At 38.1% G+C, this 72,089-nt stretch overlaps 1 long non-coding RNA gene across 1 annotated transcript; it reads right to left on the bottom strand.

Moving 5' to 3' along the window:
- Nucleotides 1-22,024: 22,024 nt before the first annotated feature.
- LOC105479852 (uncharacterized) lies at nt 22,025-70,904 on the bottom strand. The gene is made up of 5 exons (XR_003017627.2): nt 70,824-70,904; nt 52,392-52,472; nt 29,729-32,105; nt 27,231-27,421; nt 22,025-22,620 (listed from the first exon to the last, which is right to left on the bottom strand). It is a non-coding gene; the product is annotated as an uncharacterized lncRNA (long non-coding RNA).
- Nucleotides 70,905-72,089: the final 1,185 nt, after the last annotated feature.

Raw genomic sequence — 72,089 nt, 5'->3', positions numbered from 1 at the left:
CCAAGCTGAAGGGTGACCCGGCAGGATCACCACCAGGACACAATGTGAGTGTTGGCAATAATGATCCCCAGTTACTGAGAAAAATTAAACCGTGTTGTCTTTTCTTAAGAAGGCAGGTAGATGGGTGATTCATCTTTTAGTTAAAATTTTGAACCAAAAAAATTGTCCTTTATTTAAGTATTGTAGAACAACCATTAATAGTACAAATGCTATTAATTATCATGAGAGTTCATTCCTTGATAATAATACTTGAATAAGCAACTTCTGTACAAGGAAACGCCACCTTTCCAGGATTTTCTCCCACACTTGGGGGCCTGGAGCGAGGAGCCATTTTGGCAATTCTCCCACTTCCTGTTGTGGTTAGGAAGCTCTGTGTGGTCATGGCTACACACATGCCTGAACAAGGGCAAATTTCTTCCGTAGTCTACCATAAACACCTTGAAACGTCATACTTATCTTACACTTTTCTCCTCATCACAAACACTACTTGGAGTTTTATAATTACCCAAGAGGAATTTAACTGGGAAATTTCACATATCAAATCTTTAATTAATTAATTAATTAATATTTTGAGACAGAGTCTTGCTCTGTAGCCCAGACTGGAGTGCAGCGGTGCGATCTCAGCTCACTGCAATCTCCGCCTCCCAGGTTCACACCATTCTCCCACCTCAGCCTCCTGAGTAGCTAGGACTACAGGTGTGCACCACTAAGCCCAGCTAATCTTGTTTTTGTACTTTCTTAGTAGAGATGGGGTTTCACCGTGTTAGCCAGGAGGGTCTTGATCTGACCTCGTGATCCACCTGCCTCAGCCTCCCAAAGTGCTGGGATTACAGGCTTGAGCCACTGTGCCTGGCCAATATCTTTAATTTTTAAAGATTAGAGGACAGAGGCCCTGAGAAGGATAGCAGCTCTTCAAAGTCTCCAGTCAGCTTGGGAATTGAAAATAAAAGTAGTTGCATGCTCTCAGAATTGGGCTCCATGGAACCACTGGGAATGCAGTTCCCTGGGACTTGGCAAACCTGTTGTAAGGGCTTTCAGGAAGAAAGCAGCCTGGAAACATCATTACTGACTTCTGTTAGAGAGAAGTCTCCTAGTAGATCTAACAAAAGTTCATCTCTAATGGATGTGTTCTTTAGTGCCTCTCGGTATGGCAAGATACCTTTAACAGCATCTTTGAAATTATAGTACTTTGTTCTAGTTTCATAGTAAATGCTCTGACGGCAGTGTGGGATCTCTTGGGTTTCTTCCTTCTTTGCTGTGAAAACATACACTGTCTATACATTGTTATTATCATAGCTGTTAAGAAGTGTGAGAGCATGAGTTTCTACCCCATCATCTACGCAGGGCAGAGGCAGTGGCAGTGAATCCTGCTGGAGTGTAATAAGAATCTAAGTAAACCAGTTGTGGTGAAATCTATCAAAAAATGTGGCAATTTATGAAAATATGTCCCTCAAGCACACCAAGGTTGTCATCAAAGTGAGCTAACTGACAATTAACTTCTACATCTTGCACAAAGGGTGAGGAATTCTAGTGTAAAAATAAAACCAGCTAATGCATATCTACTGTCTATGAACAATAAATCAGAAACAAAAAAATGAACACGCCACTTGGTGCTTTTCAATGTACATTACCATCTTATGGAACACTGCTGTTCAGGCTTCTGATTTAGAAAGGTTACTCTCAAAGAAGACCATAATGGTGATGTTTTTGCCTACACATTTTAACTTAAAATTTCAGCCAATGAGCAGTTGTTGAGTGGCCACTCTGTTCTAGGAACTGGGTCACGAAAAGCAGGAGAATTTGCTAACAACTATTAGCACCACTATACATTCCTGCTACCCATTACGTTTGGTAGGTGTGTATTTATATTTGAAACAAATTATTTACTTTTCACATTAGCATTCAGTTAGTTAACTTTTGGCAAATTCACCTATACCCCAAGTAAAAGCATGTAGAGGATTCTACATGTGCCTCAGAGGCAGAGCGTGAAATGGCCAGAAAAGGAGGTGACATTTGTACTGGCCTTTCAAGGATATTAATTATTTCCAGCCAACATATTGGTATGTTCTTGTTCTACTTCACCAGCTCAACTGAGGTGTCTCTCAAAAAGAAAGAGAGAGAGAGAGAGAGAAAGTAAAGAAAAAAGAAAGAAAGGCAAGAAAGAAAGAAAATGAAAGAAAGAGAAATGAAAGAAAGAAGGAACAAAGAAAGAAAAATGAAAGAAAAGAAAGAAAATGAAAGAAGGAAGGAGAGAAGAAACAATGTAGAGAAACACCTTTGTTCCCTGCCCCCTCGTCCTGCACTTACTTCCCCTCTGAGGAGCTCCTGCAGCTTTTGCCCTCTGCAGTGCAGAAGGTTGCACATCATTCCAGTATCCCACTATCCTGGGATCCTGAAGAGTCTCCTGAACTTTTCTGACTGACTGAGTCAATAACATAATGTCACACTGTGTAAGCAAATTATACAGTCACAGACAGTGCAGAATATTTTTCCTCTGTCCTGATTTGTCCACTCAGCTCTCAGCCAACCACTTGTTCACTAATCTTGACGCCAACACCATGCTTTGGTGTGCCCTTATGCTCTTCCTGGAAAATCTCCATGCACATCAGCATGTCTAACACTCAGTTTCCCCGTCGAACTTGTCCTCACCCTCCATGCCTTTGAAAGTAATGCTGTCTCCTAAAATCACAGGTCATCACTTCCACATCATTTATGTTTTGAAAATTTCCTGTACTTATATAATTCATTAAGTATTTACCAAGCATATTCCAGATATTATAAAAATTGTGAAACAGCAGTGAATTTAAAAGTAAAAATGTTTCTGCCTTTAAGCACATAATGTATTGTGTGGAATAAGACAATAGACAAAAAAAGCGTATATAGTAATGAATGCTTTGGAGAAAAACAAATTGGAACAAAGAGAGAAATATTTGAGTATTGTGCAATAGTAAAGAGGGTGATCAGGGGTTCTTTTATGGATGATAAAATAAGCAAAAATCTGAAGGATATATAATTAAACGTTTATCAAGAAGCTATTGTACTTCCAATCCCTAGATTCTAAAACAAACAAACAAATAGATTCCTTATATCTATGTGATTAATATACTATGTCAGGCATTAAATACCTTAGGAGAAACATCCTACTTATTATTTTTATCTTTAGGAACCAATACAGAGACAAGTTCATTGTGCTTATAAAAGATTAGATGAAAAGATGTAAGAGCAGTTGAATATTTTTCACATTTTCTAAAAATTTTAAGTCTCAATCTCCCCCAAAAAGGCTGTGAAAGAGACAGCACTGATAATCAGGCATTTCAAGTGTCCCTCAGAGTTTTCAGACTCCTCTGCTGTTGTCAGGGACAGACAAAGAGTTTCATTCAATAAAACATGAGTAGAGGTGATATGTGTCACTTATGAGCCAAGGCATTTAGATAGACCATACATGAACCTTCAATTTTCCCTCCTCTGCCTGTGGCAACCTCAGAAGTAATGTGTTGAGATGCAAAAGTCAAAAATGGGGTACCTTGGACCACTGGATGAAGAAAAGTCCTACTAGGTTGTAGCAGATTTTTTTCAAGAAAGAGAAATAAACCTTGTTTTGTTAAGTAATTACAATGTTAGAAATTATCTGTTACCATAACATTGTCCAATCTTTTTTTTTTTTTTTTTTTTTTTTTTTTGAGATGGAGTAGTTGCACTCTGTCGCCCATGCTGGAGTACAATGGCACGATCTCGGCTCACTGCAACCTCTGCCTCCTGGGTTCAAGTGATTCTCCTGCCTCAGCTTCCCAAGTACTGGGATTACAGGCGCCTGCCACCACGCCCAGCTAATTTTTGTATTTTTAGTAGAGACAGGGTTCTGCCATGTTGGCCAGACTGGTTTCGAACTCCTGACCTCAGGTAATCCACCCGCCGCGGCCTCCCAAAGTGCTGGGATTACAGGCATGAACCACCATGCCAGACCCAATCTATTTTTATCAAATGAGAATGTGAGTGTATCATTGTTGGTAGCATGTAATCAGTAGTTTTAAGCATTACCCATTAAGGTGTGGTAGAAATAGAACTGAGTTCACTGGAAGTCACCAAGAATTATATTGACACACTTTAGTTCATTGAAAATTTAGTTCTAGGAATTTAAGGAGATTTTCCAAAGCTACTCACATGGCTTCTAGAGACTCTGTAATAACAAATACGACTGCCCCAGCTAGTTTCTTTAAGTCTTTAGTTGCTATTCCATCCCTGGGTTGCATGGTGTAGAGGGTTAAGGAGCAGCTGCTTTGATTTGTGTTAGGAAACTGAGGGGGCATAGAACACAGACACTTCCTGCCTCAGGAGGGCTTATGTCAAGAATACACACTGGAGTGGATAGTTTATTCTCATGAATTGAACAGTGTACCTAGCCGTACTGTGAACTCCAGGACAATGGAAACTTTCATCTGTTATTCCCCTACACTCCTCACAGCACTGACCAAGAGGAGTGTCAGTAGATAATTGATAGCTGCATTTGTTCACTGGTTCATTAGTTGGATAATTGAAAATGCAGTGAAAAAAACAAAAGAAAGCAACCCAGACTGGTGACAGCACATTTTTTTTTGTTGTTGTTGTTGAATTACTTAGTTCTCAGAGTTTGAATCTGGCATTTATTAATCCTAAATTAAGAAGCTATTAAACTTTCACTGGTCTAGACTCTGAAACCAACTAGTAGGTAAAGTGTCTATTTGCAGATACAATAAATTAACTCTAGATGATGTGAGCAGAAAAGACAGGTGGGTGGAGAGACAGAGTTAGAGACATGCTTAAGTCATCTGCTGACTTGCTATAGTGAGGACATCACCACCAGCGAGGACCCTAGGCACTAAGCACTAAGCCCTACAGCTGACACCGTCTGTACTCCCAACCCTGGGGAGTACAGGCTGTCACCTGTACTGGCTGTCACCAACAGCAGCTACTACTACTGCCCAGGAGGCTGTTTTCCCTCTCCCCTCTTCCTCTTAAAGCTTGTTATTAAGATTTCTTGTGTGCCCTTTATACAGAATCTTCTAAAAATAGTATATTCCATTTGCTGGATTAATTTGTTCACCTCATCTTCACTTTGCAACCCAAAGCAATTGGCTTCCTTCTCCACCACTCCACTGCTGCTGCCTTTTGGATAAGATCTCAGTGACTTTCTAATTGGTAATCTTGATCACTCCCCTTTCCATTGGCACCTATTTTCCTGTTCATGCCTTAAGTGTTAGTATCCCAAGGGCATAATCCTTGATGCATAAATCCATTCACTCTACACTTCTCAGGGATCTAATCCACTCTTGTGATTTTAACTGCCACCTACATGGTTAATGACACTTACATATTTATAGCCATAACTTGTCTTTTGAGCTTCGTATGTGTATGTGCAAATTGCTGGTAAACATCTGTAATTAAATATCTCACAGGAACTTTGAAATTACATATGTTAAACTCAACTTATCCTGCACCCACATGTAGTTGTCTTTTTGTGTTCCCCGGATCACTGAATTTCATCATTTTTCATCCAGTTTCCCAGCCAGGAACTTGGTAGTCATCCTTCAATTTTTCATCTTGCTTAGCCCCAAAATGAAATCAAACAAGTCTCATATATTGGAACTTTGTACATTCTTTTGGATCTATTCAGTTATAACTAATAATCTCTTAATTCAGGATTTCACAGTAATTTTCAACTACTTTGTGACAAAATCCCAAGTCAAAACAAGTCAAAACAGTCATCTCTGGCTCTGTTCTCTGTTCTTCAGGGTCTTTTCTCCCACCGTTTTTTTTTTTTTTTTTTTTTTGAAGATGGAGTTTGACTCTTGTTGCCCAGGTTGGAGTGAATGGAGTGAAGTGGCATGATCTCAGCTCATGGCAACCTCCGCCTGCTGGATTCAAGCGATTCTCCTGCCTCAGCCTTCCGAGTAGCTGGGATTACAGGCATGCACCACCACCCCCGGCGAATTTTGTATTTTTAGTAGAGACAGGGTTTCTCCATGTTTGTCAGGTTGGTCTCGAGCTTGCAACCTCAAGTGATCCACCCACTATGGCCTCCCAAAGTGCTGGGATTACAGGCGTGAGCCAACGCACCCAGCCTCCCACCTCCTTTTATCAAGTTCCTAACACCCTTCCTCTACACACATCCCAAGATGAAACATGATGTCATTAAAAATGAAGTCACATAAACTTCATTACATTTTTAGCCATTCGGGGTGTCCTGTATCTTCAGGCACATAGGTGTGCCCCTTCTTTTTCCCACTGCACCCTGACAATATCAAGCCAGCATAGTTGCTTACACATTCCATTTGGTTTCAACTGTCTGGCCATGTTGTTCTGATGCCTGCAATGAACTCTTATTTGATATAAGCTCTTTTTAACCTAATTAACTGTTCATTTTCCAAGACATAGCTCAAGTATTACTTCCTCTAAGAAGTCTTCTTGGAACTCTCCAAAGTGGGGAGAATTTTGTCCTTGTTTGTCTGTATCAAACTATGTATATGCTCTGATAACACATTTACTCACAAGTGTTCACCACCTATCTACTCACGGAAGAAAAAGTAGTTATTCAAAGACAGTGCACCCACATACCCTAATGTGAATCACATTCCGGTCTATTTTGTTGTTGTTGTTGTTCTGGGTACTTGTTCCATTTTTGTGGCCTCTGAATATAGAAACCAGCAGCTAGGATAAGGTTAGAGAGCCCCTCCTGGTAACCCCTAACTTTGGTTTGTTTGTACATTTTCCTGAATAGAAAATCTAATACAAATAATAGTTATTTGTTAGAATTCCCATGGATTCCATAAGTAGATTATGATAAATAGGCAAACAAATAAAAAGTTTGACAGCAGGATACCATTGGGGCCAGTGAACCAGGGCCCCAATTAAGGTGGGTGGCCGAGGATGTTCTATTTCCATCTGTAAGGAGACTGTTCATAACTCCTTACTCTCCTTTCATCACTTTCTCCTTTCATCATTTTTCTCTCTTGTCATCAGATCATTTTCCCTGCTCCTCAGTTCACATGGAGAAACTGAATGTCATAAGGGTGCAAATTTGAATGACCTTTGTTTCATCTAGAGAAGAATATACTTTCCTTTAATTTTTTTTCCAAAATCTTAGAGAAGAACATTGTCTTATTATGAGTCAAGTACCTCCGCTGGGAAAAAATAGCTCAGGAGGAATGGCAAGTTATACTATCATGGCAGGTCAGAGGCAGCATTGGGTGTTGAATTGAGAGATTTATTTACTAGATTAAAGAGGAAGGAAGTTGTGCGGTGCTAAAGAATAATAGCTATCCCCTGTACTGGTAATCCTTCATATATGTGCAGTATCCTTTATAGCTTATGTAGTTATTTTTATAAAATCACAGCTATTTTCATAATTATTTCCTGCTCATCTCCTGTGATTTAAGGGATACTATCCTCATTTTATAGATGAGAAAACTAAGACTCAAAGAGAATAAGAAATCTAATTTGACTTAAATAGCCAGTAATGCTAGAGCTAAGGCATGCGCCTTCATTCTTGAATACAAGTGCCTTGAAATATTGACTAACTTCTTGTGGACATTGAAGACCTCCAAAACTCAGTGGTGACTCTCAGAGTCAAGGCCGTACACCCTACTAGGTGAGACATATTTTGCCTAATGGAGTACCACTTTCTCTGTTTCTTAAAGAGGAGATATTGTTGAAATCTTTGCCTCTGTAAAACTGACATCTCTGTCTTTGACTGTAGGTTTGTTTCTAAGATAGGCAACCCATGTTTATTAATTTTTATAGAAAAGTCATACCTCTGGAATGATTCATTGATTTGGCAGGTGTTTTTTGAGCACTTACAATGAAAATGGCTGTTCCTACTCTACAACTGGGAGAAAAATAAGACACTATTCTGGCCATCAAATAATTTACAAAAAGTTGGGCCAGAGGTGGATGTATGTAACTATAAAAATATTTACATGTGATAAATGTCATAAAAGAAGTGCAAACAAAATATTATGGGGATTCTAAAAAATGGACATCACTGTAATAGGAGGTTAAGAAGTGTATCACTGTGAAAGTGTCCCTTAGGGCGTAGGAAAGTGGAATTGAGTTAGTTACATGATTCAGTGAGAAATAGGCATAATTGTACAGAGCAGACTTATCAAAGCTGGGCTTTAACTTGAGCCTTACCTAGTTCCACCAGCTGAAGGCTGTAAGTTTATCCTCACCAAGTCTGTGTATTCACAACTGCATTGATTATTCCCATTCCCACTCTCTGATCCATTTATCCTCGTGGAAATGACCATAAATCCTCTGCTATCAATATACATCTACAGTCCTGTTTTTATCACCAAGTATAATCACATGCAAACACCAAGGTTTGGCATTTGTTATTAAAAGTGCTAGAATATCATAACTTCTTTGCACTAGTAAAAATACTCTTTTTAAATAAGAAAATGATTTATTTTTTAGTTCAATATGATATTGTTATGGAGTTGTATATAAAAAAACTAAAAAGAGGGATGCATAAGTCTACAAAATGGTCTGATTTTTCACATTGTTTTTCCAGTCACCCCTGCTTCTCAAGGACAAAGTGGAGGTGCAGCGGGCTGCCTGAATCTGGCTCAGGCCAAGCTGAAGCTGGGGTGAAAGGCTGTAGTTGTAGAAGTGCCTTGTGAATATCTATGTCTATATCTACATATGAATAAGTATACGAAGTTTTAAATATGTAAAATTATTTAATTTAGACAACAAACATATTTAGAGCAGTGACTATGTACTTAATCCTGGAGAGCAGAAGAAAACCAGAAAAAAAGTCTGTGGTAATCCTTGCGTTGTAATGGGAAATAGACATTAAATAAATAAATGAAAAATATAATTTCAAAAAGTAATACTTGCTGTCAGAAATGTAATGTGTGAAGAAAGGTGATTTTACGTAAAGGAGGTTAGGAGAGACCCAGGGGTAACATTTGAGAGGAGCTGTGAATGAAAGAGTGCAGTGAACGATGTGACATCTGAGGGAAAACACAGTAGGTCAAAGGGAGAGCAAGAGAAAATGACCTAAAACTGGAATAACCTCAGTGCTTTGGAGAAACAGCAAGAAAGAAGGTGATATGGTTAGACTTTGTGTACCCCCAACCAAATCTCACCTTAAGTTATAGTTTCCATAATCCCCACATGTCATGGACCCAGTGGAAGGTAATTTAATCATAGGGGTGGTTACCCCCATGCTGTTCTCATGGTAGTGAGTTCTCAAAAAAATCTGATGGTTTTATAAGGGGCTATTCCTCTTTGCTCAGCTCCTTCTCTCTCCTACTGCCATGTGATGATGTACCTTCCACCATGATTGTAGGTTTCCTGGGGCTTCCCCAGCCATGCAGAACTCTGAGCAAATTAAACCTCTTTCCTTTATAAATTACGCAGTCTCAGGTATTTCTTCACAGCAGCGTGAGAACAGGCCAATATAGCAAATTGGTACCAGGAGTGGGGTGCTGCTATAAGGTACCTGAATATGTGGAAGCAACTTTGGAACTGGGTAACAGACAGAGATTAGAACAGTTTCGGGAGGCTCAAAAGAAGACAGGAAAATGTGGGAAAGTTTAGAACTTCCTAGAGACTTGGGGGGGCTCCAGAGATAGGAAGACATAGGACAGTTTGGAACTTCCTAGAGATTTATTGAATGACTTTGACCAAAATGCTGATAGTGATATGGACAATGAAGTCCAGGCTGAGGTGGTCTCAGATGGACATGAATACATTTTCAGATGGACATGAGGAATTTGTTGGCAACAAAAGCAAAGGCCACTCTTGTTATGCTTTAGCAAACAGACTAGTGGCATTTTGTTCTTGCCCTAGAAATCTATGGAACTTTGAAATTGAGAGAGAGGATTTAGGGTATCTGATGGCAGAAATTTCTAAGCAGCAAAGCATTCAAGAGGTGTCAGAGCATGAAAATTAAAAAATTTGCAGCCTGATGTAGCAGAAAAGAAAAACCCATTTTCTGGGGAGAAATTCAAATTGGCTGCAAAAATTTGCATAACTAATGAGGATCCAAATGCTAATCGCCAAGACAATGGGTAAAATGTCTCCAGGACATGTCAGAGACCTTCAGGGCAGCCCCTTCCATCACAAGACTGGAGGCCTAGGAGGGAAAATTGGTTTCCTGGGCCTGGTCCAGGTCCCCACTGCTGTGTGCAGTCCCTGATGCCTTGCATCCCAGCCACTCTAGCTGTGGCTAAAAGGAGTCAATGTACAGCTCAGACCATTGCTTCAAAGGGTACAAGCCCCAAGCCTTGGCAGCTGCCACATGGTGTTGATCCTGTGGGTGCACAGAAGACTCAAATTAAGATTTGGCAACCTCTACCTAGATTTCAGAGGACGTATGGGAACACTCAGATGTCCAGGCAGACATCTCCTGCAGGGGTGAAACCCTCATGGAGAATCTCTGTGAGGGCAGTGTGGAGGGAAATATGGAGTCCTAGCCACCACACACAGTCCCCAGTGGGACACTGCCTGGTGGAGTTGTGATTAGACAGCCACTATTCTCCAGACCCTAGAATGGTAGATCCACCAATAGCTGACACTATGCACTTGGAAATGCTGCAGACATTCCATGCCAGCTGTGAAAGCAGCTGGGAGTGGGGCTGTACCCTGCAAAGCTACAGAGGCAGAACTTCCCAAGGCCATAGGAGACTACCTTTTATGTCAGCATGACCTGGATGTGAGACCTGGAGTCAAAGGAGATCATTTTGGAACTTTAAGGTTTGATGACTGCCCTTTGAATTTTAGACTTGTATGAGGCCTGTAGCCCTTTTGTTTTGGTCATTTTTTTCCGATTTGGAATAGCTGTATTTTCCCAATGCCTGTGCCCCCATTGTATCTCAGAAGTAACTAACTTGATTTTATTTTACGGGCTCATAGGCAGAAGGGACTTGCCTTGTCTCCCATAAGACTTTGACCTTAGACATTTGGGTTAATGCTGGAATGAGATAAGATTTGGGGGGACTGTTGGAAAGGCATGATTGTGTCTTGAAATATGAGGACATGAGATTTGGACGGGGCCATGCGTGGAATGATATGATTAGGCTTGTGTCCCCACCAATATCTCATCTTGAAGTTTAGTTCCCATAATCCCCTTGTGTTGTGGTAAGGACCCAATGGGAGGTAATTGAATCATTGGGGCAGTTATCTCCATGCTGTTCTCATAATAATGAGTTCTCACAAGATCTGATGGTTTTATAAGGGGCTTTTTTCCTCTTTGCTCAGCTCATTCTCTCTCCTGCCGCCCTGTGAAGAGGTGCCTTCCACCATGACTGTAAGTTTCCTGAGGCCTCCCCAGCTATGCAGAACCATGAGTCAATTAAACCCCTTTCCTTTGTATGTTACCTAGTCTCAGGTATTTCTTCATAGCAGCATGAGAACGAACTAATACAGAAGGCTCCTGGAGCTGGAGAAGAATAAGTACAGTGAAAAGTAAAGAAGATGAGGTGTATGAATAGGAAAAGGCAAGCTCATGGGAGCCCTTGTAGGCACAGAATTAGGAGTTTATAATGGATTCTGGAATGTGATAGGAAGCCATGGGGTCTTACAAAGGACAACTGTAGTTACCGATACATGAAGTGATAACTGTGTTGGGTGTGAAAGGGAGCAAAAGTGGAGTAGAAGAGAAGTTTGTTGGCATTTTTGAGGATTAGGCTTGAACTAAGGTAGTAGTTATACAGGAGGGCAGACAAAAATTTAACGTGTATTTTGAATGTAAACTTGAAAATAAATGGAAAGAGGAAAGTGAGAGAAATAAAGAATCTAAAGATAATTCAGTGATTTTTGACTGAGCAACTGCAAAGATTACATTATCACTTAATGATATGGGGAACGTGGGAGAAAAAGTTGGGTATTGTGAGTACATGGGAGGAGCATCGATTAAGATCACTAGGAGGTGGTGGTAGCATTGGAGACATCCTCATGGAAATGTGAATTTCACAATTCACAATTGGAGCTCAGGGGAAGGTTAGGAAAAACTTGGAAGTCATCAGAATATAGATGGTCTTTCAAGCCATGGGATTTGATGAAATAATCTAGGGAGTGTAGAAAAAGAAGTTCGAGGACTGAGATTTGAGACAATCACAGAAGAATTATTTCATTTATAAAGTCAGCCGGGTTTAATCAAGCCTTCCAAGCACCTTTGGGATTTGTGTGCTGTGTACCCTCAGCGTGCCCTTCTTTACTCTCTTCTTTCCCAATCTTAACACCAGGAGGCTGATATTGAAGGAATGGTTGAACCAGAGCCTCCTTGCTCTCTTCCTTCTGTTTTGAATTGTTTTGAATCTACCATTAGGAGGAACCAGCATGAGGTTGGAGAGCAAGAGAAGAGAAGTATTGGAATTTATTTCCCCTTTTATTTTTACCTAAAATCTTGGTGTTTATTTCCCCTACTCCCTTAATAAAGGGCTGTTGTCTATGGTGAATGTCTGTTCAGAACTAGAAGAACTAGAAGTAACTTTATACTTCCCATATGCTTGTTAGGATATTAATCCCACGCAATGCAACAGGCATGTGTAAAAACACTTTCAAAAATCAGATCTACCATTTTTCCCTGCCTAAAAGTTGAAGGGGAGGAATAAATGTGGCTTCTCACTAGCCTAATAGCTTTATATCAGCAGTCCCTAACCTTCTTGGCACCAGGGACTGGTTTCCTGTAAGAATATTTTCACAGACCAGGGCAGCAGTGTATGGTGGTTTTGAGATAATTTAAGCACATTGCATTTGTTGTGTACTTTATTTTTTCTATTATTACATTGTAATATATGATGAAGTACTTATACAACTCACCATAATGTAGAATCAGCGTGAGTCCTGAGCTTGTTTTCCTGCAACTAGACAGTCCCATCTGGCGGTGATGGGAGACAGTGATAGATCATCAGGCATTAGATTCTCATAAGGATTGTGCAACCTGGATCCCTCGCATGTACAGTTCACAATAGTATTTGGACTTCTATGAGAATCTAATGCCACCACTGATTTGACAGGAGGTGGAGCTGAGGCAGTAATGTGAGCAATGGGAAATGGCTGTAAATGTAGATGAAGCTTTGCTCCCTCGCCACTCACCTCGTGCTGTGCAGACCCGGTTCCTAAAAGGATACAGACTGGTATGGGCTTGGGGACCCCGGCTCTATATTCTCTGATGCTTAGTATATGTGATGCAAGAATGGGTGTTTTTAGTATTTTCCAGAAGCCCAGATGTAATACTGTGTGGATGAAAAAGCAAATGAGACCACGGACCTGGGTGGAGCAATTCCCAGGAAAGAGAGAAGAAAAGATGGGGAAAATAATATCTCCTTGAAAACATCTCACTGAAAGCATTAGCCTGGAGGGGGAAATGACTCAGGATGACAACATAGTCTATATTTATTAACTTGCTTCTACCTACTACCAGCTTCTTCAGTGTCTTACAGGAAAAGAGCACTAGAATTTGTTTTATTTTGAATCTGGTTACGTAAGATAAAAACACTCTAAGGTCATGGACTTGGATTTCTTCTACTGTCTATAATGTTTACACAATCTTCCATGTTCACGTGGGTAGGTAAGAAGTGTTATCTGAACTGATAAAACCAGTTAAAGCAAGAGAACCTCCAGAGGGAAGAAATAGTCTCCCTCCTGTCTAGTCGCGTACACTGTCCTCCTGACAGGGTGATGCAAACTTGACCAAGCAGGAAAGGGTCATAGATATTTCCTTCTGTGTTATACATTAAATCTTGTACTGGAATAGCTTTGCACCTCTTGAATATCTAGTGATAGTGATTGACACCATTTCTGGCAATGCTGAAGTACCTCTGATCCAACCACTAATGCATTCATCTGATATGGGCCCTGGACTTTATTTAAGACAGAAGCTCTCCAAAGCTACACTGACTTCATTCTACTTCCTGGCTGCTCCAAGGGGTGGTACTAACTGGACCCATAATTAATTTCACATGACAATTACCCAGACACATTTATTTTGGTCGGAAGCTGATGTTCTTATTTACCATGGCTATGTTAAATCTTCAATATCATAGAAAATGCTTTCTGGCTGAAGGGAGGATAGATGTCGAATTTTTGAAATTAAGTCAGTTAGCAAAATAGATGCTTAGAAAGACCTTAAAAACTGGATGTATTGTCAGCTACATGTTTGCCCCAGGGCATCTCTCAGAGATGTTACTGTCTAGTAAAGTGAGTGAGGTGACATTGATCTGTGTATAAAATCCCCTCTTTCTCCCTTTTATAGAAGTTTTGGCATATATAGTATCTGCATTAACCTGGCAGGTCTTTGTTTACATGTAATATATATCCGTGTTGAATATCCAATCTGTGCTAAACCATGAGGACTATTGTTTTAACGTAAATTTCTATTTGATTAGAGCATTAGCCAAAACAGCTGCTGGCCCATTAGAGAAGCAGAATGAAGGGGCCAGGGTTGGATTTGAGTTCTGCCTCTTCCATTGACTGGCAATGAAGCTTGGTCAAATGACCCCCGTCTTCATATATCAACATGATTATAACAAAAATATGTGTTACTTATAAAAATTCCTGCTATTGTGAATATTAAACGATGTATTTCATGAGAGAATACTTTTAAGTACTTTTTTAGAAATCATAAAACTTTATATATGTTTTAAAAACATGAAGACAGTAACATTTTAGATAAGACATTAGACCACAAAATACTAGAAGGCCTCTTTTTTACAATATTCAGAACAGAGTAATATGTAAATAGAGAGGAGTTAAAGGAATTTGATTTTATGAACTAGGGAAAATAAACACACCTTTTTGTGGTGGAAGCTGGATAGAAGGAATTTAATTTTTCCTAACATTCCAAGGTTCAGTAAGAATTCAGCAAGGGAGAGGCTACTTATACCAGTCTCATATTTTGAGGTCAGCAAAGAGGTAATTCAAGACTTTTTTTTAAGTTTGATATTTAATCTAACAGAAATGTTACAATATGGGCACCTTTTATGTTGCCTTTGTGTCTCTACTGGATGATAGTGGCCTTATGGGCAGGGATCAATTCATCTCTCCTGAAGCAAAGAGCACAGAAGTGCACACAGGTAGGTGTTTGGTAACACCTGGTTAATGAACTTGCTTGCTTCATTTCCATTTCAACCCTAAATAAAATGTAAAATGCCATTTTATGCCTGAAACATAGCAGCACAAATAGTTTTATAGATTTAGTTCAATGTATCTCATGAAATGAAGGCCAAGTAAATTGCTTTAAGGACACCCTCCCATAGCGTGACAGTGGCTCTGACCTGCTTTGTTCAGCTCACATTAGCACAGACCTCATTCTCCAGCACCTACATTTATGAAAGATGGATGAAATAACTCCCAGTGCTTTCACCCAATCCTAAAATTGCTGCCGCACTACACAATAACTGTCTAGAGTTGCTTATTCCTTTTCTTCTATTAATAATACATTAAACCTCAGTTAAAAAGAAACTCAGAGAAAAAAAGGGAAAAGAAGATGATAATGACTTCTTGACAGATCTTGAATGAAAGGCTTTAACACAGCTTTAACTGAGCTTGACACACCATTTTTAATGTGCAAGTTCGTTCTGTTTCCCAATCTCTTCATACTTAATTGAGAAGTCCCACTTAGGGATGGGCAAAGAGTCTAATGAACCTCTTCTCCAGAATCATTAATTCAAAATATCTGATGTTGATTGTGCATTTTTTTGGTGATAACTACTCTCCCTGTTGATGTCTGCATAGAAATGGGCTGAATAACCATGTTTTGCGAATAGAACCCACGCTGTTCAAATTGGAATGTTTTATTAATCACAGTTCTTAAAGATATTGAACATTGGAGGGGGTAGATCAGGAAATAAATAATACATACTTTTGAAATGTCCCTGAGATGAGTAGCTAGCTGTTCTCTTTATAAATATTACAAACCTCACATAATCCCTTAGGTAAAGACACAATATTCAACACACATAATGATGAACAACAAAACAGCATTTTAATTTGAACCACAGTAGCCCTGACTATGGTTTGCTCAGCTTGTTAATTCATATCCCCTTGAGTTGTGTGAACTAGGTGATTAGTAGCCCCAAATAATAGGTCATTATCCTGAGATAAAACAATCGACCCACATTTGGTCACTATCAGTGATTAATGATGTAAAATAGAGATAAGCCTTCTGCATGGAGGATTTGGGTATCATTTTAGTATCATATATAATACTTGCTGCACATCTAACATTTAAACTTATTTTGGGCATATGTGTTTATTATTTAGGCCTGTTAATCATTTACCTATAAAAATAAAAACTAGGTTAATTTCTGAAATTTGGAAAATATTTTGTATTACATTTATTCTTTAGTAAGACTTATGGCATACCTTAGCACTATAAAATTAATTGCTCTAATTAGCAAATGTTATTATCAGTGACAAACTAGCATAGAACATTTTATTTGCTGCAGCTGTCATTAATGTAAAAAAAATAACCAAAAAGAAAGGGAAGGAAAAATATTTTTAAATAGTCATGTATGAGCCAATCGGGTCATATTGAGGTAGCCAACATCCCTTTTCTCTGACTTTTGAATGCAGTTATAGAGATCAGGGATTAGCACTGGGGTACCTCTACTCCTTGGAAGCCCCTCACATCTCAGCTGCTCTTATATCTCTGGCTGCTACTTTCCCATTGATTACTCACTACTTCTGTAGCTAATTATATGTTGGCATATTTCAAGCTTGTCTTTTCAAGTAGAATTGTGGCTGGAAGCTGTCTTATTTATCTCTGACCCAAATCTGAGCCTGGGCTAGTGTCTTTATACAATCGTAGGTTCAGCAAAAAGACATGTTGATTGATTGATTGGTATTTGAGTGGTAAATCAGTTTCAGAACATGGCTTCTTTTTTAACTTACTTTCTGCAAAGTAAAAAAAAAAAAAGCCACATCTGCTTAAGTAGAAAGGATGCATCATATATTTTCAATTCCTAACCTTGTTCAGATTGCAATAAAAGCAAATAGCCTTATATCTTTCTCTTCTAGAGACTCATACTTATGAGAAGACATATTTTGCTTCATTTTACTAAACATTTTCAGCACCTATGATTGAGTCACTAAGGATGAAAAAAAATGAGGGCACTGTAATCAAGGTACAATTTTGGAGAAAACAGATGTTGATATATGATAGAATTAAAAACAGACATAAGATAGAATTAAAGGAATTTTAAATAAATTCACGATACACTATTGTCTGAAATTTAGGGTTGTTACACACTTTGTTGAACCCACGAAGCTCCTTGAGGACAAGATCTATGTTTTTATTTTCTGTTATATCCCAATTACTAGCAAGTCCTACAAAGAAACTCATATTACTGAATATTTATCAATAAAGGAATGCTCAAGAAATAATTTTATTCTCATATTTTTCCTCTAGTTTTACAAGTCAGTGACTAGCACATATAGCCAAACTATATGGCAGGATTAACAGAGTTATATTCATATTTTTCTTCTCATTGTGTGACTGGTGCTGGAGTGAGAATAATACATGGAGGTCAGGAGGCAAATGTTCTCCTACAAATTGCTTAGTCCGTTCAAAATGAACATGGTATTTAGAAAAGGAAGAAGTCAATTCAGCAATTTAATGGTACTCTGAATATTTTATATCTTCAAATACTTTATTTTCGCATAAATTGAGAGCTCCACAAAAGTAAAAATATCAACGTGTGGTGAATGAGTGGTTAAAAAATGGACATCCATTTTGTGTATTACAGCCAATGACAGCAGTAGGCTTGTAATGATTGCAATTAGTGGACTTTAACTTCCTGTTAAATTTGCATATTCGTCTTGCTCTTTTATGGGGACAGGACAAAGAGAGGTGTGTGTGGGTTTTTATGAAACCAGTCATGTTTCCCTGTTTACTAAGGTTGTTCCTACACCACCATTTCCAAGCACTTCATGTTGAGTATTGTGTGTGATATTGTTAAAGTTATTCTCCCATCCCGTGTGTGTGTCTGTACATGCATGTGTTTATGTGAATGTGATTTAAAGTACATAAATCCTTCCCAGGAACAAGATCAGAAGAACTGTACAGAGAGCCACGTCAGGCCTCTGGAAGGTATGCTGTTTCATAGTGAGTAGAACTCTCTATAGGTAACGACACTAAGTGGATCCCCAGTGATTTGCCCTTTTAGAAAGTGAGTGCTTTCTGAGAATCAGCAAAATCTTCCCTGAGTCTTTTGTTAAACTCTTCTTGAGTTGTGCTTAAAGTGCCTGATTTGGTGTATGTGGGTGTGATTTTGCGTGGTATGTGCATTGTGCCAAAAAAAAAAAAAAGAAAAAACCGGTGATCTGGGCAGTTCCTCCTCTCCCTTGTACTGAGACTTGTTGTGTTCTGCCACCTCAGACAACATGCACGTTCTCTCCCACCTCACAAAACCCTTTTTCATGTTCAGGACAAATTTTCACTGGTAGCCCCTCAGGAAAGAGGTCAAAGAATGGAACTCTGACTTTGTGTGGATTCATGAGTCTACAGTATCCAGGCATCTTCAAAAAAAAAAAAAAAAAAAATTTCTGCTGACCATGGCATTGCAGTTAGCATAGTGACGTTGGGCAAGTTATAAAACCTCCTTGTATCTCAGTTTACTCAGGGATAAAATGATGCCAATGATATACCTCCCTTCCAGGATTGTTGTAAAGATTAAATGAATAATAAAAAGCCTAAGATAAGTTCTGAGAACACTCCCTTATCAATATGTACCGTCTAGAATATCGAAGCTATGCTGTTGATACTGCCATCTGAGACTCTGGTGTGGAGTTTGTAGGAGACTGATATGGTTTGGCTCTGTGTCCCCACCCAAACCTCATCTTGAATTGTGCTCCCATAATTCCCACCTGTTGTGGGAGGGACCCAGTGGAAATACTTTGATTCATGGGGATGGTTTCCCCCATACTGTTCTTGTGGTAGTGAACACGTCTCATGAGATCTGATGGTTTATCAGGGGTTTCCGCTTTTGCATCTTCCTTTTCTCTTTGCCACTGCCATGTAAGAAGTGCCTTTCACCTCCTGCCATGATTCTGAGGCCTCCCAGCCATGTAGAACTGTAAGTCAAATTAAACCTCTTTTTCTTCCGAGTCTTAGGCATGTCCTTATTGGCCGCATGAAAACAGACTAATACAGTAAATTGGTACCAGTAGAGTGAGGTGTTGCTGAAAAAATACCCCAAACTGTGGAAGTGACTTTGGAATTGGGTAGTAGGCAAAGGTTGGAAAGGTTTGGAGGGCTCAGAAGATGACAGGAAAATGTGGGAAAGTTTGGAACCTCCTAGAAATTTGTTGAATAGCTTTGACAAAAATGCTGATAGTGATATGAACAGTAAGGTACAAGCTGAGGTGGTCTCAGATGGAGATGAGGAACTTGTTGAGAACTGGAGCAAAGGTGACTCTTGTTATGTTTTATCAAAGTGACTGGCGGTGTTTTGCCCCTTCTACAAAGATTTGTGAAACTTTGAACATGAGAGAGATGATTCAGAGTATCTGGTGCAAGAAATTTTTAAGCAAAAAAGAATTCAGGAGGTGACTTGGGTGTTGTTAAAAGCATTCCATTTTAAAAGGGAAACAGAGCATAAAAGTTTGGAAAACTTGCAGCCTGGTGATGCAGTAGAAAAGAAAAACCCATATTTTGAGGAGAAATTCAAGCTGGCTGCAGAAATTTGCATACATAACAAGGATCCAAATGTTAATCCCCAAGACAATGGGGAAAATGTCTCTGCGGCATGTCATAGGTCTTCATGGCAGCCCTTCCCATCACAGACTCCAAAGCCTAGGAGGAATAAATGGTTTTGTGGGCCAGGTCCTGTGTCCCAGTGCTGTGTGAAGCCTAGGAACTTGGTACTGTGTCCCAGCCACTCCAACCATTGCTAAAAGGTGCCAAGGCACAGCACTGCCCATGGTTTCAGAGGGTGCAAGCCCCAAATCTTGGCAGTTTCCACATGTGTTGAGCCTGCAGGTTCACAGAAGTCAAAAATTGGGCTTTAGGAACCTCCACCTAGGTTTCAGAAGATGTACAGAAATGCCTGGATGCCCAGGCAAAAGTTTGTTGCAGGGGCAGGGCCCTCATGGAGACCCTCTGCTAGGGCAGTAAGGAAGGGAAATGTGAGATCTGAGCTCCCACACCAGTTCCCTACTGGGACACCATCTAGTGGAGCTGTGAGAAGAGGGCCACCGTCTGGGGCCACAGACTCCAGAATGGTAGATGCACCCACAGCTTGCCCCATGTACCTGGAAAAGCCACTGTCACTCAACCCCAGCCTGTGAAAGCAGCCAGGAGGGGGGCTATACCCTGCAAAGTCACATGGGTGGGGTGGAGCTGCCCAAAACTATGGCAGCTTACCTCTTGCATCAGTGTGACCTGGATGTGAAACATGGAATCAAAGGAGATCATTTTGGAACTTTAAAATTTGACTGCCCCACTGGATTTCAGACTTGCATAGGCCCTCTAACCCCCCTTTTTTTGGTCAATTCCTCCCATTTGAAATGGCTGTATTTACCCAATACCTCTACCCTCATTGTATTTAGGCAGTAACTAGCTTGCTTTTAGTTTTACAGGCTCACAGGCAGAAGGGACTTGACTTGTCTCAGATGAGACTTTACACTGTGGACTTTTGGGTTAATGCTGAAATGAGTTAAGACTTTGGAGGACTGTTGGGAAGGAATAATTGGTTTTGAAATGTGGGGACATGAGATTTGAAGGGGCCAGGGGTGGAATGATATGGTTTGGCTCTGTTTCCCCACCCAAATTTTATCTTAAATTGTACTCCCAGAATTTCCACATGTGGTGGGAGGGACGTGGAGGGAGATAATTGAGTCATGGGGGTGGTTTCCCCCATACTGTTCTTGTGCTAGTGAGTAAGTCTCATGAGATCTGATAGTTTTATCAGGGGTTTTTGCTTTTGCACCTTCCTCCATTTTCTCTTGCCACTGCCATGTAAGAAGTGCCTTTCACCTGTTGCCATGATTCTGAGGCCTCCCAGCTATGTGAAACTGTGAGTCCAATTAACCCTCTTTTTCTTTGCGGGCATGTCTTTATCAGCAGTGTGAAAACGGGCTAATACAGAGACCCACCATATCATTATAGTAATGGTGACTGAGAAATCCCTGAATTCATCAAGACCCCCAGGAGCTTGTCAAGTGCTTTCCTGGTTCCTGCTTTACTAAGCAGTATTACTGTCTTCTCTAGGGTCATCTATCGCATGAATGCGTTTCTCCTTGAAGCCTTTTCTGACCACTTGAGTCAACACTGATCTTCTTTTTCCCACTTCATAATGCAGACAATGTGCACAACACAGCTTACCATATGATGTCTTAGTTGTTGCTGTGCTTCTGTCCTACTGGCACGCCTAGGTGATGAGGTTCGGCCAGTTGTTTTGTTATATTTGCCTGAACTCTTTAACCTTGTGACTCACCCACACAGTGGGGAGTAAGACTTGTTAAAGTAGTATTTGAAGATATGTGTGTGTTTGGGGTGGGGGTTATTGGAGTGAGGATATCAACTCTCTTCACCAATCCAAGCATAACAATTTGACTGTGATTGCACCATGTTATTCTCCTTACCCTAAAATCTATATTCAGTAATCATTTCAGGGGTTCTCAGAACTGTATATAAAAACAATAAATATTCAATAACAATGGCTAAACCCAGTTTGTAGAAATAACTCTACATAGTTTAATTTTTAATTTTTTTTTTTCCTGGGACAGAGTCTTGCTCTGTCACCCAGGCTGTAGTGCAGTGGCACAATCTCGGCTCACTGCAACCCCCGCCTCCCGGGTTCAAGCAATTCTCCTGCCTCAGCCTCGCAAGGAGCTGGGATTCCAGGCGCCCACCACCACACCCGGCTCATTTTTGTATTTTTAGTAGAGATGGGGTTTCACCATGTTGGCCAGGCTGGCCTCAAATTCCTGACCTCATGATCTGCCTGCCTTGGCTCTACATAGTTTTCTAACTTAATTATGTATTTAGCAAACTACAAAGTGTGCATAGATATTTCTTTCATTGTGAAAGCACTGCGGAGACTTTCAAATGATTTTATTTTTGATATATTATTTCTTATTTTACCAACATGCCTCTTTCTTCTAACAAAATCTTACACTGAGAACCAAGTACACGAATAGAAATGAGCAAGAGAAGGAGTATGTGTGAAAGAGACCTTGGTGATAGCATCTCTATTTAAGCATCTCTATTTATGATAGCATCTGTATTTAAAGACAGAGCATTGGGTGGTAGTCCTAAGGCTCCTCAGACATCCCCTCTCCACCTCCGAGCCCCTTTTGCAGATCATTTAGAGATCAGTGGCATCTATTGACTTCAAGGAATATTAGTTGTGGAATGAGACAGGTCTGAGTTCAAATCTTGGTTCTGCTATGTACTTGCAATAAAATTATGAGCTAGTCTTTTGACATCTATGAGCTACAAAATAAAGATAATCATAACTAGAATATTATCTTAAAGGGCTGTAAGAATTACCAAATATGTGGTCCAGAATATACTATGTCTTTCTTTAAGGTAGATGCTATTATTCTCTTCCGTGTTTCATGTCATGGGCACCTTATGGGAGTCTCTGTCAGAATAACTGCACTCTTAGATAACACAATTTTTCTCAGGTCCTAATGGAGAAAACAGAAATAGATCCATCACCGTTTACACCTGATATTCATTGTTCCCAAGTCCCCAACTGCTTTACTACAAAATCCAGGCTTTTATAAGGTTACCTCCCCACAAGACTTTCAAGTATTCTCCAAAGCAAAGATGTGCCCTCTGGTTATTATTCACTGCTGTAACTTAACCTTCATGTCTTAAGCGGACTTCCAAAGTACTGCTGTGGGTTTGTACCTCACGTTATTTTTGTACTTTCACATTTCCCAAAAAATATCCTAAGTTGATAATGAAGACACACTACAAATGAACATTGGTATAAATAAAACTTTGACTACCCAGGCAAAGGGGAAAACATAGTTTTTCATTATTACTTGTAGCTAGGGTTCCATAGAAGAGTTGTCTAAACTGAAGAGAACTGTAGTGATGACATGGTGTTCATGTCTGATGATACCAGCAAGCTAGTGACACCAAGTCATGCTGGGAACACTCAGGTAGGTCAGAATTCTGCATTCCTCATCATTGCTGCCTCTAGACACCCACATGCCCTGCCACACTTCATGCTAGCACTGATTTCAGGAAGTGAGTGGAATAGTGTGTTTTGGCTAAGCTCAGATGGGAATCACAGCAAAGTTCCTTGCACTCCAAAGTATGACAGCATTAAGAAACACAACTTTTCAACCGGGCGCGGTGGCTCACACCTGTAATCCCAGCACTTTGGGAGGCCGAGGCAGGAGGATCACGAGGTCAGGAGATCGAGACCATCCTGGCTAACACGGTGAAACCCCATCTCTACTAAAAATACAAAAAATTATACGAGAGTGGTGGTGGATGCCCGGTAGTGCAGTGGCGGAGATGACGCCACTGCACTACAGCCTGGGCAACAAAGTCAGACTCCATCTCCAAAAAAAAAAAAAGAAAAAAGAAACACAGCTTTTCTTATGGCCACACCTAGCTCCCTCCTCCTCGGTACACATAGCCCACTGAAGAGATCAGAATATGTTCTAGTATGAGGTAGTACATTTACAATGCATGGCTTTGTTACTCAGTTTGGCCCAAGAGATTTGGTCTTCCTTATTTCCCTGGTAATGAGTTTCCTTTTGGGACCTGCATTGATTCTCCCTGAAATCTGGTCCCTGGTGCCCCTAGGTAACCTCAATCGATGGTATAAATGATTTAAGTGGCATAGAGTCCTACTTCACTTGTCAGAAGCATCAGAGCTTAGATTGTGCCCAACCAAGATACCATTTTATATAATAGATCTTAGTGGATATATATACTAATTGTGGATAATTCTCCATCTCTATATGCATGTGGTCAAAATTTAAACATAAGGTGCTTCACCTATAGCATGTATATGTCCATTCTTTACTGTTAAACAGATTCATGCAAGCACTATGTGATAATATTCGTAGGTATATGTACATTAAACACAAACTATATTCAAGGCAAAATATCCTGTTCTTTATGTGCATTTACATTTCCATCCTCAAAACAATCCTATAATGGAAACACTTTGATTATGAGTACTGTATAGATAAGGAAACCCGAGAGTGGAAAAAGGTAAGAAACATGTCCACAGTCACAGTGTAATGACAAGCCTGGGATTTAATCCCTGGTCTTTTTCTAAAAGACTTTCAATTTGCAATAAATTAATTACTACATAAAGGTGACTTCTTTTTTGTAGTTGCTTAGTGTTTGTAAATTTTTTTATGATGGTTGCTTCTAAGACGTTCCTTGATTTCACATTCATAGAAAATACAATGACATGTAAATGCATTGGAAATACAAAGAATGTAAGTGCAGATTCATAAATGCTCCTCACTTTAGGGTGGTTCTTAAATTTTAGTGTGCATTAGAATCCCCTGGAGGGCTTGCTAACATACAGAAAACTGGGCTCCATCCTGAGTTTCTGATTCAGGTTATCTGGGGTGGGGCCTGAGAATTGTTGTATTTCTAACAAGTTCCGAAGTGATGTTGATATTGCTGGTCCCAGGACCACACCTTGTGAATTTCTCAATACTAAATGAAAAGCAGTCACTGTTACGATGTGAGCCCTGTCATTGTTCAATAATTTTCATAAATATAGCATACTTTAAAAGCAGTGGCTTTTATGCTCACTGTTATAAAATAACTGAGCAAGATGCACAGCAAATGTTCATTTAGGACTCATTAATGGATGATCACTTCATATCTGACTCTCAAACATGCATTTTCTGGAATTATCAATGTGTCAGGTGAGGCTCCCCATCCCACTCTCTTAGGTGGCTAGCTGGAAGGGAATTTGGGACGGCCCACAAATTGATTACCTCCTCTCTTCTGTTTCCTTTCATAGTCCTAAATGGAAGTTTTTGTACCTTTGGACCTGTTTGTATGTCTGGAGCTCTTCCAGGACAGAAAAGAGAAGGAGATTAGCCAACAAAGAGCTGTAGCTCCAGGGTCCTCCCCTAGAAACCCACAGGATCTTGCCCTTTCTCTGGTTTGCAGAGGAGAAAGGGTAGGCAGAAAGCCCTCCTGTGCCCAGTAGTCCATCCTATTTCCATTGGGCCCTTCTCTTCTGACCGCAATTTGCACCTCACCCAGGTGTGAAAACCTTTCCTGGGGCAAGGAAGATGCAAGCCTCTCTGTTAGCAGCAGGTTGAAGCCACTGTCCTCCTTGTTACTGAGAAAGTGAGTCTCTAGCTCGGCCTCTGATTTCCCTCAGACACTTGAACTATTCATACTCTATTAAACACATATGAAGGAAGGAAATTGGACTTTCTCAGGTTTCAGATGTATCAGCAGGGATGTATGACTGAAAATTAATTCCCTGACACAGACTGATGAAGCCAGCAGTTTCCTGAAATACTGGGATATATTTTATATTTTTCGTAACACATGATCTCAATGTTACATGTCTTCCCTAATTCAAAATGCTGATGTTTTGACAACGGGACACAGACTCTTCCATTTTTATAAACAGCTTTCGTGTTAATTAGTCAAAATGCCACGAATTTGGTCAGTTTGTATAGTAATGAAAAACTCTAATAAAAATCTGCATATCTTCTAATGAGTGCATTATGTCATTTAGCTACAAAGGACCAGATGAACTAATGCACCATTAGATCTGGAGTTTGGCAATAACTGAAAACAAAACATCTCTTATATCTTAGTGGTTTTTTTTTTTTTTTTTTTTGGAATTTTTTAAATCCCCAAGGCCGGCTTTTTTCATGCGATATTTCTTCGTCTCTCCTTCTAGCAGTACTAGTTTAAGTACTGCTAGTCATACAAGCTTCACTCATGAGGTATTGGTGAATATATTCTTAAACCAACTTTGTTTATTTTTACATACGATATATCATTTTCATTTACTATACTCAAGTCTCATATGTAAGCTCTGGAGGTTACATTTTAAATGTCACTTATTATCCATGGGTTCTAGAGCAAGTTCCTTTATTTTTCTGATCTTTTGGCTACTTACTTGAAGAAAAGTATCAACTGCTCTACCTCAAATGGTTGTGTTGATGGAACAAATGCCTGATGTATGTTAAAGAACTTAAAAACCTAGGAAATGTCATGCAAATTTGTAAGACTTATTATTACTGTGTGATTGTACTAACCCATATAGAACTTTGTAACAGAAGAATCATCTAATCAAGATGATTAAAATCTATAACAAGGATACCATCCAGGGGAGGCTCAATATATTGACTAAAATATAAGACTGAAGGATTTAATGAGAGTTGACAGGACTCTCTTGATGGTACATTGAAGCCAAATAATTGGGATCTCTCTGCTATGAACACCTGACATCAGAGAACACTCTAGAAACCAAGAAATATATTAAACAGAAAAAAAGGAGAAACAAATATTCAACAAGACAGAGATTACCAACATCCTGGAAATGAATCCAAAAATGGATTCTCTTCAACTCAGTCACAGCTGACCCAGAGATTAAAAGCAGCAGTCATTTGTGTAATTTAAAATACTGAATAATATTGGACCTGTAAGTCTTGTGGTCCTCAACCAACTCCCTGAATCTCCCTGAGTTTTAAACAAATTGCTTTATAGAGTAAGTATTGAAAGAACTTTGAGTACACCAGTCAATCTTACTAAAAACACATGAAGGAACTCATTGCACCCCCAGTGAAATGAGTGAAATGAGAAAAGCTGCACCCCAGCTTTTCAGAACTCAGTTTGGGGTGTGTATTTGCATATGTAAGTGTCTCCTTCTGGTAAACCAGACAGTATAACTAGTGGCTAGTATTTCTGGAAGCAATTATCTCTGCACTTTAATTCCTTTTGTTAAAAATAAAATCTAGAATAGCAGTTAAATCAGCCTGTGGTTTCGAGAGAGATGAAAGTTGAGACTTATTTGGGCTTATTGGTGGATGGGTTCAGGAAAGAAACGGCACATTAGATAGTGCCAAAGATATAGAAGGAAGGAAGTTACTGATACCATTCACCTGACTCCACGGTGCATTACTGCTGGGTTGGAAGAATTATTAGGAGAGCCAATAAAGAAGGAGGGTAGGTGGTTGTAGTGGAATCATGAGAAAAAGGTCGTCTTTTGAAATATTTTTCAGAAAATAGGGTAATTACTCATTCGGTAGAATATGAAGACTTGCAGTGCAGTACTCACCAAAGACTTTCAGAGTCCAAGACCCTGTCAATCTTGAAAATGCATTTGCCTTGAGCTTTGAGTGTGCTGGTGGTGGGAGGTTAAGTATTCCCAGGTCTTTTGTAGGAAGGAGCCATTTGAAAGTTCTCAAAGGAATCTCTTACATATAGGCAGCTTCTTGAGTGTTATCCTTCTCTGTTTAGCTTGTTAATCTGAAGATAGATTTAAAAAACAGTAATTTGTTTTTAAAAACAGTAATTTGATTGAAACATCAAATAAGCTTTCTTGAGCCTATCCATCTCTGTTCTGTGCTAGGCATTGTGGCACTATATGTGGAGACATATACTACAATAATGGAAGAATGAACTTCACACCTTGAACTTGAGGAATTAATGTTAAGATGTTTGCATGTATTATATAAATAAAAGGGAATGCCACATTATTTACTATAGATGTGCACTGTAAATTGTTAGCAATACTTAGTGTGAGATATTTAAAGGGTAGCCTTACAGGGGAGACTTTAACTCAGTAAAATATTTATCACATATCTTTACTTATCTCTTCTCGATGACTTTAGAACATAGAGATAAGTCAGTCACAGTCTTTGTTCTCTGGTTTCTTAAAAATCTTTATGGAGGTATTGCCAAATAGGACAATGAACACAAAAGTATAGGTTAGTAGTCAGTCTGTTATTTTTATATGGGAAGGTTGGAAATGAGTTAAAGCTAACTCAGTTCTGGAAATTGCTTGCCTGCTACATTTTAACCCCAGCGTCATTGCTTTCCTAAATGAAAGCCCCAAATTGCCCATCATTTCTATATAATTTCATATTGAAAGTTGAGAAATAGCTAGGCGGAGTTAGCTTGATCTGATAACTCACTTGGTTTTCTCTCCAAGGCGCTAAAGCCGTTTTTGAGATCTCATTCCCATTGCTAGACATTCTGAAGTGATGCTTTTTCTGTCCTCTATTATGCAACAGACCGTTTGTTCACAAAGAGTGAGAATTGGAAAGAAAGAGTTTAGAAATCTCGCCATTGTGGAAACTAAGACCTACTGTTAATCTTCATTTTCCTCCACTTGACATGCCCACAAAGTGCTATTAGTGCTGTTTCTTGGAGAAGTAAGAAATCTTGCTTGGTTGGTCTATCAGCAAAGGCTTCAGGAAATGATTGGAATTTGAAAAGAAGTCTCAAAGCAGATTAATATTTTGATGGTGGTGATAGTGAAGACAGAGGATATTCCACTTGAAGTGGAGAATATGAGTGGAGGTACAAATATAAAACAATGTGGGACATGACAATGGCAGTGCATAGTTATAATTTGTGAGGACTAAACATACATTGATGTAAAAGTATTAGGTAAATTCTGCAATGTAGGTGTCAATGACATTTTGGAAAGTGTTAAATGCTAAGATGTATGTTTCCAGTAGACAGAGAGTCATGGAATGCTTGATTGGATGTGGTTGAAGTTAATCTTACCAAAATGTATATGACTGTCCGTCTGTGAAATTATTTGGAAGAAGGCAAGCAAATAATGGGCTATGAAAATAGTCAAGGCAAAATATTTGAGTCTGGATTAATTAGATAGCAATTGCTGTGGGGATGCATGAGCACATAAGACCAATATTGTGAAGGGAGAATTCTGATTGACTTCACATATATGACTTGGAATATAGTGATTGGCTCTGATGAATGTGAGGAGAAATGGGAAGGTGAATGAAGATGACTCCAAGAGTAGGTGTCTGGTTGATCAGGAACATGAGGGTACCATTGCTGGCAACTGGATAATCAGAAGGAAAAGTTCATTGTTCCAGATGAGGGATGCATAGCCACTGGAGGTTTAGATGTTTCAGATGCAGGTGTGGATACATTTGCAAAGCTATATTTTAGAATGATGAAACTGCTGGGAGTAAGACGGTGGGTCGAAGGGGACAAATCCTTTGAACATCAGGTTGGTCATTGTTAAAAGCTTCACAAGGGCCGGACATGGTGGCTCGTGCCTGTAATCCCAGCACTTTGGGAGGGTGAGGCAGGCAAATGACCTGAGGTCAAGAGTTAGAGACCAGCCTGGTCAACATGGTGAAATCCTGTCTCTACTAAAAATACAAAAATTAGCCAGGTGGGGTGGCACATGCCTGTAATCCCAGCTATGTGGGAGGCTGAGGCAGGAGAACCACTTGAATCTGGGAAGCAGGGGTTGCAGTGAGCCGAGATCATACCATTGAACTCCAGCCTAGATAACAGAGTGGGACTCCATCTCCAAAAAAAATAAAAATTAAAAAAAAAAAAAAAAAAAAAAAAAGCAGCTTCAAAAGCCTCATTCCCAAATGGCAGGATACATAGTTAGGAAATAGTGAGGCATCATGGTGAATAATGCTGACTTGTGATTGTATAACTAAAAGGACTGTGTCTAGCAAATGGTCATGCATATAGATTTTTAAGAACAATTTTTGGGAGCATGGCACCTACATAATTTAAATACAGAAGTCAGTTTTCACCAAAAAAGAAAGCAGTCCTTACTAATTCTTCAGGAAGGCATGTACACATCCACAGGCAAGGAGAGGAGAACTCCATGTATTTCCATTGAGGGCCGCCCATAGTCAAAGGATTAAGACAAGAAAGACACATATTGATAAAGAAATTTTAATAACTGGAAGGAAAGGATAACACTTTTCAGCTTACAGAACTTGAGTACAATTACCTGACATCTATTTTTAAGAAAGAGAAGGAAATTTAATTGAATGCACAGTTAGACATCTATCAAAATGAATTTTCTTTAAAAACCTCATATAACAATATCCCATTTCTCTCTCAGCATAATGATTTCTTACCAACAAAGCCTGTCAGTGTTTCCTAGAAGCAATATTGAAGTGACTTCTTGCTGGAAATTCAGCAAATGAACTTTTTTTGCTCCCAGAATCTCTCTCCTCATTAGGCTAGTTAGAAATTCGCCCGGGGCTCCCAGCCCGTCTTCTCTCTGACGGATGCTAAGTGTAGAGAAGCTAATGGACACTTTAACTGTTAGGGGGCTTTCGCTTCAATCCCTTGCAGCCTGGCAGCTGACTCCCAAGTCCTTTCACCAGAGCTGCAATCATATGCACAAATATGATGGTTAAATATGGGCTAGAAGGAAAATCACATTTTTTTCCTCATGATAAGGGAGATACTTGTTAAAAATGGGAAATAATCTGTGAAGGTATTCGACAGACTGGTACTTTCACCCCTTCAAAAGGCCCCTCCCACTGGACTGTCCCTACAGCACTTTGCTCCTTGCAAGGAACAAATGGGGAAGGAATCCCTTTTACTATTTCCAGGTGTGTTGATACAGCCGCCTCCTGTGGACCAGCATATAATATAATTGTTCTTTAAGTTACCATCTAATAGCAATTACTAATAGAATATAACAGGCTTACAATAGTTTGAATTTGAAATGAAAAAAGGCTGGTGAGTAGCCTCTAAACATGAAACGTGTTTAATGTAAATATGCATTATTTGTGAATAGGTTTAACTAGCCCTTTTCCAATTACATTAATTTTCTTAGACTTTCCCCTTCCCTCCTTTGTACCCTTCCTGCCCTAATATCAGCATCAATAAATTGGTCAGTGATTGTTCTCTGATTGTCTATGCCACATTTTTTTTCTCCTTCGAGTCAGGTTTTTTAAGTGATCATTTCATTTGTTTCTACTTCTCTGTTCTCCTCCAACAAGCCTGGCCCCGAAGCTCTGACTTTACAACACATAATTGTGTTCTTAATCTACAGGTTAAATTTGGTTGGGGAAAACATGGGCCTGGTGTTTTAGATGGTTTAGATTCAATAATCCACAAATGTCTAGACATTCAAATAAGGTCAGAAAAAAAAATCTATTCTTTGAAATTTATTTAGCAATTCCAGACATCGATTTGGAGAAATGTGTTCTCTGAAAGAGAAATCTGTTCTGGTTCTAAATATGAATCAAAGTGGCAAGACCCAGACCATCTTATCTATTTAAATGGAAGATCGTTTTGAAAGGTATAAAGATGCTCCTGCAAATCTGTCTGGTGCCAGCGTGTCAAGGCACAATTTATCCCAAATGACTGCCATTCCTGTGAGACAAGAGCTGAATGTAAAGAGGCACTGGAGATCAGAATTCAACATCGATGGGGTTGTTTTCCCCAGGATACTACCTCATGATTTCTTCAAGTCTATTGACTTTTTTTTTGTTTTGTAAAAAATAAGATGCATATTTTGTTTGGTGGCTGCAGGACTTTGTGCTACAAGATCCAGCTCATGTGTCTCTGGTGACTATATAAGAACCAGAGCTTTCTGAATCTATGGCAACAATGTGTTGTTCTAGTAATAGCATGTCTTATTGTTATCTCTGATGGCACGACCTAGCATAATGTGACACATACTAGAAGAAGAAATGTGACACAGTGGATCAGGCAGGCAGTGCTGCACATGACAAATATGACATCTCATCTGAAACCAGTCCTGCTTTTAGCAGATACTAACTCAAAGGGCATATCACTCTCGTCCATATCCTTCAAGCTTTTTGGTGATAAGAAGGCCACGTAAAGGCCACATCTGTTATGGGCATAGAAGTAAGCAGTATCAGGGCGGTAACAAAAGGCAATGTTTGAGAGGTGATGTGCCCAAGAAATCAGTTGAAGGAGGTGTAATTAGGTGGTGAGAGTGAAGATAAGCTATCTATCCCCTCTACCACTTGGTCTCTAGGACTGACAGCTACAACAAAGCAGTTAAGTTGTGCTTCAAGAAGATCAAGTGGAATCGACACTGCTGTCCATTCCAATCTGTACCTTTAATATTTCACTGCAGAGAACTTCACAATTTGGATCAAGTGTATTTCCTTGTTCAACTAATATCGTTCATGCCTTCAGTATATCTATCAGCCAGGATCTGGTCAAAAATATAGAAACCACTGTAAGAATTTCAAACAGAAGAAAATTTGGTACAGAAATATATGTAAAAATTGTCAGAAAGGGTTACAGGAAACACTAGGAAATGGTAGTACGATCCAGAGATCAGAAAGTGGGGAAAGTATCTGAAACCCTTCTTCTAGGACTAGAGAAGCAAAAGAGAGAAAATAGAATTAATGCATCAACCCTACGTGCAAATGCTTTTTGAGCCCCAATTTTTCCATCCTTTTTCTGCTGCTTCTGCTGATGGGAACTAATCAGAATCAAACTGGAAAAGGAGTCTAAAGAATGTCATTTTTAGTTTTCCAACCTCTTCAATACGGAACAGAGAACAGGGGGTAGAAATGGAGTTTAATACAGACAGACAGTATTTGGCATATTATGCTTTAGTTATTTTAATGAAAGGTGAACAAGGCAAGGATATATTTTTATGTGTATAATGTATATATACATATACATGCATATACATGTACACAAGTAACTACAATACACAGTGATAATGTGCTAGGCTTAGGTGTCAGGTAAGTGTGTGTTTTTTCCTAGTTGTCTTTATATATCTGGAACTGAACAATAACACCTGCTATGTGCCTTTATTGGGATGCAGAGGATGCAACATTTTCTAAAGATATGGCATATTTAGCTACAGTGCACATCAAATGCTTTAATATGGTTTACACTTTTATTTGGCAAAGGTTTTGCAAATAATATTGCACTATAGTTCTTCTCACTTTGGAATGGATTTAAAGTGCTGTATGAGAACTGATATTTTGTTACTGTCTCTTCAATTGTGGCACAATAAATGCTTGATATTTAAATTAAAAAGTTGACCCTAATACCCAGGGAAGAGAGTCACACACAGTTACTATGTTATTAGAAATATGTGTTTTTTTTTTAAAACCCACACTTCCCTTTTAAGAGTAGCATAGGGCAGGAGAAAAACAAATTGTAAAAAATTAAATAATTTACAATGTGAGTCTTAAAAGGAATTTTCTGCAAGTTGTTGTTTTTTCATGGCACAGAAATGCCTCATTATATTGATTATCACTGAGAAGTGAGGTGTTCTACTTAGCTGTTTTTCTTTTTTTCACATAAGACTACCTTCTTAATTTATTTTTAATTATTGCAATATTTTAAGAGTAACATTTATTGTTTTATATATAAAACTAACAACAGATGAGTTGGATCAAGACTGTAAACTGAGCCCTTTTTTTTTTATTTTTTATTTATTTATTTTTTTTTACTTTGCACTACAAGTTAACTGAAATTGCAGACATAATACTTTTATATAAATAACAGAAAGTAAGAAAGCGTACAAAGCAGAAACTTTTAGGAAATTTTGGAAGAGAGAGAGTGGTTGGGATAAATTTTCAAAGGGATCAAAACATAGAAAATTGCCAAATACAAATAAGAACACTCTTTTTATATAAAGTTGAGAAAAATCCAAGCTTTATAACAACTTCAAACCCACTAGAGGCCTATAGTATAATCAAATTACTGAATTTGGATAAACCAGACAATATGGATGCCTTCAGCTCTCCTACTTATATTATTTTGTTTATCGTGTGTGTGTGCGCGTGCGTGTGTGCATGCATGTGTGTTTACACAGGTACATGTTTTAGTTTTATTGAGAAACTAACATGCTGCTAAGATTTCCTTTGCTTCCTTGAGTAAAGAATTCTTAAGGCCAGATTATCCTTTAGAATCTGAGTATAATTTTATGTTGTCAAATATTTTCTTAGGTACTTATTTTTAAATTTAGTCATTTAATTGAAAGAGGTCAATCTGTGGTTAATATTTGGCAGTACGTGGTTAAGTAGGGGCATGGATTTGGCTCACTCTTTTTACCTTGTCCAGCTTCTAAGATCATTGTCTGGAGGGTCATTGGATAGGTATAACAGTTTGGCAAATTCCCAGTGTCTTGTAATCTTGATGGAAACTGTTCTCACTATCTGGTTTGGTTTGCATGCTTAAAAAAAAAATTAGTGTATGTAAGTTAAACCTAAGTAATATGTATTTAGTAGTTCTTTTTCTAGAAGTAACATGTCAAAATCTAAAACCAATAGAATTAATCACATTTTACAAATAATTTAAGGGCCACCATCTAGCCATTTTAGCCATTTGCCATGATTTTAACTTGGAATTTTGGTTCCAGAATAAATGTATAAGGTGATGTTCATGTTAGAGGGTAGGAGGAAGAGGTTTTCAGGAATGAAATGGCCTGGAAACTTCGAAAATTACTCCCATGTAGTAAGTGATCTCTGGGGGTAAAAATACAGAGTTTAGTACCTGCCAACTTGTTTACAAATGTATCAAGTCACAGTGAAAATGTCTACTTTTTTCTGTCTAGATGAATTCTTCTTAGGATCACCATCATGCTCTAAATGTTTAAATTTCATCTTAAATTTTTAACAATAATTTCCTAAATTCCAAGATAGTGGAAACCCAGCATCCCTTGTGTATCTTCACATTTATTTCAATCAAATAGTGCTATATAACCACCTTCTTAACTCTTAAGTTCAAGGTAGATATTATCCTCATTTTGAATATAAGGAATTTGTTCCCCACAGAGCAATGTCACAATTTTAAGCAATTTCTCAGTAATCACATAGCACAAAAAGTGGTAGATCTAAAATTTAATTCAAGTCTCAATGTTTCTAAAAGCCATGCTCTTTATTTCCCTTTTAAAATGTATTTTTCACCATAGTGTGTAATCTTTAATAATATGCGATTTAAACTAGGGCCTAAAAATTACTCAGAATGATAGTAGTAAGCACACCGAAGGAGGAGACTAGGTAAAGATAAAATCAGAAGCAAGAACTCACATAGAAATGAGGAAGACCTCTACTTTCTCTGGAATGTAGAACATACGTATAGCAGTAGTGCAAATAAAGATGGTAAAGGTATTGCACCCCAAGCTATTGGACCCCACACTGAGGGATCTACAAGAGCTTCTGTAGGAGTGGAGTGTCATTACAGTTGACTTATCTTTGTAATCTAGCCATATATGCTGTATATCTTGCAGTGGAAGAGATTATAAAAATGATAAAGCAAGTTAAGAGCACTTTGTGGTTGGTGGTAAGTCACATGTGAAATAAAATTGTTTTACTTAAGGGGATTTTTGAAGAAATGTTTAAATACAATATGATGATTTGTACACTGCTGGCTTAAATAATGTTCATCACCTTCACCTAAGTAAGAAGTTGATAGGCTCTTATTTTTAAAGTAAAAGGATAAATTTAATTGTAGAAGTGCTGAGAATGGGGAGATGACAAGTCACCCAGCAGATGATGTTCAAGAAACAATTTTGGATTAGATCCATCACACAGCAGAGGACTGACTTTTAGAGCATTCCAAATAGAGGTGCTGACTGTATCGAGTACATAGCAATTGTTCATATTAATTAAACTGGACTGAATTGCATTGAACTGAATGCAGTTGAACAGGGCATCAAATACAACAGAGGAAAAGTAAAGAATTAGAAGAACACAAAGACAGTTAAGTTGTAGTGTTATAGAAATATAGGAGGAGCAAGAAGTATTCACATAGGACAAGGCAGAGCAATGTCTGAAAGGAAGTTTCTGGAAATGGTCACACAATGGTCAGTATGAGATCCAGAGGTCGAGGAATTCTGAAATCTGTGAGTGGTGAAAGAGTAGAGCCAAAATTAATTACAGGAATTTGAGAAAGACATGAAATAACATAATGTTGCATTAATGTTTATTAAATATATACTCTAAGAAACACAAAAAGTATAATAGCAAAATGTCTTTAATGGCTGTAGTTGTTTGCGGCTTGCAAGGCAGGGAACTGGGCCAGGAGCTAAGATAATGAAATGGATCCAATATAGCAGGGGTACCCAACCCCAGGGCCACAGATTGGTACAAGTTTGTGGCCTGTTAGGAACCGGGCCTCACTGCAGGAGGTGAGCAAGCATTACTGCCTGCCTGAGCTCTGCCTCCTGTCAGAGCAGCTGCAGCATTAGAATATCATAGGAGCGTGAACCCTATTGTGAACTGCGCATGTGAGGGATCTAGGTTGCATGCTCCCTACGACAATCGACAATCGAATGCCTGGGGATCTAAGGTGTAACAGTTTCATCCTGAAACCATCTGACCCCACCTCCCTGCCATGCTCCCAGCCAGTCTATGGAAAACTTGTCTTCCATGAGACCGTTCCCTGGTGCCAAAAAGTTGGGGACCGCTGCAATATAGAACCTATTCTTGAGGAGCCCCCATTTTTTTCTATGAAGGATAAAACAAGTACACAAGTAGAAAAATTAAAGTACCCTCAGAGAAGCCAACAATTTTGCCTTTTCCCCAAAGACATTCCCATTCTAGTGATATCTGATGCTTCCTCATTAATTCCTGGTGAATGAGACCACTAGACACATTCTTTCTTTATTCACTGGACACTGTGAGCTCAGGGACTTTATCTGCCTTTGTCCTGTTGCTGCTCAGTTCCTAAAACAGAATCTGAAACAAAGCTTGCTTAATAAAACACTTAAAAAAATGAAGTAATGGATGGGGAGGGATGGATTAGTAAGAGAATCTACCCCTAACCATTGTTCAAATGAAATGCTGTTTTACTTGACCTTCTTTTTCCAGTTGCATTTATCAGTCTATATATTTATCCTACTATGTCAACCCCTGAACAACAACAACAAAAAGTAATACTGTACTCAGCTGTCCTGTTTGAAATCTGCCACATTGTATCTCTCAACCTTGTGTTCTTAATTTGTTCCTTTAACATCATAGTAGCACAGCCCAGGTAACTTACAAATACAATAAATGATACTGTTAGATTCTTTTGAAAGATAGAAAAATGCAATTTTCTTCACTTTCTCAAAATGATATAGCTTTTGAAAATATTAGACTTTTTACCAACTTCTGAATTCAGAGCTAAAGAGTTACCTTTCAATTACTTTCCACATGAACATAATGTGATTTGATATTGTCACCAGGTTCAGATAAATGGAAAATTATTTGTAGTCAGTCCGAGAGGGACTCAAGAACTCTGTAAAGCTGATCGGGTTTTGCTAGACTTTGAAATTCTTAGGGCCCCTGCAACCACCAGATACATCCAATTATTTGAAAGGTGATGAAAAATCTTGGTCTGATTAAACTGAGACCATTCTCTGACTTCCTAAGCTTTCAGACAACTTAGGAACTAATACACACTGCACATGTCTCCTTCTGAAATGTTCTCCGCCTTAGTTTTTATGAGAGAGTGAAAGCACAGTTCTGTAATATATGAAGAAATCTGTGGATTCTGTAGAGACAGGAACAGCGTGACATAAATCTCAGGAAGGCATCTTATTTCACAAATTTCCCATTTGATTCCTGCTATTGTGTGAGGCTGGGCTCTTCATCTCTATCAAAGTCAGTCTGGAAGCCTTCTGAGATTGCCTCTAGAGAAGCCGATACTCCTGCGGATTGGACCACAGATGCTATAAGTCTGAATGTACATTTAAGTATTGGTGTGCTTTAAATTTAAATGCATGGCTAATTTTGTATCTATCATATCTTTATAGAGTACTAAGAGGATTCCTGAGAGAAGCAGCATTAAATCCACTCTTGGGGACATTTTTTGGGGAGTGGGGGAATCAGATAGTCATATCTCTAAGGAAAATATGTGGTAAAGACCAGGGGATATGACATAGAATTTAATGTCAGACTTAAAAAAAAAATTCCATGAGCGGGAGAGGGGAGAGAAATATTTACACAAAAAGCATGACTTATGAGTGTTAAAGGCCAGGTGCAGAACAGATGAGGAAGGGCATAGGTAGTGTAGTGATAAGAACAGCTTTGGGCACAGATCCAGGAAAGGCAAGGGAGTGGAGGATCCATGTCTAGTAGGAGGGCCTGGGAGAGGTGCCACAGGAGAGCCAGAAGCATCTGAATGTGTCCATATACAAGGAATTTTCTGTTTACAATAGGGTGGGTTTTCTGCTTAGTGGAAGTGTTTAGGTTCAACATCTAGACATTTAGAAGTCACTCTATATCTTTTATATGGAAGAAGGTTCTGATAAAATAATGTTTTAATATTGATAACATCAAACACTGTAAGGACTTAGTGCATATTGGACACTGGTCCTCTGTATCTGTGAACTAATTTATCCTTGAAAACAATTCAGTGAGACTGCTAATATTACTTCTGTTTCAGAGAACCAAACTGAGAATCAGAAAAGCTAAGTAACTTGCCCAAGAATGCATAGTAATAAAAGGTAAGATTGGGAAAAATACGTAGGCATTTGGGCTCCAGAGCCTGCTAAATGCTAAGCTAAAAACTATGCTAAGCTTTTTGTTTGCTTAATATCTGTTTTCTGTATATTTTTAGATAATAAAGTTTTTACAGTAAAATAACTTTTAATAGTTTTATATTATTGGTTTGTAGGGATATATGAGAAGGTACTCAGTTCTCTTTTGGGTAAACAGTTTGTTTTCATTTTTTTTAATGCTATGATAAGCAAAGCTTCATGAATTTTTATCTTTGCAAACACACCTCCAGGAAAAAAAAATCAGTTCTTAGCAGTGAAATGACTGGATCAAAGGATATGCATATTTTTAAGGATTTTGACATAGGCTGTCCTACATCACTCTCCAGAGAAATTTTTCCCAATATGCATTGCCCCATTAGATACTGAGATGGTAACTAAATGCTCATGAGAAAAGATTATCTTTTTTATTTTTGACAGTTCAACAACTTCCATGTTAATCATTATAGATTCAATTGGAATTTCTGATTATAAATAAAGTTAAATAATTTCATATGTTTAATTCTAATTTATATCTCTTCTTTTGTGATTAAGTGATCTTATTGTTAATATATTTTTAATAGTGTTTTGTAGAGTACAATTATCACTCCCATTGCTATAGCAAATATTTTCCTTAGAGATTTAATTTTAGGGGCTTTAGTTGTAAATAAGCTTTTAAATTTATAGTCAAATATATCAATATTTTTCTCCAGCGCATTGACATTCAGTTTGATGCTCAGAAATACTTTGCATAGTCTCAAGATTATATAATTATTTGCTCTTATTTTGTATTATGATTTTAATTTTTTAAAATTGATTTATTTGGATGAATTATCTAAAGTAGAGGGATTGCTTTTGTTTTTTCTCAAATAATTAGCTGCTTGTCCCAAATTAATCAAGTGACTTTTCAGTCACTAGTGTCACTATGACCATAATTGTTTTCATTAAGCCATTAACATAAAGCATAACATTAATTCATGGTATTGAGTAACGTTGAATTATATAATTACTTTATGTTCTAAATATGTTAGCTCTTTTCCCTGAGACCTTTATCTTAATCATCAGAATGTTTTTTGTTTTCTTATTGGTAAATAACTTGATCTTAATTACAAAAATACTACAAACTCATTGCAGAAACAAATCAAACAGTAGGAAAAAACAAAAGAAAGGTAATAATCAGTATTTGGTTTTTGAGTCATATCCTTCCATATCTGTTGGTTGTTGCTTGTAACATGCATTTTTCAAGATAGTGTACATATTTCTTTGTAATTGATAATTTAGTTATTTAACATACTTTAGAGTTGCTTTAGGTTTATAGCAAAATATAAATTACAAGGAAGACAAATTTAAATTACAAGGAACATTTGTTACAACTGATGAACCTACATTGATGCATGCATCGTAACACAATGCACACAATTTATATTAGGGTTCATTTTTAGTATTGTACATTCTATGAGTTTCAACAAATGTTTAATGATATGTATCAACAATTACAGTCTCATACAGGATATTTTCCCAGCTAAAAAATCCTCTGTGCTCTGCCCGTTCATTCCTTCACATTACACTCCAGATCCCCTGGCCACCACTGATCTTTGTACTATCTATCTCCATAGTTTTGCCTTTTCCAGACCCTCATATGATTGGAATCATATAGTATGTCACCTTTTAGTATTGGCTTCTTCCACTTAGCAATAAGCATTTAATTTTTCTGCGTGTCTTTTAATGGCTTGATAATTTTTTAGTGCTGATTAAGACTCCATTGCCTGGCTGTACCACAGTTTATCCATTCACCTACTGCCATACATCTTGGTTGCCTCCAAGTTTTGGCAATTATAAATACAGTTGCTATAAACATCCATGTGTGGGATTTTGTGTGGGCATGTTTCTGACTGCTTTGGGTAAATACTAAGCAATATGGTTGCTGGATCATATGGTAAGAGTATATTTGTAATATTTAAAATCAACAATATAGTAGAATTTTTATAGCTAAATATACATATATAGCATCAAGTGTAATAACGATATAGTTTGGCACCAGAAAAAGGTGTCACAATTTATTCAATTAATCACATATTGTTTCATTTTTAAGGCATTTTTCAAATATTGAGTCTATTAACATAATATATTCTTATATACAAATTTTGGGGAAAGACGTTGTATTGTAAGATATTAAAGCGTATGTTTTCTGGGGAGTGTTCATGCTCTTCCCCTTCATTCTGCATAAAATACCCACACTAAAGTCCTGTTCCTAAAAGCATTGTTTTACATTAAGGAATAACTTGAGTGCAATGAGGTATGTGAATCTTAAGTGTACAGCTTTTAAGATTTTATTTAACTATAAGCCCACGTCATAACTACCACAAAGGAGGCATCTTCCTATCTACCCACCAGGTTCGTCCCTCAGCTTCCATGATCTGTCCTAATGTTTTTTAGCCAAAAGCCTGAAATGCCGGGCTGGGGATGTTTCTAGGTCTTTCTGCCCCATCTTTGGCCTGGAAGCCCAGAGGGCTCATGAGTTCCTCTTAGCTTCCTTAATCTCTCCCTCACCCCCATTGCTGGGGAAGGGGAATCCCTCTCAGCACTGCTGTTCTAATGCCTTCAAACTTTGGCCTGCTCTCCAGATGCTCTTTGAAGGGACCTGAGAATGAGTTGGAAAGGTGCTTCCAGAGTCTTCCCTGTCAGCTCACACATGGTCAATTGACAGCCTGAGGGTTGTTCCGTTGGGTTACCGCTTCCTAGCAGATTTCTTCCTCTTCTGCATTGCCAAGGATGAGAGCAGTGGTCTCTTCCTTTTAATGAAAGGCTACTAAGTTTCTGTCATGTAGTTGATTTCAATTTCTTTGTGACCTCAATCCTGTAATGGGTTTTCAAAAACTATATTATAGTTTCTCCGTTTCCTTTTGGTGTTTGCGGTGCATGTTACAGTCTATTGAAACTTTCTACAACAGAAACAAGTGCAGGGTTCCTAGTGTTTTTAATTTTATGCCCCCCATCTATTTGTATCTCTACAGATAGATAGTTGTCTCTTTAACTATGATATAGCTTCTATCTTACTTATAATTCTAGAAACAACTTATAATCTAGAAACAGTGTATTTTCCCTCTTCTTTCACTGATGATGCTCTGTGTGGATCTTTTAAATTGTAATTCTACCTTTCTTAGATTCACCATGTTGTTCTTTTATAATCTTACTTAAGCTTCCGTATTTTTATAGTGAACTTTGGGGATTCATGGGGAAAGGTTGTGAGGGGCGGGTGATGGATAAAAGACCACATATTGGGTACAGTGTGCACTGCTCAGGTGATAGGGGCACTGCAGTCTCAGAAATCAACACTAAGGAACTTACCCGTGTAATCAAAATCACCTATACCCCAAAAACTGGAGAAAAAGAATCTTAATGGAAAATAAAAAAGCATGTAAAGCTACAAAATTTCCCCAGTTATAAAACATTTTTTAAAATAAAAATTTTCATAGTTCTTATTGATAGTATTTCAATAACTGTTTTAATTACTTTCAATGAAATTATTATTTAGCAAACACTTTTTGTCATTTCCTACTGACATATTCCTAGTATTGGAATATCCACAAGTACATACTAGCTCACAGTATTTCACTGTGTATAAAATATTTACTGTGTATAGTTTAAGAGTTCTTTGAGTATTATTCCTAAATACTCCAAAAACATTCAAAAAGCATGTTGATGCTTTGTTTATAGAACAGAGTTCAATATTTACCAATTAAATCAAGTCTAGTACTTGATTCAAAATTTCCATATCTTTACTCTCTTCCCCAATTTTGTTGAGGCATAGTTTAAGTTGTACAACTTGATTCAAGTTGTATATGAATACCTTGTGAAATATTCACCGCAATCAAATCAATGCGTAGTTACTTTGTAATTCTGTGTGTATGTAGTGTGAACAGTTAAGACCTATCTTCTTAGAAAACTAAATTTCTAAAACTGTGTGAATTAGAGACTACTGATAATGCATGTAAAGGTAGCACTGCTGCAAAATACAGTAGAATATATTTCTACAAGAGTAGTGGCAATGGAAATGTCCCTCAATCAATTATCACACTCAAAAATATAACATGAATCTTCTATTGATATGGTGCTTTACCTTCTCATACTTATTTTGTATGCATTCTCTCCTTTATTTGAAACAACTAAATGTTTGGGTATTGCTGTTCCTAATTCATCCATGTAGGAACTTACAGAAATTAAGTAGTTTCCCTAACATCAAACAACATTTAAGTGGCCAAACTAAGACTTGAACTAAATTTTTATGACTACTAATTATCTTCCCACAGCAGTGAAATTGTCTGCATAGCAATTAAAGGTCTTTCTACTCAATGAATTAAAAAACCCAAATCAAAAAGATATAGAAGTCCATAGGTTAATTCAGCAGCTGATCCAGAGCCCTGGTTATTTTTCTCCTTATCGTGCTCAGCAAGTTGACCCTTGTCTTCAGGCTTATCCTTTTATGGTCTCAAGATGGCTGTGGTAGCTACAAGCATCACATCCTTACACTAAAGTATGTGGGGTGTGGTGGTGTCTATCATCCCAAATACTTGGTAGGCTGAGGCAAGAGGACCACTAGATTCCAGGAATTTGAGACTGCATTGAACTGTGGTCATGCCATTGCACTCCAACCGGGGCAACAAAGAGAGAGACCCCGTTTCCAAAATACATACACAGACACACACACATTTATACACACACATATATAGTACATCCCCTTCACCAAAAAAAAAAAAAAGTCCCTTCCTTATGTCACTTTTTTCCTCATGTCACTTTTTAAGCATGAAGAAAATTTTTCTAGAAGACTCCTCAGCAGATATCCTTCAGAACTCAGTGGGTACATTGTATGGCATGCTCAACCCTAATCAATCATGAGCAAGAAAAGTAAAATTACTGTATTACTGTTACTATGTTATAATTATCAAGATTTAGACCTCGAGACATGACATGTTGGCCTCTGTTACTGAAAAAAATAAAACCACAAATTTTTATTGTCAACAAGCAAATTTCTATTGTCAAGAATAAGGCAGAGAAGTGGCTCTGGGCAGGCAGCAAACGGTGTCTGTGATACAGATAGAGATTGAAGATAAGAGCAAGAGAAGATGAGTCAAAAACTATTACAGACCATGCATCCTGGGAAATGGGGAAATAGATTATTATAGAGAGAAATAGGAAAAGAACAAAGAGGTGTCAGTCATGATGGAAAGATGATAGCTTTGCTTTGGCACAAGATGGTCAGGGAGATGGGATTTTCAAAAGGAATTGCAGGCACATAGTTACAAAGTTTGAAACATGCAAGAGCAGCCAGAGTACAGATTGAGTCTTAAAAACTTCTTCATAGAAGAAGCAATGTCAGTGTCATGGAAGCAAGTAAGATTACTGAGAGAGACACTGGAAAAGAACAAAAACTGAGCATTAAGAATCATTCCTAATTAAGACTACAGAGTTAGAAATATGAATAAATGAAGAAGGCACAAATGGAAACAGAGTAGATATCATTAAAAAAGGGATATGTCATTCCATTGCAAATGTAGACTATTAGACTCAACATTGAATAATTAACATCTCCATCTTTTTTCTTCTTTATAAGCAAACACTTAAAAATCTTTAAATGTTTCACCAAGTGGCTGTACCACAATTTATTTAATCTTTCTTCGGTTTTCAGATATTTTCTTCCAGTTATTTTAAGAATTTATCTCCTTTAATCCAGTCTCAGCCTTCCACCTCAGAATCTGAGTCAAGCAGTATATAGACCCAGAATAAGAGAATAAAGAGGTTTTTAGCAAGAAAATTGGTTTGAAAACAATGTTTACTACAGAAAGAAACTGCTTGAAATTCTTTTGGTGTAATATGTAAGAAGCTTAGCCAGCAATATATTTTTCCCATTTAGTTAAGAGATGATATTTACCTCACAAAGGCTTAACCACAAAGCTGGATTATTCAGGAAGAAGAAGAATGTGAAGTAAAGAAGATAAACTTACACTTGTGTTGGATAACTGTGGAAAGAAGAAAGGAAGGCAACAGAAAGAGAAGTAGTCAGATGGGTGTCTCAATAGTTATTTTTTTAGACTTTAACCCAAATAGGTCAAAATGTGTCATGATTGAAAAAAAAACAAACAAACCAACATTTTGAGTTCAGGAGTCAGCTCTTCTTCATCTGGTTCTTTACAAACATTTAGGAGCCCTGCATAATTAATGGATGGCATTGTGCAGTTAGAGAGAATTCTAGTTTGCTTTTCTTAGCTTTCCTGAATTCCTCTGTGGCGTGGATCCTGCACGGCAGGGGCAAGGTGATCCTACAACGCTGGAAGACTGATTTGGTAGGTTGCCTGATGGAGATGACACAGAGTCAGAAAGATCTAGAATCTGAACTAGAACTGAACACCAGTTAAGTAAGCGGGGGAGAGATTAAGCTTCAGTAGAAATCAGAGGAATTTATTTATATTTTATAAAACTAAATATATCAGTGCCAGCAGAAAGACAATTGATAATGTGGTAGCTTGTTTCCAAAGTGGCCACCATCTTTATCTCTTTTTGCTTTAACACATGGCATGAGGCTGTGCCTCTATTCTCCTTGAATCGGGGCTACCCTTTGGAATTCACTTTATCAGTAGAATTTGGTAAAAGTAATGTTCCGGGATTTCTTGAGGTTAAATCATTAGAAGTCTTCAAGCTTCTATGTAGGTGTCTTAGAACACCAGTCACCATGTTATGAGAAACCCAAAACATGGAGAGGCCATGAGTGGGCACTCCCTTTGACAACTTAAAGCAAGTTTTTATGCATGGACAGCATCCATTATCAGCCATGTGACTGAGAGATCTTGGACACTCAGCTTCATCAAGTCAATGATTCTAGCACTACAGCTGCAATCCTGAAAGATATGAGGCTGGAACCACCCAGCTGAGCCCAATGCACCCAGAGAACTGTGAAAGTTTCAACTCTTTTAATGTAGCAAAAGATGAGATTAGCCCAAAGTGATTAGTGATGAGATTAGCCCAAAGCAAAAGATGAGATTAGCCCAAGATCCGAGGGCATCTTGGTCTGAGGACACTTTCACCATATAGGCAAGAGGTCATGTAAACCACGTTCCCAAATACATCTTAGAGTAGAGCAGGAGTAGGAAATAGGCCTAAGAAAGACTGAACATTTTTTGCCTAAATACTAATCATTACCTGAAATAATTTAAAAATTATACTAAGCTAAATATTAAAACAATGAATATAGTAAGACTATTATTTTCTACAGAAAAATAAATTTCATTTTTATGTAGTTTACATTGTAATTAAACAGAGCAAAGACCAATTCATCACAGGCTGTTTTTGTAAATAAAATGTTATTGGTATTGGAACACAGCAATACCCATTTGTTTCTCATTATCTGTAGCTGTGTTTGTGCTACCACATTTGCCACAGAGATTGTGTAGCCTAAACTATTTTCTATCTGGCACCTTAAAGCAAAAGTATGCTGATCTCTACATAAAGTAAAATTTGGAACCATGACTCATACATTAATCATAAAAAAAATTGCAATTATATTTTCAGGGTAAATTTCTAGAAAAATTGCTACCTTACAGAGTCTGTGCAACATTAAAGACTTTCATATACTTTGGCCCTAATTTATCTTCAAACTATATCAGTTTACATATGATATCAAACATGAGATGGCTAAATTCCCTATATTCTAGCCAATCTAAGATTCAACTGGTAAGTTTTTTATATTTTGTTTATAAAAACAGGACATTTTGTACACAATTTTTAATCTGTGTTTATGATCATTATTTAGAATACTTTTAAGAGAGGATCAAAGGACAGTGTATTAAAATTATATCCCTTGCAATATATTGCCAAATTAATTTCCAGAAAAGTTGTACCAAAATACTTCCCCTTACATTATATGAAATTGATATATTTCACTTAACAAATAAATATATCAAAGAAATTCACATACCTATTTTATTTAGTAGTCTCAAGTTGTTGAGATGTTAGACCAGAATTATATTCCATTTTTGTTTTAATTCACTTTTTATTCCTCAGGAAATTAAAATATTCCTATAAACTTGTCATTTTTATTTATATAAAAGGCATCTCACAGGTTTTATTTTTGCCAATTATTTTTGTTTTCCTACTTGCGTTTATATCATGTGAATTCAATAATACACGTAAAAAATTTGCTTATGACTGAGTCTGCTATTAGACTGTCAATCCCATTTCTGCACTGATCTACCTCTGTAGTAGTGCTTTTCAGAAATTATTATTTTAGATAATAATACCTTTTGGCATCTGATAGGGATCAGATATATTTATTGTTCTTTAACTTTGTTTATTCATATGCATTGTCTCCCTAAGTTTGTTTTAGAAACACCCTGTCAAAGTCCACAAAACTCCTTTTGAAATTTGCATTGAGATTGACTTGGTAAGCTTGAAATGTCATTTAATTTTCTTCTAAGATGTTTGTCACTGAAAATTTTTCTGAGTTGATTATAAATTAAACAGTTTTAATTTTAGGATTGTAACTATCTGTTCATTTTAATAATAGTTTTGGCACATATTTTCATTTTTATTTTATTATATCTTTATCATTGTGGTTTAATTTGTTGACTATTTTAAATGACATTCTTTATTGTGTAAATAAATATTCTGCTATGAGAGGAGAAAAAAATGGTAAATTTTTTATAATGTGAATATAAACTATAAATACAAACTATAATGTAGTTTAGAAGCTATTGATATTTTTAAATAATAATAGTTTGGGTATAAATGGGACCTTTAATTGGAGGATTCAAAGAGTGCACATAAATCATTTTAAAGATATAATTGTTTCAGGCTTAAACTTTATGGCACTCAGGGCTCGTTGATATTTGGCACTGGGGATAGGATGGGTTCATGATGTTTCTGACTTATTTACATATCAACCCAGTAGTATTCTTAGAATGAAAATAGGTCAGTTCCTTGGTCCTACTGTTTTTGCTATGTTTATGCTATGTCTAAATATTCCAGTCTTTTCTGTATATCAGCTGCCATATTTACTGTATATGATGTTTCTATGATGTCTTCAGCTAAAATGATTATCTTATTATATCAAAATTATTTTGATTTTAGCTCTGTCTTCTGTTGCTTCTTTCATAGTCTGATCAAAGACTTATTTCACTTCAGTAGCCAGGAGACATGGGCTACTCTAGAGGACTCTCTCATGACTAGGAGAATAGGATGCTGCAAAACTCGGAGCAATATCTGATTCTCAGAGTAACAGCCAATCTGAGAACTGCTAATGGAAATATGACAGCAATAATGGGGCCCTCAGTAGGCATTCTAGGGATTGGGCCATCAACCAAAAGTGCTCATCGTAATTCTTAATTCCTTTTAAGATGGGACAACCAATAAAGATGATATCAAGATCCTTAAAGCGGTTCTTTAGAGAGAACCCAAAATTAAGCACAGCTTAATACTAGATGTTATATTAAACAAAACACAACAAAACAGATTCATAGGATGTGCAGCTTGGGATGCAATGATCTATGCCCACCAACCCTGCTGCTTTTTTCTTACTGGCATCTCCTCTCCCATCCCTACCATGGATGGAAGGCAGTCATCTTTCTTTGAGGACATATTTGGTACTATATTATAGGTCCCAAGTATAAAACATGTTTTTACCCAGGATAATTTGACTCTCTGCCATAATTTTTATATCCCAATATACTTAGTCCCTGAGCATTGAAAAAAAGTCTATTGAAAAAAAGTAGAACATCACTAGTTCTTCCAATTTTAGAAAAAAATAGTGCCCTATGCTGACTCCAAAATGGGTGCTTTCCAGTCTTTGTTTTTGAAGTGTGTGTAGACTGTCAGGCCCTGGCCTATACACAGGGGCATTCAAGCAGCAATCTCCTTCCCTCTGACATCTCTGTCCATAGCTTTCCCCTCTTGACTTCTTGCATTGTCTTTCTAACTTGTTTTTCAGTTTGGCTATAGTCTCATTCCCTCAACTTTTTCTCAGTTTCTGATTCCAAGTTATTTGGCTCTAATTTTGCTTCTCCCCAGGCATAGCACATCCACCAAGATGATCATCTTCTTTAGTGAGCTCATCAGCTCAACAGTGGAGGTACAGGCATGAAACCATCTTATTTTTCTCCAATAGCTGTTCCAACTATGCTATGGAAGTCTCTCCTTCCTATATGGGAAGTACATATTCTAATAATATTTCAGCAGATTCTATAACTAACTATCTTGTCATTAAAAGTCAATACAGACAAGATTGGTACGTTCAGGGTCACATGGCCATATTATACATTCAATGCCATCCCCATTAAGCTACCAATGAGTTTCTTCACAGAATTGGAAAAAACTGCTTTCAAGTTCATATGGAACCAAAAAAGACCCCACATTATCAAGATAATCCTAAGTCAAAAGAACAAAGCTGGAGGCATCATGCTACCTGACTTCAAACTATACTACAAGGCTACAGCTACCAAAACAGCAGGGACTGGTACCAAAAGAGAGAGAGAGATGAATGGAACAGAACAGAGTCCTCAGAAATAATACCATACATCTACAACCACCTGATCTTTGACAAACCTGACAAAAACAAGAAATGGGGAAAGGATTCCCTATTTAATAAATGGTGCTGGGAAAATTGGCTAGCCATATGTAGAAAGCTGAAACTGGATCCCTTCCTTACTCCTTATATGAAAATTCAAGATGGATTAAAGACTTAAATGTTAGACCTAAAACCATAAAAACCCTAGAAGAAAACCTAGGGAATACCATTCAGGACATAGGCATGGGCAAGGACTTCATGTCTAAAACACCAAAAGCAATGGCAACAAATGGGATCTCATTAAACTAAAGAGCTTCTGCACAGCAAAAGAAACTACCATCAGAGTGAACAGGCAACTACAGAATGGGAGAAAATTTTTGCAATCTACTCATCTGACAAAGGGCTAATATCCAGAACCTACAAAGAACTCAATCAAATTTACAAGAAAAAAACAACCCCATCAAAAAGCAGGCAAAGGACATGAACAGACACTTCTCAAAAGAAGACATTTATGCAGTCAAGAGACACATGAAAAAATGCTCATCACTCGCTATCAGAGAAATGCAAATCAAAACCACAATGAGATACCATCTCACACCAGTTAGAATGGCAATCATTAAAAAATCAGGAAACAACAGGTGCTGGAGAGGATGTAGAGAAATAGGAACACTTTTACACTGTTGGTGGGATTGTAAACTAGTACAACCATTGTGGAAGACAGTGTGGCGATTCCTCGAGGATCTAGAACTAGAAATACCATTTGACCCAGTCATCCCATTACTGGGTATGTACCCAAAGGATTATAAATCATGCTGCTATAAAGATGCATGCACACGTATGTTTATCACAGCACTATTCACAATAGCAAAGACTTGGAACCAACCCAAATGTCCATCAATGACAGACTGGATTAAGAAAATGTGCACATATACACCATGGAATACTATGCAGCCATAAAAAGGAGGAGTTCATGTCCTTTGTAGGGACATGGATGCAGCTGGAAACCATCATTCTCAGCAAACTATCACAAGAACAGAAAACTAAACACCGCATGTTCTCACTCATAGGTGGGAATTGAACAATGAGAACACTTGGACACAGGAAGGGGAACATCACACACCGGGTCCTATTGTGGGGTTGGGGGAAGTGGGTAGGGATAGCATTAGGAGATATACCTAATGTAAATAATGAGTTATTGGGTGCAGCACACCAACATGGCTCATGTATACATACGTAACAAACCTGCACATTGTGCACATGTACCCTACAAGTTAAAGTATAATAAAAAAAAAAAAGAAATGGTTTGATAATTAATAAAAATAAAAGTCAATACAAGCCAGCTTAAAACTAAAATTGCATGTCTACATCCAAACTGTCCCTCGTCCATGGTTTGAGAGATCGAGGTGAGGAAGCATTGTGGTATGACTCTGGTTTATATTCATTCAATAATATTTATTCAATACCTACTGGATGAAAGTTTCATATATAGGCAATTAAAATTCATCAGTTACTGTCAGAGTAGGACCTGCTATATAATTTGTGGGGCTCAGTAAAAAACAAAATTGCAGGACTTTGGCCTGAATCTTCCTTTTTCAGGAACCCACTGAGCTAATTTCCTGCAGACAGCCAGACCATGGACTTTAAATGTCTGTGCAAGAACATTACTGCTCAGTACCTACATTGGGGGTGGGTAAGAAATCCCCATTTAGCCACCTAAACAACATATGTGAATTGCCAACCCAAGGCAAGAGCCACTGCTGCATTACCACCTTGAGACTTCTCTGAACTTGCATCCACATTCTCCTGCTACCCAGGTCCCTATAGGGATGGAGGGCAATAGTGAAAAATAGACCTCAGTGTCACAACAACTTCAAGGATAAAGAAAGTTGAAGGATTCCCAGCACATTGGGAGACTGAGGAAGGAATATTGCTATAGGCCAGGAGTTTGAGACCAGCCTGGCAATAACAAGACCTTATCTTTACAGAAAATTTAAAATAATTGTCTAGGCATGATGATGCTTACTTGTAGTCCCAGCTACTCCGGAGGCTGAGGTGGGAGGATTGCTTGAATCTAGGAGTTTGATGTTGCAGTGAGTTATGATGGCACCACTGCACTCCAGTGCAAAGTGACAAAGACATACCCTGTCTCTTAAAAAAAAAGAAGAAGAAGAAAAGGAAAGGTCAGGCAGGACCCAGGAAGCCAGAAATTTGGAAATATGCAGCCAGAAATGATCCTGGGGAGGCATGAAGGTAACAAGAGTAAGGACAGAGCATGAAATAAGGCATAGAGGCCCCTCCCAGCTCATGTTACACTGTCCCGACAGACTTTACTGACAAAACACATAAATGTACTAAGGACTCCAAGACAGAAACCACAGAGCGTTAAGCTTCAGATGTATGTAGGGCCCTTATAAGCTCAGGGCCCTGTGTAAGTGCCCTAGCATATGTCGATAGAGTTGGCCCTGTTTCCTGGTCAAGGACATTTGTCCTATGGGCTTTTCACTTCTGCCATAGGGAAGAGAAAATAACTGATAGACATAATGAGAAAGGAATAATATCGCATATTAGGCAGCAGCGTAACTGGGTGACAGTGATAAGGAGTTTTGGGAAAGGAAGCATTAACTTGGATAGGTGAGCTGGGCCTCCTTAAAGAACAGAGCCCAGGCTTGTGGGACGTGACACACGTGTTTGATCAAGCTAAGGGAGAAACAGAGGTAAAGGCCCTAAAGTGCCTAATGTGCTTGAAGAATGATAAGGAGGCCATTGTGACTGCAGCAGGATAAGAGAGGGCCAGGATGGTGGGACATTAAGTCACTGAAATAATAGAACCTAAATCACATAGCATCTTCTAAGTTACATAAGAATGCTGACTTGCATCACTGCAAAATTTTGAAGAGAAGAGTGAAATGTTCTGATTGAGGTTTTATATGCATTGCTTCTAGCTATATATCGAAAGGGGACCTTGAAAACTCGACCCTCTATTCAGATCAGGGAGGTATCACTGGGGAGTCAGAAGTGGTAGGACTAAAAGTATGTATTGATAGAAAAGACAAGAGTGTTTTCTTGTTAAATAGGATATGGGTTATGAGAGAAGGGGAGGTGTTACTCATGATTCCCAAGTTAATTTTCTGAGTAACTGGAAGAATGAACTTACCAGTAACTGAGATAGGAAGGCTTCAGATAGAACAGGTTTGGGGGCACAGAAAAAGCAGGACTTGGTTTTGTACATGTTGAGAAATCTTCTAAGTGGAGAATGAAGTTGGCCATTTGACTTAAGTGTTGAGAACTCAGGTGAGGGCTCTGGGTTGCAATGAGATAATTGTCCATTCCCCATTACTAAAGATCCTTTACCTCTTCCCCCTTGTGCATGTCAATTTCTTCACAGCAATAAACAGTCTCTCAGTCCATATGCTCAAATTTAACCCATCCTTCAAGTGCATAATAGACTCATTTGTATTTACCTCATTGCTTCCTGTTATCTCTTCCTCTTTCCTTCCCTCTTCCATCCTTTCAAACTTTCTTTCTTCCTTTATCACCCCTTCCTGCAATAAACATATAGTGATCATTTACTGAAGGAGTCAGTATAATCTAGAGGTTAAGAACATGAACTCCAAAGGCAGACAACTTAGAGTTGGAATGTGAAACCTCACGTACCAGGTGAGTGGCTATGGGCAAGTCACACAGCCCCTCTTCGTGTTACATGAGGATGAAAATAATACTATGATCACATTAGGAGCCTTAAGGAGTTGTTGTACAAATGAAGTGAGCTAACATAATAAGGGGTTAATACAGCACCTAGAATAGAATAAATATAAATGTTATCGCCCTATTATAATTACCTTTATTATTACTAGTCACCTATTATATATTTCCTAATGTCATAGTGATTTATCAAGGTTTAATTACCTTAAACTTCTTGAAGGAAAACATCATGTCTCATATTTGAATAATTACAACAATCCATTTATGCAATAAATGTTTATTTGGGAGTATATTAGGCTCTGCAGAAGCAATGATGAACAAGATAGACGTTCTCTCTACTGCATGGAGCATACAGTCCCTGAGAAGGATGTTTAAATAAGTAATTAAAACCGGTATTGAGAAATCTAATGGGAAACATAGCATACTACAAAGGCACATAGCAATGGTATCCAGAGGAGGAGGGGAGTGGCAATTCAAGAATGCTTCTCATGGAAAGTAATAAATGAGTAAGAATGTGGAAGTTCTTTGTAAGGCACTCATTTTTCTTCAGTTAATAATGTAAAAAAGACTGCAATTACAGGGTGAATTGATGGGCCAAATGGCTGGTATCATTGCTTACAAAAGTGAATTGAACTTGATGGAGCTTATGATGAGAAATAAAATTTGTGTTTTTATTTTTATCTTTTAATTCCCTTTATTCAGGAACTCTTTGAAGTCCTCTCATATGTAGGATGGATAAATCCAGAGATCTAATTAATACACAGTGTGGGAACTATAGTTAACAATATTGTACTGTGTACCAGAAATTTGTTGAGAGTAGGTTTCAAGTGCTTTTACCACACAAAATGAAAGAAAAGAGAAAAAAGCAATTACGTGAACAAATGGATATGTTAATTTTCTTAAATGTGGTAATCATTTCACTATGCACATGTATACCAAAACATCATGTTGCATAACTCAAATATATACAATAAGAGTAAATAAATAACACTGGTTTCTATGAAGAAAGGGAAGAAAGAGTTACACAGAAAAGGAGAAAGAAAAGGAGGAGGCCGGGCATGGTGGCTCACACCTGTAATCCCAGCACTTTGGGAGGCCGAGGTGGGTGGATCGCGAGATCAAGACATTGAGACCATCCTAGTCAACATGGTGATACCCCGTCTCTACCAAAAATACAAAAATTTAGCTGGGTGTGGTGGTGCGTGCCTGTAATCCCAGCTACTCAGGAGGCTGAGGCAGGAGAATCGCTTGAATCCAGGAGGCAGAGGTTGCAGTGAGCGAAGATCATGCCTCTGCACTCCAGCCTGGAGACAGAGCAAGACTATGTCTCAAAAAAAAAAAAAAAAAAAAAAGGAAGGGAAAAAAAAGAGGAGACAGGAAAGACCTTTAACCCCTTATTTCTTGTCCAGCACTCTTGATCCTGCAACTCCTAATCTTTCAGTCCATGCTACATAAAAGCTTGAAGAATGGATGTTTTAATTATTTGTATAGAATACAATGGATGAATTTACCATATATATTGCTCAAGGTTATTTGGAGATATTGAAGGATGAAGTGAGCAGACCATAAAAAAAAAATTATACAGGACCTGAAAATAAAACTTCTACATCATTGAAAAGGCACCTCCATCATTTAGTTTTAAGTGCATTTTATTCTTTAAGAATGTGTGTCAGTGCAATAAGATCTAAAATTGTATTTTTATGCTATAGATGGAATGCTGATTTAAAAAGTGCTGATTGCAAATTAATCAACATTATTTACAAGTGATTCCTGGGGGTGGGCAAAGAGGTGCAGAAATAATATTTTCTGAATTATTGGCCTACTATCACAGAAATGACATCTCATATAAGGTTATCACAAAGAGCACAGTTCCAGAATAAATTATAAAGAAGATTAAATGAAATGGCAGAAAGAAAAATAGAGGTGGGGTGTCTATGGCATAAGAGATAGAAAAATGTTGGAAGAAAAACAAAAAATTATAAATGATTGCACATAACAATTGCAGGTTCAAGCTGAGGAACTATTTGAATTTAGGGAAACAAGATTGGAAAATGGATGGAGAAATAAATCCAGGCAGAGACAGGAGAAAGCTGTAATATTAAATGTGCCAATCTGACTTCCTCCTGGAAAAAGTTGAGTCCTCCACGACCCAACAGACACATTTCACTGCAGAGGACATTTACAGTCCTTAGCCTACAATCTGGATTAATCCAAGACCCAATGACTAGAATATAATTGTGTGACTTAGATGGAGAAGTAACAACCATTGGCTGAATTTTTATGATGAGCTTTGAAAATAGCTCCTTGATAGTTCTCTGAAAGGTAGGAGAAATTAAGAAAGCCTTTCAGTCTTATAACTAGCAGCCACTGCCTCTAGCTAATCACAGCAACCCCCAAAATTGGTATCATCGTTCTCTCTAAGGAAAGGAACAAGGTACTCTACAAAGCCTGAGAATGTTTCCCACAGAACCCATTCAGATTCTAAGCCCTGGTAACAAGTCACTTTTTTTTTTTTTTTTTTTTTTTTTTTTTTTTTTTTAGATCTAGATATAGTGGAGGGACATCAAAGTCCAGGGAACAGACAACAAAAGATGTATGTATTTGTGGCTGCAAAATTCTGACTCTAAGGAGCTCCTTGATTTCACATTGATAGAACACACAATGACCTGTATATACAGTGCAAATACAAAGAACAGGAGTGCAGACTGCTCAATTCTCAGCACTTTAGTGTGATTCTCAAACTTCAGTGAGCATCAGAATCACATGAAGTATTTATTTGTTCAAATATTTTTCCGGGCCCCACCCCAGCATGCTTAATTGGTAGGTTTAGGGTGAGACCTGAAAATTAGTATTTCTAACACAATTTCCAGTAATGCTGATGCTGCTGGTTCAGAACCACCCTTTGAGAGCCACTGCTCTGTACTACACAATGATGAATGACAGTGCCAGAACTAAAGCTGGGACAACCTCTCAGCCAGCACAGAGGTCTCTCCACCGCAGTGTGTCCCTTCCCCTACATGCTACATGTCCAGTGCACTCATCAATCTGTGTGATTATTTGCTCCAGCATATCCTACTTTGGCTTAATTAAGCTATTATTCAACAAGACAGAGGAGGCCCTGTGACCTCTTGCCAATTCTATTTGCCTGATATTCAGCATCACAATGTTCAAATAAACCACACACATACACATACATACACACACACACACACACACACACACACACACACACACACACATCATTTAAGCTGATTAAGTTTCACAAGCAGATTACTCTTAAATTGCCTGACCTGTGAGGTCAGAGAGGTTCAAAGGTGCAGACTAAGGTCTGCCTCTTTAAATACTCTTGATCTATCCACCATCACCCATACCTAGGAACAAGGCAGCATCAAACTGTCATCGCATATAGTCATTTCCACAATGCATCCAGGAAGTTTTCACTCTCTCTGCCTTGTTCCTCCTGAATCTCATCTTTTTATATTTTAGTTGCCTTTACTCTGCATTTTGACCTCATGTATGCTCATGTTTCTTATACTTGCCCAGTTCAGAAAGTTGTTGAGTTGACTTTCTCTTCCAACAGGGCTTTAGGATTCTTGAGCCACCCACTAACACAGGGGCAACAAAACTAACAACAGGCAGGGTGCAGTGCTGGCCACCCACTGCTGCACCTGTCCTCCAAGAGATGGGTGTGGGTTATGGGGAGGGGCAGAGAGAAACAGCAATTCATTACCCCCGGAGCTAAAGACAAGGTTCCCTTGAGAATCCAGCTTCAGCTGCATCACTGTTACTGCTGTTACCATTTTTAAACAGTCAAAATATACAGGTAAATCTTGGTTCCTAACGCTGCTCTCTATTTGTCCTTTGCAGGAAGCTTCCCCAAAGCACCATAACTCAGAGCTCTCATCTGAACTCCTAAAAGGGTTGTAATAACTGCCAACGGTTGACCACTTGCTAAGCCCTAGGGGAAGCACTTTGTGTTATGCTGTTTAATAATTGCAATGTCTCTATCACAAAAGTCCTGTGTGCTCCACATTTCATGTGTGAGGAAATTAAGACTTAGGGATTTTAAGTAACCTGTCCAAAGTTACTTCTAATCTGTGTCAGAGCTAGTATTTCAACCCTGTCAGTCGCTTGCCAGACTTGGCACTTGTGCTGGTGTGATTTCTGCTTTCCTATGGCACAGACAGCCTCAGCCAATCACATGGCACTTTCACAGTTTTTGTTTGACAGATTTGAGATGAATATCTTGTGAGCAAATGAACCTCAATTCAACACAGACATGTGGAGCACCAATTGGATTTTCAGCTGGCTGTGTGCAAGGATCCACCACGATGGGGTGGGAGGTGGGAAAAGGAAACCATTAAATTTGGTCCCTACCTAGAGAGAACTTAGATATGCATGTAAGCTGTGGAGAATTGGACAGGAGAACATATGGTGAAGTGGCCAAATGTGTGAAAAGCAAGCTATAAAATATGTGTTTTAGCTAAAACCGAGAACTAAAAGAAGAGGCTAAATAGGCTAAATAGTATAAAGGAACATCTTCCAAAATCAGTGGCAGAGCTACCCTCAGCTCGGATGGTGACAGACTGGCTGCCTAATGTCCTAAAAACTCAGTCATGTATCCATTGCACTGGGGGTATTTACAATGCCCTCTCATTTTAATATTTATTTAGAAGTTAATTACTGTCACTGTCAGCTCTTTTATCTCAACAATATTTCAGAGAAATGTATTCAGGCATTATGTGACTTGTAAGTAAGATTAACAAGAAAGTTCACAGAAGTGTCATAATCAAGGGATTTTGCTGTTAATAAAGAACTTACTGAAAAACAAATGAGTTTACACTATACAGAATTTGAATTTGGCTAAAGCAAATTCTAGAATTGCGTAGAGTATACTTTCTTTCTTTCTTTTTTTATGAGATGGAGTTTCACTCTTGTTGTCTGGGCTGGAGTGCAATGGCATGATCCGGACTCACAGCAACCTCCACCTCCTGGGTTCAAGTGATTCTCCTACCTCAGCCTCCCTGAGTAGCTGGGATCACAGGCATGCACCACCCCCCGGCTAATTTCATATTTTTAGTAGAGATGGGGTTTCTCCATGTTGGTCAGGCTGGTCTCAAACTCCTGACCTCAGGTATTCCACCTGCTTCGGCCTCCTAAAGTACTGGGATTAAGCATATGTCATCACAAAGCTAGAATAAAAATTGAAGACCAATGACCATAGTTATGGGCAAAATGGGCAATAAGACTATCTAGCTTTGAGGGTTATACTAGACTCAAAAGCCATACTTTTGCCCTGTATTATTTAAGTCTTTAAATAAACACAAATATGCTTTCAGGTAGGCTTCATTGGATGTAATATCTGCATTATGCTGGTGCACTCACACACAGACACACATAACTGATGAGTTGATAGAGTGTATTACCCCTGCTTTACAGATGGCTAAAGGGATTAAGCAAATATCACTGCTGCAGCATGAAGCTGAGCCTTTGTATTCACTTATAAAGTTAGGGAAGTCACTGAAGAGAAAGAGAAATCATGCAACTGGAATGGAGAAGAAAAGCTCCAATTATAGTTCCAGAATTGGCTGCCACCTTTAGTGTTAACAGAGTGTGCACGTTTCTCAGAAGTGACACCTGCATTGTCTATTGGGAAACATTTAATCCTTGGCGCTGTATTAAGGAGGCTGGTGAACACACAACTGAATAGAAATGATGTCAGTTCCTTCTGAGATAGAAGAAGCTTCACTAATTGAAGTAGGAGCATATCAGAGGGTTCTGTGGACCTCTCTTAATTTGATTCCACTTGCAGTGTACCATTCTGCCCCTGCAGAATACCTGGAAATTGAATAAACATATGACTATTTGAATGTAGATGTAGTTCTGATGTTCCCACTGCCCTCTGCGTAAGCTTTATCTAGGATTTGATTAGCTGTGTCTCTCCTGCTAAAAGGAAAGGCATTTTGTTTCATTTAATGTAGGATTACCAGTGACTAAACTGTGCTATGCATATGGTTGGCTCCTAAGGAATGATCATGGCAGTGTATTTACAAAAACAACTCTTTTATCTTGGGGTCACTTCTCCAACAGCCTAACCTATCAGCACCAGAGCCAAGAATCAGAGAGGAAAGACAAAGCTCTTTGGAACAGTCAGAATGGTTGTAACACTGGTCTGTGAATTAAAATCTGTGCTTTATCCCAAGGAAATACTCTTGAGTGTTCACGTAACATCTATTTTTTAAGCTTCATTTTTGTCTTCAGTAGTTGTCACTGGAATACAGTTAGTGCTCAGCAAGCAAGTGCTGCATCAAGAAAGCATTTTGTGCATATTGAGGTTTCTGATCTGAAAAATATGAATGTGCTTAATGCTTGGGTACTTAAAAGCATAAGTTTTGGTTATCTGACAAAGATGCTTATGGTGGGAATTGATTCTCTTGTGATTCCAGAAAAACAAAGTGTTGTATTGACTATTTCCAGGTGACACCACTGACTTGTTCTGATCTGGAGAGGCTCTGGCTTGCTCAGCCTGCTGTTGAGTTTGCAATGAGAGTGTAAAGTCAAGACAGATACAGATGCTAACAGGACATGGATATCTTTTCAGATAACTGACTTCATCTGTCTGCCTGTTTATGTGGAGAGCTGATTATCAGCCATGTGCAAATGCTGGGGAACTGATCTGATCTCTGTGATGTTTTACACTACAGGCAGAGCAGAGCCATCTTTCTATCCAACATTCACTCAGCGAGGCAGGAAATATAATTAAGCTTTCATGCATATTCCCATGGTACCCTGCACAGTCAATCATTAAAAAAAAAAAAAAGTCAGTGTCACAAGAGCTTGTTTGTTTGAAGACATCACCTAAGAACTTAAGAGCTCTGGGAGGCAGGAGAAGGGATGTAAGCCATGTGAGGCATGGGTAGGAGTGGTGGGTTCCTTAGGGGTGTGAAATCTGGGCTCAAGGTGATTGTGGGAAATTATTCTACAATGCACATAAAGTGTATTTAGTCCAATAAGCAGAATCCAGATAGTTTTTCATGGGAAAATTTCACTCCAACATTGCAGTGCCTAAAAGAATGAAAATTACTTGAAAATGGTCAGTATTGCTAGAGTATAATAATTGCTTATTAGGCCAAATCTATTGTGCATAGGACTTTACGGAAAATATTTATAGACACTTTTAATACAAAGAAATGTTATAGGACCAAGAATTATAAGACCCAATTTGAATTCCAGCTTTGTCAATTATTGTGTAAACTTGAGCAAATTACTGAACCACTAAAACATCAATGTCTTCATCCATAAAATAGGTATGGTAAGATATAATCATACTATTGTTCTGTGGCTCAAACTAAACAATGTAATATATTTAAAGTAACTTATAGACTACCTAGATCTCAATAAGCTGTGATTAGTTTTATTAATCATTTTGTTGTTATTCATGAAACACTAGTTCAAATACACATAGTGAATACATTTAGAAAGCAAAACATACGAGACTCTTTTTTTGATAGTTATAGTGCATGCACGAATTTTAAAGGCTCTGAAATGGTCTATGTTAAAAAAAATAGCAATAAGAAAAAAAAGGACACTTGTGTGGTTAACCTAGTATTTTCCAAATTTATTTGAAAATGAAAATAAGCCTTGTTTTTTTCTTTTCTTTCTTTTTTTTTTTTTTTTTGAGATGAAGTCTCGCTCTGTCGCCCAGGCTGGAGTGCAGTGGCGCGACCTCGGCTCACTGCAAGCTCCGCCTCCTGGGTTCACGCCATTCTCCTGCCTCAACCTCCCGAGTAGCTGGGACTACAGGCGCCCGCCACCACGCCCGGCTAATTTTCTGCATTTTTAGTAGAGACAGGGTCTCACCGTGTCAGCCAGAATGGTCTCGATCTCCTGACCTCGTGATCCGCCCGCCTGGCCTCCCAAAATGCTAGGATTACAGGCATGAGCCACCGCGCCCGGCCTCTTTTTCTATTTTTAGGGAGAGTCTCACTCTGTCGCTCAGGCTGGAGTGCAGTGGCATGGTCTCGGCTCACTGCAACCTCCACCTTCCAGGATCAAGGGACTCTCATGCCTCAGCCTCCCAAGTAGCTGGGATTACAGGTGTGTGCCACCATGCCTAGCTAATTTTTGTATTTTTAGTAGGGACAGGGTTTCACCATGTTAGTCAGGCTGGTCACCAACTCCTGACCTCAAATTATTCTCCCACCTCGGCCTTTCAAAGTGCTGGGATTATAGGCATGAGCCATCGTGCCCAGCCAGGCCCTGTTTTTTCTATATTTAATTCTTACTACTATGTCATAGAACCAGGATTTCACATACTTTGGTAAAAGTCAACTTTGTCCAAATTCTTTAGTTTTCAGACCCCCAAATAAGTCTCTATCCAATGTGAGGTTATAGCCCTTACCACAGGACACTCCATACCATGCGCTATGGCGAAAGACAAAGATCTATTACAATCTCAAATTTGGTTCTATATTGGAATCACCTAGAGCACTTTAAAAATTACTGGTGCTTGGGTCCCACCACCAGAAATGTCTATATAATTGGAATAGATTAAAGCCTGATCACAAAATATGTTTGAAACAGCCTAGATAATTCCAAAAGGCAGTCAAGTTTAAGCACTAGTGCAAATGACAACCCTAGAGCTATTTTTTTTTTTAACACCATTGCCATATTTTTCATTCAGATTTGAGGATAAGCCTGCAATGTTTTTTACAAAGCTCAAGAATTTGGTAAATACCCAATGATCATGATCATGTATCTCTCTGTAATCCTCCTTTTATTAACTCACTTAATAATCATATACTGATCACAAAGGAAACAGCTATGTTCAATAGGTTCTGTTCAACCCTCCTAACTCCTTGCCCGCCCAGGTTCCCAAAGCCCTCCCGTGTTTCTCAGAACTACTACTCGCTTGATTATTTTACCATGCAGAATACCACCTGGGGTGTTCTGCCCAGCTAATAATTATCTTTTTGTTTGTGCCTAATTCATGAAGCATCCCTCCCACTGACCTCCTGCTGAGCCATGAGGTCCTAAACTCATATATCAGCAATAGAGATAGGAAGGCAGAGAGATCCTCATACAGAATAAAGGACAAAATCTGCAGGGAAAAATATACATGAGTGTAAACACTGATTCTACCTCTTATTATCTGCATGGTCTTAGAAATTTTAATTTCTCTGAGATCAGTTTTCTTATTTATAAAATAGGGGTGACAATATTAACCTCGCAGAGTTAGTGTGATGATTCAATGAGATAAACCACGTGAAATTTATAGATCCAGACATAACACACTAGAGGTGATCAAACAAGAAAATGCTTATTTATCTACATTGACCATTTTGAGACCTTAGCTTACTGCACCACACTTGTACTGAGCAGGATGTAGACTCCTCAAAGGGTAATCTTGTGAAATAGACATCTCAAGAGCCGGAGGAAAGACTTACGGCACTTTAAGCAAAGTTAGTTTTCTTGAACTCATTGTTTTACTGCTATAAAGAACTGAAGAAAAAAATAATATGGTCATATTGATACATGAATGTAGACAGGAAATATATTACTATTCTGGATAATTAATATCCTTAAATAGAAATAAATCTGATGAAATTCTATTTCAGTTGGACTTGAAGGTATTTCCACTAAATACCTTTAGGGAACAAGTGAGAGAAAACATGAAACAGATTGTATAAAGGATATAAGAAACACATGAGTGAGTTATTATCCACGCTACTAAAAACTACAAAGAAACCTCCTTAATGACACAAGGAGGCCCCAGAGCATGTGGGGAACTGTATGTGATTTCAGAATGGCCTCCTAGGTTTGGGGCTCTGGCGGTGTGTCTGTTCCCGACCAAAGAACATAGTCATTTGTTATGTTGTATCAATTAACACATTCTTTTCTGTTGGTGGCCATTCAACATCAAAAAACATGATCCATTTCTGTTTTCTTTATGCTTTATTGATTCACCCTGGGACTATCTGTACGGCATTTGCTCCCTGGAATGCAAGTAAAGTTTCATGGAAACTGTTGCCATTATGGTCTCAGCTTCCGCCTGTTCTTTGTGTAGTCACAGGAACTCAGACCAAAGTTCATCAAACAGAGAAGCAGAATGGGGGAGGAAGACAGACAAACACCACATAAGTGTGAGGCCATGGGTGTTTCACAGCATTCCTATGTCCTTTATTGCCTGGTGAATTAGACCCTATTTCTCCAAGGACTTTATTGGGGGTCTCTTCCATCTACCCAATGCCATCCTGCAAGGAGTAAGATCAGAGCTCAGTATCAGCAGGCAGGGTTTGGGATCAGTGGGCATTTGTATTAGTCCAACTTGAAATCCATTTGCTATGAAGAAATACCTGAGACTGAATAATTTATAAAGAAAAAGAGGTTTCATGGACTCACAGTTCCACATGGCTGGGGACACCTCACAATCATGGAAGAAGGTGAAGAAGGAGCCAAGGCACGTCTTACATGGAGACAGGCAAGAGCATGTGTGCAGGGGAACTGCGCTTTATAAAACCGTCAGATCCCATGAGACTTATTCACTGTCATGAGAACAGCACAGGAAAGACCTGCCCCCATGATTTAATTACCTCTCACTGGTTTCCTCCCACAACACATTGGGATTATGGGAGCTGCAATTCAAGATGACATCTGGGTGGGGACACAGACAAACCATCTCAGTACTCTTTAACATGATCCCTGGGAAAGTGAGGGGGTCCCCAGGTACACAAAGCCCCATATGGACTCTTCACTGAACTCCCACCATAAAATATACATGCCCTAGTCTGCTGACCAAGAAATTTGCCAAATTTGCATTTCTGAACAAAAAGAAGAGTGTTAATGCACATTTAGTAGCATACTTCCTGGTAAATATTTAATAATAATATTAGCTATTACTCTATTATTGTGATTATCATAAATAAAAAAGAGGAAGGCATAATATCAAGTGGTACAAGAATGTCCGTAAGATAAGGAATGTTAGAAGTTTATTGGCTTTAGCAATATGAAGATCATCTGTAACCTTGCAAGGTACACTGAGCAGTGAGTGGAAGGAGGGGAAACTGGAAAGAGGGTAGAAAACCTTTCAGGAAATTAGCATGGGAAGAATTGGCAAGAGACTAGCTGCAGTTAGAGAGAGAACCTTGGTCAGTCACACTGTTTTTTATGATGCATTCTTCACCTAGAATGGGGAGCATATGGTAGTGCTAAAATGGGAGTGATTCCCGACCCTCCTGCATCTCCCACCTACATGGTCCTTGCCTGCTCAAGGTCCTTGCACCATTCAAGGATTCCCTGATGTCTTTTGCACCCTCCAGGACTATGACCTTACGAGACCATTGAAAATTGTTATTTAAATTGCTAAGCCTCAGGAAGGATGTAAGAAATCAATAGAATAATAGAATTCCGCCCCCCATACTTTACACACAGTTATGACTTCAAGCTGAAATATTGGCACTCATTTTAAAATTAAAATATGACTCATTTGCTCATCCGTCTGTGGATTCAGAGGGCGTGGAGGACTCATTTACCAGAAGCCAATGGCCAGAGCATGAAGAAAGTTCCAGAGCTGTTTATAGAGCATCTGATGCAAGGGGTGACTCAACAGAGAATTGCCTGTCTCTAGAGAGATCAAACTATTTTTCCTAGAGAATGACTCAATCTATAGTCTTCCATTTATAATTGACCATTCCTGAGGCTGCCTGGTCTTCAGTCTTCTAAAAATAAAGTTCCAAGAACTTTAAAAGCTCTGATACCAAAGGCACTGAATCACCAAACAATTTCTATTCTGTGTGGTAGATTTGATTTTGTCCATTATTTAGAGTATTACAAATTGACAATAAGTCAGTAAAACCAATCCTTGAGAATCCCTAGTTCCTAAAATTTCTTAAACACTTTCATGTTTGGCATCTCCTTCATTTTTATTTCCTAAAAATTATCTCCTTAATTGTGTTACTGATTATTTTCCGCTCTAATTGGTCATATTTGCACTATTTTCTTATTGACAAAATAACTGTCGAGGGAAATTCAGCAGTTGGGCTCAAAGTCATATATGTGAATTCCTGCATTCTTGCATTATGCAGGCCTGGATGGTTGGGACGACTGACAGTGTTCATTGTGTTAAATTATCTATCTCTGTTTCCAGAAGACGACATGACCTTGAGAAACTTCAGAGATGTTGACAAAAGAATGAATGCTATGGAAAGCTTATTTGCTTTTAAGTATAATGCCTGTTGTTTTAAATTCTACTAGTTCCATGTTGCCTATAGGATAACTACCAAACTCTCTTGCACAGCAAGAAAGTATCTAACAACCAAATCCTAACATGCTTTTCTAGAATCACCTTTTGAGGTTTTTAAATCTTTGTTCTAAGCTACAGCAATACATATTTTCCATGCATTGGTATATGCTATTTCTTCTTCCTACAGGTTTCTAGTTCCACATCTACATCTAATTTGAAAATACTTCGGATAATTTTGTATCTAATTCAAACATTAGCTCTTTTTCTAAAATTTCTGGCAAGTCCTTACATAGAAATCTCAAAGCACTTTATGCATACCTGTACCACAGCTCTCATTCATTACTTTCATTGTTGAATCTCATTCACTATTTGTCTCTTACAGTAATATATGATTTTAAATGTCTTGCTCAAATTCTTATAATTAGTAACTCAATATATAAATAAAATGTTTACATTGTGTATTGCCTCCCCAAAATAAATTCCTGGTATGATTTCCAAATTTCCAGGACATAATTAAAATGTAATATTCACTAATGAATCCCTGATGTGCTGGAAGTACCTGACATCCTTCCCTAGAAATTGCATCTCCTGAATTTTAGTCTTTGATTCCTGTTACAACATACCCAGTGACTTCAGAGAAATCAGAGTGTGAAAGGTTTGATTTCAGTTTCTTGGTATGATATATGCTCCTAAATGCAAATTTGAAAGAAAAAAAAGAAGAGGTACTTATCTACTTCAGACTATTCTTGTTCAAGATGGAAAGAATCATAGACTGGGTGATTAGTCCAAAGCCAGGGAGTGATCTAGAATCAGATCCAGAACTAGAATGTAAGTCTCCTAATCATCATTTCTGGGATTACTGAGAATAACATTAGATTAAGACTCAAAATATCTGAGTCTCAGTTTTGGCTTTGTCATCAATAAGCTGAGTTATTTAAAGCAAATCCCCTACACTTTGAGTTTTACTTGCTTTACCTGCAAAATAAGTAAAACCATACTTATAAGGTGTTGTGAGGATTAAGTCTGATAAGAAAAGCAAGGAACACTTTGAAAATTACTATACAATGTGTTTATAATAATTTTTATTACAAAATTAATTCTAGTTTGTGGCAGATAAGGAACCTTGCAGGTCACAGCTCTGACTGAACTCTCCCTGGTCTTTGCTGCCTCTGTAAAGAGAAATGTTTTTCATAGAATAACTTGGTAGCTTGTTAAGAGTATGCCTTATTGTTCCTCTTGTTGCACAGTGCACCACTCAAAGAAGAGCTATTTTAATGATCGAATTTCAGGCATTTGGGGGAAAGAGAAGGAAAGAACCTGGGTGCAAAGGCGAAGCTCTTCTCAGGGACTTTATCATTCACTAGGGTCTCACTTCATCTCAGAAAGTTGTCATCTTTTCTAACGTGTGTGTAGTCTAGGCTATGCCCCACATACCCAATTAAGCCTCCATTCTAACCACGAGGAAGGTTAAACCTTACCTTTAGCTAATCTGTGGCTGATACTTGTGCAAAGATAGCACCAAGGGTATGCCGCAGATGGCTTTACAACTTCCTGTGTTCTACAGGGATGGTGGTGGTGGAATGCTTGATAGGGAGGATTAAAAAACGTGTCTATCAGGGAGGGGAACATCTCACATTGTTAATAGCATTAAGAGAAAAACGTAATGTAGATGATGGGTTGATGGGTGCAGCAAACAACCATGGCACGTGTATACCTACGTAACCTGCATGTTCTACACATGTACCCCAGAACTTAAAGTATAATAATAAATGTGTCCATGCACAAAACCTAGTATTTGAATCTACCTGCAAAACCCATGCCTCTTCTTCCTCTTCGCAGTGAGTATTGTGTGTACTGTATATAGAGTATGTCTGTGTGTATGGGGCTTGTGTGTGTATATGTGTATCAATGTAGAGGAAAGATGGTCTCCTACAAGGGCAAAGTTGTATTTGCCTTAGCACTCTCTAGGCCAAGTTGGACAACACCTCTATACTCTAGAGACTGCAGCCTTTAATCACTCCTTGATCAGACTGCTAATATTCCAAATTATATGTTCTGTGGGAGTGTGCATGTATTAGTAAAGCCTCCAGAGACATTGCCTTGCCAGATAAATAGATACGCTGCTTGGTGGATACCTTCTTATCTTCTTATTAATGATATGCCTAAAGCTCAGATTAGCTCCCTAGGACTTTGAAGATTGCCTCAATAGGCTTTTCTGAAAAATCAGAGCATTATAATCACTGGTTACCCTTTAGCACCCATTTTGAAATTTGGATAGAAAAATGATCCCATTTTCTTGCCCTGTTTTTTTTCCCCCCTTGTGGCTCTATTAGCACCAAGGGACACCCAGATTTATCCGCCTTAATAGTATATTTCATTGTTTTCCATAGGACTAAAAATAATAGATTTATAAAGAGAAATAGAATTGAATTTTTCTCCTTCTTTAGATAACTTAGTAGGAATTCCAAAATTATTATTTAGGAGATTTTCCTCACTGTGAATAGATTATTGTCTGTGCTACATTTTAATTTCTCTTGCCTATATCTTTTTTTAAAATATATATATATATATATATATATATATATATATTACTATTTAAGGGTACATTGTTCAGTCTCTTTAAATCTGAAGAAAAAAGGTGGACTCGCTTCTGTTAATTAAAAGTGTGTGCTGGAGGGCGTGAGAGACTTGTGGGTCACTCTTTTGGTTGTTAATTTTGTGGTTAAGTAAGCTGTGCCCTGTAGCACTTTGTGTCTGATTCACTATCACTTTGGACATTTAAATGTTAATTATCTTGGTTTTCTAAATTATTGTATCTGACTTTTCCATGCCCAGTGCCCTGGATTTTACAAGCCATCACTAAAGCTGGTGTTTGTGAAGATATCACAGCTTCTATTTCTTGCCTGATGGTAGAGTGCATGCTTCATGCTGAATTATGAAGACCCAATTAAGAGTGTATTTCAGTCTGCTGGCTTATTATAAAAAGAGGATATAGAATAAAGAGATGGGGGGATTTGGAGGCTTTATGTGACCAAGCAGGGAGATTGGGGTCAGAAGTGGGCATGGAGAGGCCATAATGGAGTCCAGTAAAGGTTGGTTGGTAGATTCCACCTAAGATGGCTGGGCATGTAAGGGCAAAAAATTAGCTGGAAAGCTAGCTGGCACAGCAAAGCATGTTCACACAAAATTACCTTCTTAATAATGAATCTTAGCAGACTTTCCGTGTGTGTGTGTGCGTGCCTGCACACACGCACGCGCATGTGTGTATGTGTTTCATGATTTATTAAATAGATTAACTACATCGATTTTTACTTTGAGATTTCCAGGCAATCACACAATACTTGAATTTTTCAATCCTGTTGCTACGTTATATGTTAATAAAAGCCAATAGCAAACATTTAAAAAGTTTTCCTAGATTAGGGCCCTTTCAAGAATCAATAATCTCATTGTCACGGTTCAAAAAGCTATCAATTCTATGAGGACCACTAATGGCCGCAGAAAAAATGCATGTAAACACCACCTGAAAAAAATCAATGTTCTCTCTAAGTCATCGATAATTCTTGATGGCAATTGGAATTATGAAAAACATTACATGTACCTCATGTCTTAAGCATTTGGAAAGGATCCACATCAGGTAGCTGGAATCCTGGTGTCCAGGACAAAGCAGCTACCATTTAGGCCTTGTTGATCTGCTAACTTGGATAATACCTTATGGTTCCTAAGAGAGAGTGTCATACACGTGACTCATTCGGCAGCCACAGCAACCCTGTAAAGTGAACACTGAAGTAAAAATGGCCTCCTTGTTGTAGATGAAGTGTCAGTGAAGAAGAGAGGTGGCACATTGGCCAAGCCAATCACAGGAGAATTGGGAATGACGTGCAGCTCTTTTGACTCCTGTTCTTCCCCCTTGGTGGTGATGGGTACCTCCACCAATATAACTGTGAATGCAATGTTTACTTATTCACCAATTCTCAATAGGCTATAATTAAGCAGTTTTCTGAGAAATCTGGATATTAGTAAATAATCCAGAGGTTCAACTGCATAGTACATCTCATCTAGGTTTACAGAGTTACTAAAAATGAGTATTCGCTCAAGGATAAGGGCCATACTTTTGTCATGTTCTTCAATTGTCTCAGGGGTTGCTGGAGTATCTCCACTCTCTCAAATATGGTATTTGTCATTTATTCCCATACTTCCCCATTTTAAAGGGAGATGGTAACACATAGAGCTGTACCTACTGAGGTCACTCAGCTCTTAGCCTTAGCACTGCAGAGCAATGAACACATTTTTTATCCTCTAATATCATAACTTTTTTAGGTAGCTGTCTCTGCCTCTAGTTAAGCCTTATTTTTAAATACTAATTTATGTTAAAATTTAAAAAATGTTTACAGATTTTTAGTGTGAGGCTCAACCTCAAAGAAACAGAATTAATAGAAGAAGGAAATGATCCTGGGAGATCCTCAATGCAATAATGAATTCAACATTCTTCAATCAAATTTAAAATTTAATTATAGGTAATTGTTACTTTTTTAATGAAGTACTTTTGACATAATGCTCCATTATTATATAATTAGATAATTAACTCCATTAATCACATTACAACTTATTTTTCTCCATGTTTTCTTTAAATATTTACATACTGTGACCATTTTTTTTACAGCCACTATGCTCACCATAATCAGAAGTATAAGTCAGGGTAGAGAGAAGATCTTGGTGAAGAAAATTCAGTGTTGTTTCTCCAAGTGTGCCTCCCATGCTCCTTGATTTAGCAGAAAATTGTTTTCAATGTATCTTTCACATTTTCAAATCTATAGAAGGCATTCGACATTTTATCTGCCATTTTCTGACCCCTCAATATGCACCGCTCAGGCACTTTGCTAGGCCTGGATTCAGTAGAAAGGGAAGGCAAAAGATGACTAGGCATATTCTTTGATCTAAAGGAGCTTATAATTTAATGATGAAGAATGTATGAAAGATGCTCATGGCTCCTTCTCTTAAAGAGCTCATAGTGCAAAATAAGAAGTCAAGTGCAAGACCTGTCACAGATACGAGACACTACTAGATTTAGTGCACCAGTGATGGTGGAGGGGCATGGGGTAGGTGAGTCTGGCTGCATTCAGTCTTTTTCTGGTGACTTTGACTTGGTCATAGTTTACGTGTTGAATTAAATTTGCACCACACATGAGTCCTTGCAAGTCTATGTTAAACAGTTCATGTCCTAGTTCACATTCTTAATTCTCACTTTATATAGCAGGAAATGATATTCTTTTCCATGTTTGCACATAACCAGATAGTTATTTTCAAACCGTATTTATTTAGCCCAGGGACAGATACCTAACCCCCCTCTGCAGTCTTACATATATTCCACTGTATATTCTTGGGCAAGTACTAAACTTTGCCGTGCCTGTTTCCTTACTTATAAAATGGAATATATATTATATACAAAATTTTATAAGTTAGTAAATATAAATCACTCCGAATCATTCTTAGCACACAGTAAAAATACAAAGTGATAGATACTATTTCTATAATTCTATTTTACTTTGATTTTTCTGTTTTTATTAGCTAGAGATGCAGTGAAAACTGACTTTACCAATGCCCTCTTTCTTGTCCAAAACTTCTACCTGAATATCCATGAATGGTTTCCATGAGAGTGGTTGAGGTTTGTGTATATTATAAACTTTTATATTTTTAGAAAGAAAAGGAAACCCATTTGCAATGACTGTTGTCTAATAGTATCTTCTCTATTATTTTGATGTTCTAATGGTTACTTTCAATGGGTATTGCACTAATGGACATTCTCAAGGCTAGAGCAGCAGTTTAAAAAGACTTTAATAAATAAAGCAGAGAAGAAAAATGAAAAGGAAGAGCTAGAAAACAGGAAGGTCATCTTCCTTTACCACTGATTTTACTGATTCCTTCACATTATTGTCTGTTTCAACCTACTTACCTGTGGTGACCCTGGATTCTGTACAACTGACTTATTGTCATAGGAGAGAGTCATGCAAACTACAGAAATCACCCAAAACCTAGAGAAAGAGAGTATCTGTTTTCAGAGGAGCTGCCTGCTTTGGGAGGAAGTTCCAGAAGCAAGCCACAGGAATTACAACATTAATTGAGAAACTGGATGATTAAAATTGTAGTAACAAATAGCTTTCCTTGGAACTGTCCCAGAATCTATTTTTTTCCTTTTCTGTCATTAACAACAATACCAACAAAAAAACATCATGTGTAAAAGGGGTACTATAATAAAAAAAACCCTAGCAGTGTCTACTGTGCGCTTCGTGCAAGGTATCCTTGACGGTTTTAACTCACCACAGAAGAACTTGGGGGAGTGTGGTCAATGCCAGCGGTTCACAGGGAAAAATGAAGTTGTCCACAGGTTGACCTTCTTTTTGTACCACTGGGAATTACTCTTTGCATAAGAAAATACTTCCATTGGAAATGGGAGGTGAAATTACATATTGGGCAAATGGGGTAGAAACTGACCCAGAGGTTTTTATTTTTCTGTGTTGCTCCTTATCTCTAAATACACTGAAAATTCTTGGCATTCATACAGTATTTTCTCTTTCCTCCAAGCACCCAGTTCACCGGTGATGCACAAGAAAGAATTGTTGATGTTCATTGGGCTTGTGTGGGAACTAAGGTGATAGACGCTTATATTTAATCAATGATGAGTCTGTGGCAAATGCCTTGGAAAGTGCTACATATACATCACATATTTAATCCTCAAAACCATTCTCTGGGGTCAAAATTATTGGCCCCAATTTACAGCTGGGAATGCTGAGGCTCTGGTGTGCTAAATAAATTTGCCATAATCAAAATTATATAAGCAAGTTTGTTACTTTTTCCCTAGTTAATCACTACTATTAGAACATGAACTGTTCCTGATTATCTATCTGAAAATTAACTTCTGGAATATAGGTTATTTTCAATATCTTTCCTCTGTGTTTGTCACCTGTTAGTAGGAATTCTCTTTACTTGATTTTGGAAGTGATGGGTCTTAAGCTGAGTGTCTTGCGTGCAATTATTCACAAAGGTAGCAGAATTTTTTGAGAGGTTTTAATAAAAGATGAAGGGCTAAAATTTGACTTGAGAGTCAAAAGCCTAAGAAAATATCCAGAGACAAAAACATACAAACAGTAATCTGGATATATTCTTCCAGCAAATAGCTTAACCAAAAATGAATTCACCATTAAGTCTAGCTGTGCAGAAT

The sequence above is a fragment of the Macaca nemestrina genome, chromosome 13 (assembly GCF_043159975.1).
Source record: "Macaca nemestrina isolate mMacNem1 chromosome 13, mMacNem.hap1, whole genome shotgun sequence".
Lineage (NCBI taxonomy): Eukaryota > Metazoa > Chordata > Mammalia > Primates > Cercopithecidae > Macaca > Macaca nemestrina.
Note: the sequence above shows the minus strand (reverse complement) of the source record. Positions and strands in the feature narration are given on the sequence as shown.